Below are 61398 nucleotides of genomic sequence, written 5' to 3'. Positions count from 1 at the left end.
CGTGACGACGGCCACCGATCACCATACATCGGGTATCGGGAGGGCGTTTATCTTCTACGACCCGAATCCCGATGCACAATTTATTCCGTTCATCAGTCAAAAAATTGCGTTTTACTCTTATTTGATGCTCAAAAAGGTAGAACGTTTGCAGAGTTAACCAAAAAATGGCCAGGACCTAAATCTGTACTCCGCTTTGTTGCACTCATCGAATATTAGTTCACCGACATTATAATGGCTAAGGCATAGGTAATTGGTCTATTATAGTTATTGCAACAATAATTATTATTGCCGTGTAATAATCGAAAATATGAAGTATAGGTATTTGAAAAAACCTTAGTATAAAATGTACCACGGTAACCTCACTTACGGATTATATTTTTTTGCAATTCTTTAAAATGTAGTTCATAAAATATATTCTTATGAATGAGTTTGAGTATTGTATTTTCGGTTTCTGCAATAAAAAAAGGCAAGTTCGGTAAAAATAAAAAAAAAAAAAAAATTAAATATTCTATATCCGAGAAGTGTCTATCAAGTTGAAATAATTTTGACTTTTAAATAATAAATGTATTATATAAATATAATAATATATATAATGTATGTAAATAATTATACTAAATTAAAAATGTCTGTTGTCAATGAACTGAAGTCTCCTGCGTTATTATTTTATAAATTACTGGTTTGTTAAAAATGGGTAGGCGGCCGAACAAGTGACACAATTTGTTCTCAATTTGTTTATTGTTCTTATCCTTGCGGAGACTTACGAACTGTAGTAAAAATCGAAAAATGACCTCTATAAAGTACCTACCAGATGACATTTTCGATCTAAAAAGTTTCTACCTAAAACTTTTAAAACATTCTTTTTGCTCTAAACCAGTGGTTATAAAGGTAGGTATATAAAAAATAAAAACTCATTTTTGTATGACCTACTGCAGGTAATCACATTGTTCGAAATGGGTTCACGTTTGTATCGCAATATCGGTGTTATATTGTCAAAAACTATCATTTTACTTTTAGCCGAAAATTTCAATAATGTCATAAATTAAACGCTTAATCCTTCACTAAACGTTTTACAATGATTTTATAATGTAATACTATGTGTAGAATGATCCATCAGCATTCTCACCCTAATTTTTTTTTTGAATGATGAGTTATTAAAATATAATAGCAAACTGAAAATATAAATTCTGATTTTTGGAATTTTTGAATGTACTTAAGAACTTTATTTTCAAATATTTATATCACTTATGTGGTATAAGAAGCTTTGTAGTGGAATAAAATGTATTTTCAAATGAGAATCATCCTTTTTTATTGTACATTGAAAGATACATTTTTAAAAAATGTTTATTTATATAAATTCAAATTGCAGCGAGTAGTTTCTGAGTTATTCTATCATAAGTGTACTAAGGATATTATAATAGTCTATACTTTAGGATAACTGGTTAAGAAGATATTGGGGCTTTGATGGCTTGAAAATTAATGTTATAAGGTAATATTCATGTATTACATTTTATAATTTGTTGAAATTGTCTAAGTACAATATAATATAAAATTGAACAACTCAAAACTACTCTTATGATTTTAAATTTGAATCTGACTAAATTTTCAAAAACATCATCTTCTAAATCAATATTGGTATATTAAAAAAAGTGATTTTTTATTAAAAGAAGTTTGTATTGCTATACCACAGGTATTCCTTAAATGCTAAATAGTTGAAGTAGTTGAAAATAAAATATTTAATTATTCTTAGAAAATCAGAATTTGAACAAAATACAAATGCATTATCAAAGAATACATAATAATAATGATAATAATAACAACAATAAATATATGTATTAATATTGACATTTTCGAAAAACGTAATCGATAGGTTGGGTTATGGGATAGGTAATATATTGTACCTATCAGTAAAAACTTTTTAATATTTGTTTTTTATTCGATAGAATTTTTATTTAAATTAATTCAAAGAGGAAAAAATTAGATTCTTAAATAAATAAATGGACACATTTTTGTATTTATGAATGTATTATTTTATTGGCATATTTTTAGCCAAATAAAAAAAATGTACTTATATATTATTATATGTAATAATCTATTAAACTTATAACAAATAGTTTTTTAAAAATATTTCAAGTGCAACAAACTAATAAGTAAATGTTTGTAAAAAAAATATATTTACCTACTACTATAATTAATATTAATTTTTAATTCAACAATATTTTATTTAATATAATAAGTATAAGGTATAACGCCAAGTTGGCAAATACGATGGCATTAATGTATAAAATATGAATAGACCTCTCTATCTACTATATATTATTATAAAACAAGTATTCCGGTAGTTTGATTCAATTCCGTAGTGTTTTCCGTATTCACTTTGTTTTCGTGGGCTACGTTTTCGGCGGTAGTGACGGTCGTATTTTGTGGTTCCTTATTGATGGTGTCCTCTTTTGTTATGGCGTCTACGTGCTTGACTGTGGGTTTTCTCGATATTAATTTTTTGCTCATTTTCTTCTCGTAATGCCTGACCGTCACAGTTTCATCAAAATCGCCCGCAGTATCACTGATTTCTTTGTCAGACCTGTCTTGAAGAATACCACTGCTGCCTGGCAAGATTGGCTTGAAACCGCCTTCGACTACCACGGTGTTTGGGTTGAAACCGCCTTGTGATTGGTGCTGTTGCAGATCAGTTTCTTGTCTGCTCTGGATTGGCACGTAGCCAGTCATTTGTTGAGATTTCGGGTGTTTGGACGAAGAATACGACACCGAAACGGACTGTGACATAGAAGTGCTGGGTTGTTGGAAAATGGGTTGCTGTTGCTGTTGCTGATAGAACATTGGGTTCTGCTGCTGATGGAACATTGGCTGCTGAAGCTGCTGCTGGACGAAGGGTTGTTGCTGAATAAGCGGCTGTTGGTGCTGTTGGAAATTACCGGGGTAGACTGAAAGCATGGGCTGAGCAACGGGAGGCACAGGACTGTAGTGGCTTACTAAAGGTAATGGCGATTGTGTGTTAAACTTGTAAACGGGTTTCTTGTACACGACAGAGTGATGAGCACCGTTCGGCATGGGTCCATTCGGTGGTATTCTCTTACCCGATACCCGGTAACCATGTTTTACAGCAACTGGCTGTTTAGGCGTGAAAACCATTTGTGCGGGACGATGGTCTGAGAGTATATTGGGTTGCGCTTGGAAATGTGGAATGACCGGCTGTCTTATTGGTCTGTAATTATTATTGTTAATATTGTATGACGGTAACATGTAATTATAAGTAGGAGACGTCACAGGTTGTGGACTGCCGTAGTGAGCTTTCGGCATATAAAACGGCACGTTCCCATATGTATAATTTGAGCTTGGATATGTATAAAGAGTGTTGTGTTGTGACGATGCCGTTGGGAATTTGTAGTTATTATAAACAAATTGATCGCGATTAGTTGAAGACTTATAAAAATCGGTTTTGAGGTTTTCTTCTAATTCTGTGGGAATTGATGGCATATTATGTTCTTTATGATCTGTTTGGAGGTCAACGTAATTTCTTAAAGGTTCATTGTTGTTGTATAACTGTTTATTCTCCATGTCTGGTTTCACTCTAGTTGTGTACTGAATGCTACCCCTAGACTGTAAATCTTCCGAAACAGGCACACTAGACTCAGAGCTAGGTTGTTCTTTATCACATGCATCCAGTACGTTAATTTTCCAACCCAAGTGACGATGTGTGAAGCACTAAACAAATAAATATAATTAAAATGAGTATTTTTTTCAAATAATATGATTTTATTTTTAATTATATTAAAAAAATGAATAAATATATTTAAAAAATATACTTAAATAAATTTATTGAAAACAAATTATTGTAACCTATATTTATAGTAAATAATAATTAATTGATTAATATTATAATTGTTTAAAAATATGTTGTTAATTTACCGAGATTATAGACGAAAGTGTTCTTTTTTTGTAAAAATGTATATTAGTGATTTTATATTTTAAATTAATAAGTCATATAAATTACCTGGTAGTAAACTGTGTCCGGTGTATCTGCATCCGGAGTCCATTGAACTATTCCAGGATCACCGTTATCACATGCCAGGCTTAGAGTTCTTTGATAAGCACCAAAGGAAACAAATTCATCAGCAGAAGGCTGTTGGGGATCTGGAGTCCAATTACACAAACGACCAGTTCCAGTTGGGATTACTTCTCCTGATTTGCTAACGCTGACGCCAGCAAATATTCGGATGTTCTGTCAAGTAAAAGATAAAATTCATTAAAATATTAACCACAAATACTGTTCTTACGTCAAGTGCAAATTTTTAAAAAACATAATTATCATGTCTTCATGATGTGGGAATTTAAAAATAATTACATCTCTTTCTTCGGCTGTTTTGTAACCATATCCACCAACAGGATCATCAGTGATGTAAAATGGGTGGTATTTCGCCGGTATTTCTGTGTCTAATCCTCCTTCGACTACAAATGTGTATGTTTGTCCTCTAACGACGTTTATTTCTGGTATGAGCAGTCCGTTTATGTACCATGAAATTCCCCATCCAACGTGTCCTATAAAAATGAAATAAAACCTTATACACTTATAATTCATAAAATATAGGTACTTGCGTAGTTTCTTTTGTATATATTTTTTATATTAATCTAAATCATAAACAATTATTTACCTGTAATTGCAGAATAACCGTGTTTTCCTCCCGTAGGACCCATTTGAGCGTAGAAAACACCATCGTCTGGTTCGTAACACTGAATGGCTGGAATATCCCATGCAACATTTTTTTCTACCTGGGCGGGTTTGGGAACCGGACGAGGACGAATTTTCTTAGTAGGGGTTACCTGGAAAATATATATTCGTATATGATAAGCTTACCATGAAATAGAATCTATGAAAAAAATGTATTAACCTCTATTAATGAACTTTGGCTAGCCGTAGTCATATCTGTTGAACTTTGTACGGTTGTGACTTCGTTATGAACTGCAACTGGTTTAGCATCCGTATCTGGTATAGGGCAGTTCCATTCTGGTAAGCGGCCAAAATCAATTTTTATCGTTTCTATAATAAATACCATAAAATAAAAATTAGCATACAATCATAGTCCATGTACTTATAAGTTATAATTTAAAAAAATAAATTATAAATAAAAATATGTCAAGGATGATAATATTTTGTTGTTCTTTTAAGCATTATAAATTATAATTGTTAAATATTGCCTATGTGTGTTGATAAATACAATGTATATCTTTGAAACTGCACATAACAAACAGTTCTTAAAATATTAAAATTGTGATAACGAAAAGAAAAAGAAGAATCATATGACATCGTAAAAATAAAAGAGTCTCTCAGACTTAAGCATAAATTCAAAGTTATGGTACTAAGAACGTATGAAATGTAAGCTTTGAAGTTATGATGTTTTTAGGGTGCTTTCGGAGCATAATACCTTGACGTATTATATAATATTATTTTATAAATTCAGTTGTTTCAACCTACAGTACTAGGATTAAAAAAACTTAAGTAACTTCAGTATTAAAACAATATGCAGTAAATCAAATATTAAACATTATTTTTTTTTGCAAGAATTTACATGGTCATGTTATATGGGTATATTTAATTTACTAGAGACTACATGCGTAAAAAATATGGTACAGTGGCGGTTCTAATCTCGGCGTGTATCCTTTGTGTGCATTTAACAATAGGGATACGGTTATTGAATGTGTTTGATGCCAATATATGAATATGATTCTCAATGTATAAATTAATATAAATCTAGATAGGTAGGTACACGGTACACAATAGAAAATACACAATCAAGTTCATTGGGTATGAATGTATCATATTCACCGATACATACTAATAATATGATTATGACTTACCTGTAACTTAAATAATATAAGATAATATTATAATTTTACTAAGAAATAAATACCTTTCGAAAACATGGGATGATATGAAACCTCGTGTTTGTCATTCAAAGGACCGACTGCCCAAATTATTGGCTGGCTGTTATTAGTCAATATGGGTAAGTCAAGATTATCTTTTGACTTTAATGGTCTCTGGTAAGTGACTATCGAATATCCATTGACTATTGCCGCATTCAACAAACGAACACTTTCACCGGCCGGGCCCTGACAAATATATTTTATTTAAATATCTTATCGGAGCACAATAATTGTATACAAATGGTAGTTTTTTAACATTAAAAATGTATTATAAATTATTTATATATCTCCTGCTTAAAAATCACTTAGAATAATGAACTGCCTATTGAAAAAAAATTATTATATAACTATTTTAATGTTAATATTATTTATTAATATAAATTAGCATATATAATAGAACTCTGATCATCAAAATCAGGAAAATATAAATCAAATGATTAAATTAATATAAATGTATTTATTAAATTTAATTGATGGTATACTAGTATTTAATGATTTAAGCGACACCCACACAAACTAAATGTGTTGAATTATAATTCTATAATTATTATTATCGTAATAATGGAATTAAATCAAATAACGTCATCTTTAGATTAGAATGCATTAAAATTTAAATGTTGTTGAATTTGATATTAATCCTTTATGAAATGAAAATGTGTATACCTGGATATTGGAATCGGGACAACTGCCGCTGACTTGTCCAGTATCTTGCTGCACAATACACTGCGATTTATCCAGTAAATAATAATCTTGAGCAAAACCACTGATTGTGGTTTGGTCTACTCCGGCTACAACTACGTCACCTCCAACCATGCGATTTGATGTAGGTGAACCAGATATACCAAAAGACATGTATTGGTTGTCTTCTAAAAATCAAGGGTATATTTTCAACTTTGATATAATGCATTAAATTATAGTATATAATAAAATAAAAACGTTGAATTTCAGATTTATTATTCGAAGATTTATAATATTGGATAACAATTTTATTACATTCGTTGGAAAGGAGACACACTCACAAAAAAAAAATAATAATGTATAGCCGTCTTTTTCTATAAAATATTGTTCATATAACAGTTTTTCGCTTGAGGGCTAAATGTTTGGTATATGTAAATGTACCATCGAGAATTTCAAAGTAAATAAAATACAGATGCACTCTTTTTCATTACCCAATTAATATTACAAATAATTTTTTTATGGCATTTCATTGAAAACTATAGTTGTATTAATGTATGTATAGTTCATAATTTATAAAAATATGTTACCAAATTCATTTTTTTGTGTAGAATTTCATTATATTCTATCGTAATTACTGATTACCAAGTATAATATTATATATATTACTAGGTAACTAATACTTTATTACCAAGTAATTCCATTAAGTAGATTTAATATACTTATTTTTTTCATTAAACACATTAGGTATAGAAACAAGATGGATAAATGTTAATTTATGTTTTAATTAAATTAAATCTATAGACGTGGTGTACTTTTAGGTACTTTACATTTTACAATAATGACTTTTATTAACAAATTTTACTTCATTCAAAATGAGATTTCATAATAAATGTTTTAGAATGTTTTTTAATAACTTAAGGTAGGTACTAAAAATAAATTATAAACATAAACTACTATTCAACTTTTGTTTAATTTACTTACTATAATTAATAATTGCCTAATAAATAAATAAAAAAACCTGGTACGGTATATGACAATAGTAAATCATGTTTGAAATCTGCAACTTTGATTATGTAGTTGTTTGGGAGGAAAAGTGTGAGAAATATTGTTGATTAAAGCAATAATAATAATTCGTGATATGTCAAGATTGTGTAAGGTAATAACTAATAACCGATACATTTAGTATTGAAAAGCGTGACGAGAAATATTTAAGAACAGTTTTAATTTACTATAACTAGTTTTGTGCATAACCTTTAAGCCTTAATAATAAAATGTAAATACTTTTTTTGAAATTGTTGTTAAATACTAGATTAATTGATTCTATTATTAATATTGACGATATTCTGCATATTTTGTGTAAAATTGTATTTCTTTTGTAACTAATAAATGCATTGTATTAAGTTAATTTTAAAAAGGTTAATATAATTCATAATCGTTCAGCTTATTTATTTCATCACTCAAAGTGAACGAATGGGTCTCTTTCTCCTTTCATTTATTTCTAATTTATTTTACTTTTAATATTTTATCACTTGTACTTTGCAGTTATGCTCCACAACATATGTGCGCTGTGGAGATTAGTATTTAATTCTCTTGTAAAAAATATTTTACAAATGTAAAACTTATTATAAAATTGTAGAGCTTATAATACACGTATATCATAAAACCGTGCACATTTTATTTTAATACCGATTAAAAATAATAGAATTTAATTTTAAATTAAGATTAAAATTAAAACAAAAGATGTTCATAATATTTTATATAGCTTACCCAACTTAGCGACTAGTTGAACTACAATGCTGTCACCTGCTATTGCCCACCGTACTTCGTATCCTAAAGGTTCATGGAGTACTTCACAGTTTAATTTTGACTAAAACAAAATAACAAACATTGATAGTATTTATAATCATAGATTGTAGTACAAAATATCGTTTAATTTTAATTGTAGATGTAATGAATTTAACAAGACTAAATACTAATGTACCAATATGAAACACACATTTTTGTAGTTATTAGGTACCAAATATCACGGAATGTACCCCACATGTAACTTCATGCAGATGTTTTTATTTCTACTTTAATATGATATATATTACGATATGATTCCTATGGTCATAGCAATATATTTTTCTTGGATTAATTATATTACCTTTGAATTGTTTGTTTTTATTTTTTCCTCGAGATGTATAGACTGTGTCATGGTTGATGAAAGTGATGGACGGAGCGTGTTTTAAAAGTACACATATTTAACTCATAATTGCGTGCATTATATTTGATGGATAACAATAATTATAGTGCAATGCATTCTTGTGTGATACATGTAGTATTATTTTGGAATTTTTTAACTATATAATGGCAGATATGTTGATAAAGGATAAAGGATAAAGGATAAAGGATAAATATATAATTATTGTTTACTTAGATAACATAGTAATGGGCATATTTCGAGTTTTCAAGACCTACCTAACTTATAATGGTTTTAGTAATTCAAAAATATACATTAAAAACATTCCAAGACTGTAATACGACTATACAATTTATTTGTATTCGGTCGATACACAATAGTTTCCAAGTGATAAATTTAAGATTAAAATTTAAAACTTATAATTTATATATTTTTCGAGCAAAAGACTGCTAAACGACTGTTTTAAAAATCAGGTATTACATTAGTACAAAAAGTACACAAGGCATTTGTGTGGATACTGTACACAAGACATTATTTTTTAGAAACCATTCCCTTACAGATGTAGTTTTTTTTCTCCTTATTATTCATTCAGTGTTTATAATTGAATATAATCGCAAAAAAGAGCATTAAATAAATATAAAAATAACGTTTATTGACCGAGTATAGAAACCAGGAAAAAGGCAACTGCAGAGAAACTTTAGTGGTGCATAAACTAATTTGTGTTTGTTGGTATCTTTTATATTAAATACAGACTTGAATAAAAGTGAACTTTAAATAATCATCTTTCTTTTACTGCGTAAAAGTTATAAATACTACAAAATGACTTCAAATACATTTCATATTTTTACACAACTCTTAAGGTGAAATAAATTAATCAAGTATTTTACAAGCATGCAAATACCAAATTTTAAATCGTCAGACGCTGGTAATGAGTAAACAATTTTTAAGTACACGGTCATAGGCATGTCTACCTATCTGTTCATCTGGAGCGAACGGGTAATTTAATTGAATTATTCATTTGTATTCCAAACATTGTGAGGTGTAGGAATTGAAAGAATTGTTATCTGTATACTCTTTTTGAATTACACCGACCTCCATATAATGTATAATGATTAATATTGTGTGTACGTCGGACGAGAAGTAGCTGCAAGTATATATAGAGATTATAAGGAGCAATAATGATTATTGCCTTTCTTCTACATGCTAGTTAAAACCTCGTAGTTTATCTAGCTTAATAATGGGTGGACGCTTAAAGAGAAACTGTAAAGAAAGTATAAGTATATATGTACATATAACACATTTTGATAGATTGCTCGAAATTGTTAGCCGCCCTTGTAATTGGACACTCGAGCTGTGTGGAAAAAGCACGAAATCGGAGCACAAAAAATAGAGAGAGAGAGAGAGAGAGAGAAATAGAGAGGGAAAGACAATGAGGGATATGTAGAATGAGAGAGAGAGAGAGAGAAATACACTAGAGCTTGCAGTGACAATGGCAGGATTGGATTGGAATGCAAGCTTGAGAGTCATCGACAGGCCTGTCAAAATTTAAAAACGAATTTGTAACCGTCAGCTGGTGTTACCGCCGCCCAGCGAGTGCAATATAATAATATTATATACTGAACATAATAATACATAGGCGTAGATACCATTTATTATAATATATTATATTTGACGCAGAGGTATTTTTATTTCGTTTTATCGAATGCGTTCATTATAATATTATTATATGCATCCCACGTTGGCGCGTGACGGCGGATAGTGAAGGTGTTTGATATTATATGTATACTTAATATATTTTGTTCTCTCGCAAACAGTGTAATGTTCTCTCTGCGGGTCGTCCGCGCAGTGTTGTGCAACACATACCATAAAATAGTTTAGGCATACATACCGACAACAATATAGCGAGTAATAATAATAATAATAGTAATAATAGTAATATTGTAATAATAATATACATTTCTTTCTGAATACATCGCGATTGCAGTTTCGAAAACTTCGTATACCTGCCCACCAATGCATGGGCAATACATGACCTGTTCTGATATCGGTTGCCGGACGAATGAGAATTCGTCTTTATTGCAAACAGGCGAGTCGAGTAGGCATAATATAATTACATAAGGGATCGGTAATCACTACTCAAGGTGGCAAAAAAGCACTTTTGGGGAGGTTTCATGTGAGTTTGCATCACGCATGATAATTTTTTAAGTTACTCCCTTAGTACATATTGTTTCATTTGTGCTCGAAAAATGTGTACCAAGGTTAAGTCAGGTACATCAAAACTCAAAAGTCAAAATTTGCTGAACTTAAATTCTCCCGCGTATTCAAACGGTATACACCCTCTGTCTCTAAAAGTGTTTCGAAAATATTTTTGATTTCATCGTAAGAGTTGGCATTTCAGTTAGGTGGCCTGCGACTGCTGCTGAAAATGGTGGACGTCGTCAAAGACTCTTCAAAAGTTCAAAGAAAATCCTGTACAAAATGCTGGATTGGGTTTTTATCCAAGACAATATAAACGCCACCCCTCTCTGATAATAATAATTATTCGCACTGTTATTTGTCTGTACCGAGCAAATTTATCCTGATGACAAAGATTATAGATATGCAGTGATGGAAAACTGCGGACCACGAATTAAGATAGAACTTTATGCTTACTGTCTTCTAACTTAATTCGTGTTGTAGCCCGACATCATAAATAATATTTATAATCAATAATATTACTGTAGTTACCATCGGAGTGTCTATATACCTATACCTTGAAATAGGATAGAAGACAATTGTTATTGGTCACGTGTAGTTGAGAAAATATGATCTTTAGAGCAATATTATTAAATGATACTATTATTTTCAGTTTTCAGGTAAAAAACGCCTAAACGAACAACTTGGACGTAACTGGAATTTAACAGTTATCTACTGCAGAGGTAAGATCCCTAAAAACTAGATTCATAGTTCAAAATAACCCGTGCAGGGATTAGAAGCCCACTTCTTAAGATTTTATACAATGATTTGGATTTTAACTAGGATGGGCTGTATAAGAAACAAAAAAACTTCCCCCTTCTTTAGTGCAGATGATGAGTCGGCGTAAAAAGAAAGCGCGCTGAAAGGCCACACGTCTTAGAGCGTCGCCGAGACAATAGTTCACACGACGGACGGTAATAATAATAATAGTAATAATAATTGGTCTCGCGCAAAGGTCACACACGACGACGACCGCGCGCCGCGGCGTCGTCGGTCGTATAATAATATTGCGTAACGCCGCGACGGGGTTAGTCGGGCGCGCGTAGGAGTAGAGCGGCGGCGGCGGGCGCGAAGAAGCGCCGGTCGCCGCCGTCGTAACCGGTACGCTCGGCGCGTCGTCTTCGCGGTCGGTTTGGAAAACAATTCGTGCGCGACGGAAATCGAAAGAAGAAGACTCGTTGCGTAATGACAGAAACACATTACAATATTATATTTTATTATTGTTGTTGTCGCCGTCTTCTTCTTCTTCTCTTCGGCCATAATCGCGCGCACCGAAAGATCGTAATAACGGCTCACAATTATAATATGGATAATATAGCCGTACTCCGGTTCGGCCGTGTGGAGGCGTACTGTTCTTGGCGTTATTATTGTATTACAATATAATTTATCGGTGTTGCGTATTATTATCGTTATTATTGTTATGATTATTGTTACGACGACGTTCTACGCGCAGTGTTCCACACGCGGATAGTTGTAAACTTAATTTTAAACATATTATTATCAGAGCTTCTAGCATTTGCATATTTTTTTTTTGAGAGGTGCTAGAGATGACCGCCCATGAGCTATAGGTACATTTGTTTCAGAAATCCGAGAAGCTGAATACAAAATTATAATATAAATTTATTATTATTAATTTTTATTTTATGTTGCATATTCTAGTTTGAATTCTATTTTTAATTTTAATCCATCTTTGAAGACTCGGTTTTTTTATATTTCGTATTGTTTTGCATATTTTAGTACTTTTAGTGCACATTATACTCACCCACTTCTATATAAACGATTTTAAGAGTTGTTGTGCTTCTAACAATCTTTTTTAGAGCTATAAGTTATGAGCCCTGATTATTATTATAATATTGTATTATCTATCTGTGTTTCACTATGGCCTTGGAGTTTGAACTCAAATGTTTGTAGTACATAATATTTTATTAATAATGGCCCGGATCAAACTGCCCTGAATGCAGAACATTTTGGGTCCCAAAAAATGACGTGTACGAAAACATAATGATAGCCGACAATTGTGTCATACGAGACCTGCCCACAACATCACCTCGGTGGCAGCGGTCGAAGAATTAGCGTCCGTAATATAATATTATATTGAGCTCAGAACAAAAATTGAGAGTGACACGTCATATCATACGAACCTATCGTGGTTACAGAATATAGTTGTGTTTTTAAATATTAAATTTCGTAAACGCATTAGTCCGATCGGGATTATCTGCTCGGGGTTTTGTAAGATATTTTATTTTATTTCGTCCACACCTTTTTTGGCCTTTTTAGTAAATAGAGCGAAAAATAGACTTTTATATTGCTTGCCAAAAAAAAAGTTATACGCGAATCGATGTATCGTTATTAGTTTTTATTTTGTTTTAACATGACCTCTATCGTTTATAGTGGGTAATGCACCGCTAATATTATTTTCGCCCACGTCGTAGAGTCAGAGGCGGTGATTACGAGGATGTTAGTATTGTTTCTCTACATTCGTTTATTATTTTCGAAGATCAAATTTGGGATCCTGTAGATTAAATTTGAGTTATTTGGAGTAGACGAATGTGCATGTGCATAACGAATAATGGTTGAATAATGCAGAGTGAACTAAATCGTTTTCTTAAACAATATTACTAGCAATATTCTTTTGCTATTTTGCTATATTAACCTCTTTTTTAATTTTGTAATCGAACCAATATACTGATGATGGTCAATAATAAATATTGGTTGTATGTTAGTTTTGATATGTTATTACTTATTAGTATTTGGGTACGTTTATATATTAGACTTTTGTGTGTTACGTTAAATTATGATATATGATTATTATATCGTAGATTCCTATTTATCGACATCTAAGGGATGGGTTTACCTGTAATAAATATTATTTAAATGGTATTTTTTTTAAATATTTAAATTATCGATAACTTATACAATTTAATATTTATATACAAATCACGCGATGTTAATAGATTAAGTTATACAGTTTACAAAAATCTACAATTTTTCCATATTTACGACTTGAAGTGTTATAAACATAACATTATATACATTGGACTTATACTATTTATCAAGACGTCGAGTACACCATTTTTGAAAGCTTAAATCAATTAAAAGTTTAAAGATATACATGTGTGTGTATAATAATATTTTTATGCTTAAATTTATACTCTCTACATTTGGAGGAAAAACATATGATTAAAAGTATTATACACTGTAGTTATTACTAATTTTCAGCACATATTTATTAAAAATGTTAAAATGTTGAATATGAATTTATAGTGTGTGTCAAGTGCCTAGTGCCTATCACTAGTACCTAGGGTCAAGTTAAAAAAATATTTCTGTTACAATTGTATATTGTATGAGCTACGTTATTTTTTATTATAATTTATAACGTTAAATTATTTGGATTTCGGGAGACATGTAATTCTTATGTATATTATAGCTTCATAATATTATCAATTATCATGTACAAGATTAAAACTGTAATAGTGAACCGTGAACGCGCGGCGTTTAAATACTAGAAGTTATATTACTTTTATGATAATAATAAGTTAGTGGTTTATAGCGAACATAATAATATTATTTTGTATGATAATAATAAACCAGTAGTTTGTAGAAAATATATTATTTGGGTTTGAATTCAGCGATGTACAATAATTATTAATCTTAAATCTCCATCCCGCTAACGACGTTAGTAACATAACCGAACGTATATGGGCAATGGGCATAGCTGGTATAATATGTACATCTACCTAGGTTAATATACTCGCATAATGCGTATAAGCAGATACATGAATTACGAGTGAACCGTTTGCAGTCCGTCTCGTCCTAATAACGAGATTAAAGACGCGTTACCGCTGGCCGGTTGCAATGAATGCAAGAAAACTCGTGAAAATAAATAAACGCATATACAGGCAGAACTAAGCTAAAGAAACTACTAAAGACTAGCTAAAGAAAATATGCAAGCTTGTGCGTAAGTGAAAAATTGTACCACTTTCTTCGGTCGCTAATATCCGTATCTTATAATATCTAACTCAAAATTAGACAACCACCATTATATTATAATACCTAGAATAATTAATATATTTGATTTTTTCTGATTCAATGGACTAGTTGTTCAAGTATAGGTACCTGACGTTTAATAAACCAGTTCAGTAGGTACCTAATATAAAAACAAGTTCAAAGAATAATATTCAATATTCAATTTAACATTAATAATAATAAGTACCTAAAACCTATATTATACTATCGAACTATCAAACATAAATTAAAAAGATGCAATGCAATAATAAATATTATGGCTAAAAGTATGAATGTGTGATGTGATCGATAAAAAATACGCGATCGTAATAATATTGGGAAGAAAAAATTATCATAACTTTGGTTAGGTACTGTGTTTTATGATTTGACAGCTAAATTCACGGCATTCACTAAATAATGGTGTTATAGTGGAAATTAGTGCTCGAATTTTTACGCTAACTTCACGCACCTGCCGACACAAAACAATAAGTTTCACGTTATCGCCATTAACCAATCATACCTAGTTCCACACACGATTTAAAATATTTTATACCATTGTTGCATAATGCCTACTATAAACCGGTATCCATGCATTAAACAATGATAATAATATTGTCACTGTTTATAACAAATAACATAACCACGTAATCGTTGTAATCACGATGCCTAATATTTTTGGAAAACACAATATGATTCATTAAAATGATTCATCAATTTCAATTGTTTTGATGCATTATACATTTTATGTGTAGAACTGCTCGTTAGCGGAAGCTATACGTTCGGGAGCTATGGGTAGGTACGTAAGTAATAAGTGTTCTGCAACTGCAAGGTGTAGGATATTGTTTAAGTTTCGTATATTATACAGATTGATTGAATGACAATTCGTTAATAGATCGTTTTCGCAGTTTCATATTCAATATTATAGGTAGGTATATCATAATAACAATTAATAAGTAATAACGCATAAGTGCATAACGTTATGGGTCGATCTCGGATGGTCAAGGGGCGTGCAGGTCAAGACCGTGAACGACAAAACACGCCGACGTTTATATAATATTATCATATATTATAAGTGTCATGTCCGGTCGGTGTTTGGATTTTTTGTTGCGGCCGGACCGGAAGTTTGGCGATCGGCCTATACGTGGTGGCCGGCGGCTGTAGATTGACATGCGCCGTCTCCGCGGACTTTCGGGTCGTCGTCTGCTGCTGCTGCTGCAGATGGTGCTGCAGACCCGTTACAGCCGGCTTCTGCAACACGGACAACGGAATGCGTTTCGATCAGCGACTGCAATGGCTGCAGCTGCAACGGGTGGTGGGTGGGTAGCGGGTGGTGGTTTGAGTAGTGGGTGGCTCGGCAAGGAGGAAAAAGAGGTGGTGGCGGTGGCGGCAGAGTCGTACAATTCAAGCGTGTAATTTGGCGAATATTCGTATACGGGAGGATTTTTGTATTTTCCTGGCGAGATGACGAACAGAGATTCAGATGTATTCTAAATGTGTTATAATTATTATTATTATACCTTTGATATATACATTTATTTCTGAAAAATATACGATAACTGCTGCAGATTGCAGATGGGTATGGCAGATAATTTGCAACTCGGGATCTCTAATTAAAAATAATACTCAAATTTACACTCCTTGTACCAAACCTAACCTATACGTGTACAAATCATACGAGTATCATCATATTGAGAAATGTGAATTGTGCAGTATCATTTTTCAAAACACCAAAACTAATATATTAGAAATGATATACTGAACCCTACATACAGTAGTTTAAAAATAGATGTTTCGTATTTAAGCTTTTAACATGAATACCTAGCATCTTGTATTTGAAATTTGTACAATTTTTTTTAAAACTTCGCTCATCCCTAATCAAAAATGTATACTCTGAGAGTTATGCACTGTAATACTGTGTACACTGTAGGTATATGGGTATATTATACAATATCAAATACGTTTATTATTTTATTACTATGACATCAGTCCTCACTGTAGTCTGTAAGTATGTTAATATATTATGTATGCTCGCTCAGTTGTTCATATAGTAAGTCACGCCACAGTATGTTTATAGATAGCCTAGATACATCATACATAGTTATAATATATTCCACGGGCTTAACTCACAAATACTAAAATACGATACAGTAAATGTAAGTACCTAAGTGTGTGTGGCATACAAGTAAACAAGTAACAACAATAATATTTTAAAATACGTTTGAAATTGTTTTTATATACCTAATATGTTTTATATTTTTATATTTTATGTCTTTATACTTTATAGTTATAATACTTCTGTTCGCACTGTACATAATGCTACTACGACGTAAAAACATTGAACGTATACTTAAAAATAAACCGACCCGTAAAATTGAATATTATTGTTTCTGTTTTACTATTTTAAAATTAGAAATGCTACTTTCAACACGTAGTTCAAATAGTGTATTATTATATAATATATCGTTAAGATTTTTTTCAGACTCATGGGGTATTATTATGGTTGTAAAATTATACGTTAGAATGTTTGAGTTTAGATTTACATTTTGGATTATTCTTGTTATGTATTATAATTTGAAAAATAATTTTCATATTATTTAAAATAGGTAATATACTTGTATTTTTAATAAATACGTACGATGCTCTGATTCCTTAATTTACGATGCGGTTTAAATAACCGTTATATACAGGGTGATTCACCAAGAATGATCACTCCCATGTTTTCCTTTAATAATTTATTTGTTTCATTTTCAATTTCATTTCATATTATTTATGTTGGTAAATCAGTATTAATCACTAACACTAACATTGTCAAATCTTTCAACTCTATGATCATTTACATATTATCTCTAGTACACAAACTTAAATAACTTTGAAACTACTCGTACGAATTTTGATCCTGATACTTAAAAATGTACAGAAAAATGATTCACTAAATAATTTTCAGTAAAAAAAGGAGGGGGTTCTCATTTAAAAAAAATAGAAGCTTGTATATCTACAGGATACTCCTTATGTAGCAAAAAATCTCAAGAATTTGAAAATATAGTTTTTGTATATTTAAAATTTAAAATATCAGATTTTAATTAACTATATTAATGAAGAAAATAAGGAAGTTATCATGCTTGCCGGTGAATCACCTTATATATGCAAGCAAATAGATATGTATGAAATATTTCTAAATTCGTCGGAAAATTAAACAGTCAGTAGCAGATATTTTAAAAAATACTATCAATAGTCCACTCTAGTATAATATAATATAATATTTGCATGCATATATCATAAACATTACCATCTAATTAATTACTTTATTCTTGTGGAGAACACCACCTCACGAATGTTCGCCGAATACACTACCGTGAATTATACAACTACAAATTATTATAAAATAACTTGTATACTGACCTGTGGTAGTACGCCGAGCATTTTCAGTGATGGAGGTACACTAAGAACTGACGGCACGGTGACATGGCCAAAGTCCACTGTGAATGCCTCGCACCATATACCGAAGTGACCGATGTCGAATATGGTAAGATCACCTGGTAACGTTAGTACGATGGTCTTATGATCATACCGACGCAAAGGCACTTCTTTTCCATTTTCATCCGCCACCCTAATGCCCTGCGGAGTCGGTTTGTCGCCGGCGCCCACCCAGAACTTGGCATCTAAAATTAAATCGTTATGGTCCAAGTTAACTTTTACACACTATACGTGGTATTTATTTATTTTTATTTTTTAGCAACTGATAAACTATAATAATATTGTGTACTACAATAGTGAAAACAACTTTTCATAATAGGATCTCATATACTTGGCAACTGATACACTTTCGAGAAAAAACATTTGAAAATACATTCTTTCTCCTTTTACCGAGTATTGTGCATTTGGATAGTTTCAGTAAAATATACGAAAGTTTAAAATATTGTACAGTTAAAGTCGCACAAAAGAAATTTTTTAAAATTTTTAAACAAAAAGCTTAATGCGTGACCATAGTATGAGCTGTTGTTTTTCCCCTTTTCTTTGCAATAGCAAAATGAAATTATGAAAAAAGATTAAAATACAGTTTTTAAATTTTAATTTACTTTCTATATTAATATAACAGTACACAACCAGATAATATATGGTTCAATATTTAATACTACTACAATATGAATTAAATCAAAAGGTTTAATAAGGTCATATGAATTAATTAAATTACTTTATAATTAAATTGTCTGAATTCTTAAAGAAAATCCATTTATGTCAAGGTAAGAACAAATTTAAAATTAATAATTATTTTATATCACTAATAATTGATTGTTTTTTGTTGTTATAATATGGTTACTTGTTTTTTTACCTGGTGCTTCACCATCATATGAAAATCCCGGTATTAGCAATGTCTGCGCGTCAACTACAACAATGTTTTCTGAAGAAACTCCATGAATTCCGGACAAACTGTCGATTTTTTGTGGTTTCGGGTAATCCAGATTGTGGGGGATTTTCACATCACCAAAATTAACCTTTTAAAATTTAAATATTGAATAAGATTAATAAGACGTATTGTAGCATAATATACGTTTTATGCACAATATAAGTATAGACATATAAAATCAAAAATATAGATGCAAATTGAACAGGTATTTTTGGTTTTACAAACTACACTGGTAAATTGTCTACGGAACAGTAAAGCATCGACAAATCAGAAAAGTCTATGATTTCAACCAATTTGGCGATTAGAAATAATTAGAATCGTGTAATAGGCTGCATATTAATTACACCTACCAATAAAGATTTATAATGATGATAATATTATTATTGTATAATAATTTCAAACAACCGTATTATAATAATCGTTAAGTAATAAGTAATTGTTTATTAGATATATGTAAATCAATCGAAAGTATTTAGAGATTATAAAACACAAGATTCCGAATCTAAATATTTGTTATTAAATGCGCTGCTCTGTCAAGTGCTAGTATTATTATTTCAGAGCTAGCCGTCGGCGGTGGCCGTCAGAAGGTCGAAGGTAAAACGATTTGTTAACACGTGTGCCTTTCTACGGCGATACACACTCGACGTTTAAAATAGTAAAAAAATAATAATGCACTGTATACAGCATTTTAATTTTATTTATTACTTTTCCTTTTTTTTTTTCGTCGTTGGTAACATAATATCACAACCAGCTAGTTGTTTGACGGCTGTTAAGAGTTGGAATGGCGAATTAAACAAGTGACCGAGAAAGCACCGCACAATTACGGCTGAGTGTTTTCGAGTTGTTTTTTTTCGATTTGGTTTCATTAAGACAACTACGGGGGACTTACACGGTATACGCGTGTATAGCAGTGCTGCACACACGGCGTGTATACGTGTATATATAAGTTAACCGGAGAAAGTGGTGAGGCCCGTCTGCTACCGTTAGGTATAATATACGTTTACATATTATTATACACGTATTGTAGGTAGGTACCTACGCTGTTCGAACCGAACGAACGCTACTGATATGTTTTTATCACGATAATCCGTAGGTAGGACGTATCTATATACAACAAAATATTGTGTAAAATAGTACGAGCGGTTTCTCCAATAAATGATATCGATATGAATACCAAACTTACTGCACCATGTGTATAATATACGGTAAAATGTATACGTTATGTGTGTCGTGTGTCGTGTTTGTGTGTGTGTGTGTGTGTGTGTGTGTGTGTGTGTGTGTGTGTGTGTGTGTGCGCGCACGCGTTACTGGCGACATGTGCGAGTATTAATTTGTGTAAATGTGCATGAATAAAGCTCTTCCTGTTAGTCGTGTACGCGAAACTGGGCAGACGACGACAGACGTGCCGGCCGAACTCGTTATTTCGTCTGTAATATGCACTCACCGTGAAGTCTTCGCACCAAACGTAAAACCACTTGATGTCGTGCAGTGTCAAACCCTCCGGCAGAGTGATTGTCAAGTGTTCATTCCTGTACCGTTTCAGCGGGTTGGTTCTGCGGCAAGAAAAAATAAATTCGTATATAAAGAGGGTTTTTTTCGCGCGTGTAGGACGCATATAATAATAATAATAATAATAGTAGTGCTCACGATGCTTTCTCGTCACGAATCCTGTATCCATTGATGCCGGGTTGTTTGCCGTTGGAACCGTAAAAATATGCAGCTGAAAACATGCGTATAATATTATGGTCTTGTATAGACTTTAAAGTTTTGACATTATTGAGATAAATAATAATTGTTATGTTTTATATAATAATAATTTTTTTTAAATTTGATATCAAGCCCAACCTAACTTAATTTATATATTGAAATGATAATTATTGTTTTATCCACCAATGATCCTAGTACATAGGTGATAAACTATCAGTGACAGTCTTTGGAATGTGTTAGCCGATAAATGTATTTTAGTTGAATAAATAATAATGGAAAATTCGAGACAGTATAATAATTCCAACCCAATGGTTGGATAATTGTCAATACAACGCCACTTAAAAATGCAGAGGTTGAAAATTGCATTGGCTTGTGTATTTCAATCAATACGTATCCGTCAACATCACTTAATTTTAAATTAAATAATTCATATATTATTATAAAATATAAAATATTATCCTATTTCTCCTCAAAAAATCGAAACATAAATAATATTTTGTAAGTATAAAAATAGGTAACAAGCTAAAATTATTTTTACTATCTTAAAGTTTTTGTAAGTTAAAATTTTTGTCATGATTATAATTTAAGTACAATACAGCAGTACAGCACTAATTTAAACTTGATTTTATTATCAATATATTGGTACGTATTTTATAAAAGTAGTTTATTATATGGGATTAATTTAGTTTATAACGCTTTCCGTTATAGTTATATCCGAACTCGTTATGAAATGATGTCAACTAAACACTAAACAGTATAAAGTAATGATTACCTGGTCCCTCGCCGTCGTAAACGAAATTCCTGATGTGCAATGTTCTAGCATCCACAGCATATACGTCTCCGCCTAAACCATGATGGTAAGACTTCAAAGGGCCCAAGTATTTTCCGTAATATTCTGCAGCGCTAGTTACAACTGAAATAAAAAAAAATACAATTATACCCAACGAATGTTTAAGTGTTCAATGTCTAAATTAAATGAGACTAACACAATATAATATGCTACATTATCTTTATCCGAGATTTAAAAATTTTTAAATTTATAAGACTTGTGAGAAACTTCATATTGTTCAAAACTTCAAAAGCAACTCGAGTAGGTACCCATTGTAAGTGTTCACATTTATATTTGTAAGCTATGATTGCTATGACTTGTGATTGCTCAAAACAATTTAAATATCCTTAACAGTTAACAGGGTACTTACATTTTTAGTTTTTACTAATTTAAAAGTAAAAATACCAGGGTATTTACTTATTTCAATATAAAACTAGTTCTTGTATTGTTGGCAACTTTCTGTGAATGTTATAGTTATTTGTATTATTATGTGTATTCATAATGACCGTACAAGCGTATAGTGCACGTGGCATTATAATATCTGTCAATGATTATAGTTCAAGGTTTGAATTGCATAATGTTCACAATTAAAGTGAAAGTGTAAAAATGTAGAAAGGAGAGTTTCAATAATGCTCAACTTTGAAATATAAAAAAAATGTACTTTAAAATATTGTGGTATTTATATTTGTTACTCAGATACCTAACAAGTTCTAACTGCACTCTGCAGTCGGCGTTTCTTTGCGTTAGACTAATACCTGAATACAAGCGCATATAACTGCGAAAGCTAATTGGGATTGAAAAGCCAATACGCAAGTCAAACAAGTATGTAGGTACACGCCAATAAATCATTGTTATTTTTTCGGGACTACAAAATGAAAGATTTTCTTGATGAATTAATTTTCAGATGAAACATTGATTTTTTAAAAAACAAAACATACAGTTTGTCAGTTTCAATAGGGAACTAATCAGATTAGGGATTTAATAAATTTTGGAAATATAGTGTACACGGGTAATAACTTAATAACTATAAGTATCCATATTTTAAATAACTTTAAAAACTTGATATTCTTTTGTGGGATGAGGCAAGTTTATTTATTCAACTATTTTTTTTTTTTTTGAGAATAGTTGATTTATATTTCATAATATTATCTAAATGAATCGTGTTTGTTCGGACCTTGATGGTTATCGAAAAACCCCTTGTCGAAATCAATACGTCACATCGTAGTATAATACATATTTAATTGTATCGGCACTTTATTCTTTTTATTGCTGAGTAGTTAACATATTGCAAGCGTCCATTGCAAGAAACAGGTCGTGAGTTAATATTATTGTTTCGGGTCAGGTCACATAAAAAAAAAAAATGATAATTATTACAAGACCATAATCCGCATAAACCGTAGATGGCCCAATAACCTGCACGCGTATCATCGTACATTATTCATGCACAGGACGTACACGACGGATACGCATTATATACATACATACATACATACACACATACATACACACACACATACATACATACATACATACATACATACATACATACATACATACATACATACATACATACATACATACATACATACATACATACATACATACATACATACATACATACATACATACATACATACATACATACATACATACATACATACATACATACAACATAAATACATACGAACACGATGTAACGTGGATGAACGTGTTTCGCTTTGTTCAGTCGGTAGTCACGATAAACAATTATCACCCACATTTTCAATTAGAGCGGAAGAAAATTTTAATTACCAGTCTGGTGTACGTAGTATTTTAATATAACGGGTTTCATAGAGACCGCGACGACGAACTGCGGTAGAACGTAATAAGTAAAAAAATATAGTGAAAAAAATAGAGGGATGCGTTTATTATAGTTACTTTGCTGTTGGGTGCATAGATTACAATATAATATGGGCTCGTGTATATGTGCGGTATAAAAGAGCCGAAGTGCTCTAAAAGGGGCTGCCAGGTATTGTGGGACGAGCGCCAGGAGGGTATAGGTATAGGCAGCCTTCTCCACGATGCATTTGCGTCGTGGGACTTTTACGTGTCACCTCGTACGGAAACGCTTTTGTAGTCGTCGGCAATTTTAATCATGTCAACCTAGCACATAGAATAGAGAGGAAAATCTGTTGACCTGTAAAGTACCCGATTGACTTTTCTATTACACACACGCACACTGCAGCTCCTTATTTCTAAAGAAACTTCACACTTTTTTAAGGATCGTATATATACCTTCTTTTGGTTGATCGTATTCAATCCGATTATTTATATATCGAATGGGTTGTCGTCGTGAGGGTTACCAAAGAAGTGCCTAACCGTCAAGTTTTTTTTCTCTATCCGGCGACCAAGTTACCATTTTTTTATGTATGATTAGAACGAATTTTAATCGGCTTAATTGAAAATCGATCTGAGTCCAAGATATGTTTGCACGAATAACATCGAAAGATGAATAGTTGTACGTACTTTACTTTTATCTTTACTGCTCATTGTTCTATTTATTATTATTATTATTATTATTATTATTATTGTTATTTTTATTTCGTTATTATTATATACCATCGACGAAGATGATAATAATAGCAGCAAACGGCAGTGAATTGCACAAATTATCATAACAATAGGAGTTTGATTTTATGTAATCTCCATTACATTTCGACGATGCTCGAAATTTTAGTAGAAAGTTGACTCGGGCGCCCGAATAAGGATAGGTACTTTTTGTAAATGACAAAGTCGTGTACACCCCATATGCACACGATGTATTTCGAACAAAAGCTGTATCGATAAAGCTGAAATAGAACGATCCCAAACTTGGGCATCGTCATATTGTACACCAATATGATTTTGAATTTCAAATCGAAATCGAATTTAAATTATTTTTTTATTGTGATGGTTATTGTATTTAATATTTACCCGGTCATAACGTACACAATGAAATTAGTAAGTCATGGTGTTCTACTGTTAGATATACATAGTTATTAATATAATATACAAATGTTGTTATTACTATTTATTTAAATAATGTATCTATTAAATTTTATTTTTTTTCTCATTGTAATGATATTAGATGTCACACAACTAACACTTGTTAATCTATGATTGCCTCACCATAATTTTTTTTATTTTTTTTTCTATTTTGTTTTAACTTTATTCTGCAATCTCTCATGTCTATTTTATTACTACCTACTACATATTACTAGTATTTGAATTAAGGGCTTAATTCAGAACCTCTCACCTTCACCACAAGCTTTGCTTATAGGAGGTGAGCAAACAAACATATTAATGTATTATTTATTGTAACTTTTTTTTTATCAAATACCATCTGTTTGCAAATATACGTACATATTATATTATTATTATTAAAAAATGTCAAATAACAAAACATAAACGTTATTGTTGAAAAAATTAGTTTGTATTTATACACGTATTGCATTATCCAATTTGTAATTAAGTACCTATTTATGTATTTATGGTAATGATAATAACTAGATACTCTGTACAGTTTACATTTTGAAATGGAAAAATAATAATAATAATTTGTTATGATTAATCAATTTTATATGCAAAAGCAAATTGTAGGTACATGGTATAATTACTCTTAGTACACAAACTATATAATTATGTAGTTTTGTTATTCAATTTAGGACCGCCCAAATTAAGATTATTTAGAGCAACTATAATCCATATTTTTTAACAAGAAGTGGTCTACAAAAGAACTTAATATAAAAATATGATATTTGCAGAAAGCACTAACATTTAACGAGTATTAGCTGTATTGACTACTGATGAATCATACCTTTCGTGGAAAATATTCTGATGATTTATATTTATGATTGGTTAACATCATCTGTAATTTATTATTGTGGTCTTAGGTGTGGATTTTTAGTTTTAGTGTTATAAATGGTAATATAAATAAATAATAATAATATAGATTCAACTGAATTCAATAGTGCAAACACGACATTAAAATATAATATTCACCAATGAACAGTCTAAATTGTTACAAATATAGTGTTTACTTGGTATCAGGTTAAGACCACGACCACTTATATGTCTGCCTACACATATTATAATACCTACCATTAGTGTTAAAGAAATATGTTTTAAACGACTTCTCCTTTCGCCAAAGGTCGTTTGAAACTTTGAACACATTTTAGATGATCGATTCACAAGTGTAATATAATACAGATTGTATCAGCGAATTCAATCGTTTGGCCTTTGCAATGTGCTATAGCTTCGCAATATTTGGAACGACGAAAGTTTTTCCACTTCAAATAGGAATACACATGTAGGATATAATGAATATTTTTTGTCGTCGTTTGATATATTAATATGACTGCCAAGGACGGCGGTGGTGAACGGGATATTTTACGACGTTTTTTTTTTTGTTATTAAATACAGAATATCGTAATAATAATATGGTCCGGTGACAGCAGTCGCTCGGATAAGTTTCGAAAGTGCGAGGGCGATTACATATGAAAAAAAAACCGTTTCTTTCCGATAATGATTTCATTATCGCATGAGTATGTGTGTGTACTATAATTATATTATATGTATACGTACTGCAGACAAACCCGTATTATGAAAGGCGTACTCGCTGTGACATCGACAAATGTGTCTGCAGTCCACGTCATATTATTATTATATTGCATGAAGGTTCTTAGATCAACCCTCCTGACTCCTATAACAATAATTTGGTTAAGTAATTTGATGTGTCAGAAAACTAATGCGCAATCTTCAGCGGCCGAACAAGATGAGGTCACGTGCCAAGTTTCATAAGGAATTGGTCGTTAATCTCATGAGATACTCAGAAAATGCGAGGAAAACTTTTTTGGTAACATATATATACTTGAGCGCTAAGTAGTTAATTTTAACACAGACCCTCTCTTATATCTCGGCTCTATAATAATAATTTGCGACAATACAATTACTGTGTTCGACAATCAGTGTAATAAACAATAGGTAAATTTGGTACACGGTAAATAATGAAAGTTTCACAAGAATAATTTGTGGAAGAAGCTGTTCACTAACAGCATCTCAAAACTTAACATTTTTAAACTTTTTTGTTCGGATTTTTTAAAAATATATATTGTATTATTTGTTGCTCATTTTTGACTAAAATTTAAAGGAAATCTCTGGGTCAGTTGCGTTTGAGACGAAGTTGAACAATTACAGGGCCCCCCTGTAATGGTGAACAAATGGTGAACATGTTATTGATGAGGGGGGATCGAAACTTATGAATATTAACTGGTTAAAAATGTGTGATTTCATTCTATTTTCATAGAAAAAAAAACTTAATCATATAACGATAATAACAATATTGTTATTTTCTATCCATTTGTCTAAGAACGTTCATAAAAACAATTAATTATCATCAAATATTAACCAACTATATGAGCACCTACTAAATATCCTTTCTGAGTTTCTTATTAATTAAAAAAAACAACATAAGAATTGAATACTACACCTTTATAAGGTGCAATTATTATTTCAGCATCACGATACGAGTCATCACTGGCTGACGTCTGCGCACGGTATCACTATAAATAAAAAAAGTGTTGACTGTTGTTGATGTTAGTTCTTTCCAAAATGTATAGAATTTCATTTATGATTGAAAGACAATTTTTTCTCGTGACTTTACGTGTGTTTGGTTGATCTTATAAAATTGTTGAAACGTAAATCATGTCAAAAAGGACGTATTCCTTCATTTCGACAACCTACGTGCAATTGATCATTTCTTTGAAAGTTCGAATCCATTTCATTTTTTGAACGCATTTGTTACATAATAATATGTCATCTACAGTTTATTTTGAATTATTAGTTATTTTTTTTATTAATGCCATAACATGTTTTAGTTCTATCGTTGATTATACGTACACAATGTACATGAAGAAAAATAGGTTTTATACTTTTAGCTATGTATATGTATATATGTTTATATATAAGTAGTTATGAGTATAAATTAATTTTTTTTTTTATAAAACCATACTCATACCATGACAATAATTATTATTTAGATATTACAAAGTTAAATAAAATATTAAATCATAATACAGTTTACAAAGTACATATTTTATAAAAAATATAACCTTATAGGTAGGTATGTAGTAAAATTAATGTTAATTATATTTATGATTTTATAATCCTGCAGATTTAAAATATTAAAATTGTTTGATAAAGTCCAATGATGCTGTTTAAATTATTTAATAACATACATTTAATAATGAAGTACTGTAAACTCTTCTTTTATTAGTATTTATTATATTATGTGTTATACTGTTATGTGCAATAATTAAAATATGATATAATATGCAATTAATATTTCGTGGTATATAATATGTATAATGTATAAATTATATGTAAACGATTTTTAAAACTTACAAAAGTTCCTTTAATAACGTATTCGATTAAATCAACTTGCGACTTGTCAACTATTTGCGTTCACAGAAAATAGAAATAACTCTTATGTAACTTAAAGTAAGTATATTGGATTTTATTCAACAAAACATTATTTTAATTTATCATGACCATTATAACTCGTCCAGTACTCTTCTAGGATTCTAGGAAGTTCATCTAGATTCTAGGCCCTCAGCTAGCGTCACAGGGACACCAAAATATAATAAAACAGTGTAGCCACTTACAACAATATAATATGAAACAATTTTTAGTGATTAATACTTAATAATTAGTAAACAATAAATATCATGATGAAATAACCAATACATATAGGTAATGTTAATTCGTTATTAAAATTATCTTTAAAGTTGAACATTTAAATCATATTTCATATTAACATTAAACATTTGAGTTGGTATTGCATTACAAATTAGTAATTACGATAGATTTTCAATATAATAATATGGTGTTTGGATCCCTGATTTTGTGAAATCGCAACGGTCTAATCGTAACCGATGGCCAAGATGAACTGAACGAGTTTTACGATTGTGAACAATAAATAATAAGAAGTAAAATAATTTTTAAGTTACCTAAAAATGAAAATTTTAAATAATTCAGTCACATACAATTATCACTTACTTAGTTCATTATTAATAACTGCTATTTTTTTTTATCATATTAGTGATTTTAAGAAAAGCTCCTGACTCGCGATAGGTACCTACCTACTACCTACCTAGTAAGTACTTGAGATAATATAGTTTTACATTTTTTCATCAGGATGTTATTCTTATTTGTACTGGATCGTTTAATAAAATATTATTATTATGTATAATATTTGAATAGAACAATTCATACATCTTATATTTTTATGATCTACTTTGATGATGTATTTTGGAAATAGTCTATCGCTACGAACCGAACTGATTACCAAGTCACTTTTAAACATGTTTAATTCTTTAACTTATTTACATTTTCTACTGAAAAGCCTTTTAAAATAATTATTTTCTTTTTGTAAGCTGTTTAAGTAATTTCTTTAATAAACCAAGGTAAACTAATAGACTATAGTAAATCGCATTGATTTATGCTAAGTAATTTGACTGTGATTGGTAAACTTTATGTAATGTTCATTATTATACAATATTAAATCTTATATTTAATTTGTAGACCGTTTTAATAATTATAAGCTTTTAGATAATTAATATTTTGTATTCGATTTTTTTTTATTTTTTTAGATGTATGAAATTAAATATAAGCAATTTCATATACTATGTGTAGTTATTTTTAAATGCATAATTAAAAATTGATGCCAAAAATTTTGAATAATTATTGTACAAAAATACATTCACACCATTATTAAATATCATCAATATATTTTGTAGTTGAGCAGAAACTATACTATTACTTATTAGTATTCAGTACGTACCTTTATTACCTAATGATATGTAAAGATAATACTGTGGCAATGAAATATCTTCAATTTTATAGTCACTATTTTTACTTAACAACTATAGTTACTTGACTTAAATCATCAAAGTTCTCTCTGTGGAGGTTTTTTTTAATCGTAATTATAAATTATAACGTTCTAGACTTTTGGGATTACGCTAAACGACCCTATCTTTATTTTTAACCATAATGGATCTGTTCATAATACTGTGTATACATTGGATTATTTCGACTATCCAAACGTAAAATAATACCAGTATTTTATCTTCAACGCTTAAAAACTAAACACCAGCAAAACTTGTCAAGATAGTTAAAAGTTCATTCATATTATACTGTACATGGATATAAACATGTCTTAATAGAGTAAATAAAGTCAATCATCATAACGTTCTAATAGTATAAACATTTATCTAATACAAATTAAAACATTAACGCAATAGTTGTAAACAAACTTATATCTTTTCATTATTAAATTATTGTAAATCATTTTGTGTTGACTGTTGTATATTATATCATTATGTATCGCATTGTATGCTGTGAATAAGTGCTTTCCAATTTTTTTTTAAAGTAATACCTATGTGTTATCTGTAATCATCGCGAAATACTAAATAAATACATTTATCAACCGGATTCGAACTACGTTAGAAAATTATTATTTTCGATAGATGGAAAGTGTTCGCATGCAGTATTTGGTTTCCGTTTGAAACAAATTTTAGGTCTTCACGTGTTTAAAAAACCACACCATCGGGCTATATTATTATAGTACTAGTGTCTTATATATTATTATTATTATTATTAAATATTTACAGAACCATATGCGCGTTGATATTAATACACAACCGACATTGGGAAGTTCGTAAAATAGCTTATGAGTGTCCGCTATTGAGGGATGTTGGCAAATAAAGATTTCACTTCATTGAGTCAATCAAATTATTTGAGTGAGGTACCTATTCTGTATACATTGTATGATACGATATAAGAGTCGGAAACATTCGTTACAGTTAGTAATATTTTGTCCTGATAAAAATATTATTTCTGCCCAATTAACAATAACTGTAACAGGAGTTAATGTAATTTCTAATGATCAAATCCGTTCCAAAAATGTATTCGCCTAAACCATCGACAGAGGGTGATTACGATCTGGGACAATAGCACATAACCGAAGCACTAACATTTAATACGATCTTAAATCCATTTAGGCCATTAAGTGCTACCGTCGAGCTCGTACTAATGTCGTCGTTACAATGTTCTACTCTCTCTCTTTCCCTCTTCCTCTCTCTTTCATTAAACAAAATATTTATGTTTTCCTTATTATTATTATTATTTATTATTATCATCACCGTTATACGTACGCAGCACACGTCATAATAATCCGATAATAATATACACGTCCCTGATCACGATGTATCGCGGCTGTTATAAATTTCGCGTAGAACTCTCTCGCCCGCGTTATCCGCGATGACCACGCCATTGGCGCACTCGGTGTCTGGACTGCTCTCGGTTTGACTAATTTATTTTGGTTTCGGCAAGACGGGTCCTGTTGCGGTCAAAAGCGGTTCGGTCGGTGCCGTAGTGTCCGATGGTAATTAATAACTGGACCGACTGATAAATCATCGGCCGAGCCGCAATTTGCGCTCGAATGCTTCTGGAAAACCGTGCCGCAGAGTTCGGTGGCGGTGTAAAAAACAATTAAAAAAGACTAAAAAATAACTCATAAATACAGTGTTTGCGAGTGTGTGTGTGCTATGTGCATATTAATTTACAATATACATACATGCCATATGTGTATATGTACGCGGTCATCATCGTTGCCAATTATTTCTGTTCGTCCGGATGTATATTTTCCGCTAGTCTGTCCGGCGGCGACAGTAGCAGTTTTATTTATAAAATAATATATTATTATGCATAATATTTACTTTATCCTCCCTCGTTTTTGCAGTAGTCCCCTTTCCCCCTTCGTTATATGTTTATTTATATCTTTCTACGTTCGAGATAACTATTAGATACATTCTATACTATTATATTATTATTATACCTACTTACTATACTCTTGTGCACACTTATCCACGTATCACGTATTTATATTTTATTTTATTATTATATATATATAGTTACCACGAAAATTGGCCGATATTTTACTCAAAAAGTCGGAACGCACATAATAATATCATTATATTGATTTTGTTATAAGCTCCTTGTACGTAGGTACCGGAATATCCTTTAATCTTATTACTCGATAATTACATTATATAAGTACTGTGATGCTTAAGTGTGGTTATTATATTATTTTAGAAATGTTCGTACCATAGTTTGTACCAGCAGACTATGGTAATAGAATTGCATAGTACAACAAGCCACATCATTTGTTAAAGTACAATTTCCTTTATAGTGTAGTAAGCTTTAAAGTTTTATCAACATTTTCAATTAGGTCACCCCCTTATCCTATTTTCAAATCTTCTAAAAAATACAAAAACAAATTTACCATGATTTACACTAATTTGAGTATTAATATTAATTCTAATTTCATATTTTTTTTAAAAATTACATTAATTTATAAGTGTGTTTATAATCGTTTAGTTTTTGTATTTGATTAGCGAATACCAAAAATAATAAATAATGATATTTAATATATTATTAGGTATATAGGTAAATTAATAAAAAAAATTATAGTAAATTCTATTTTCAAAAACACGATTAAAAACACTTTAAATTATTTTTAGTTGAAGATAATGGATAGGCCAAGATATTACAATTATTTACTAAGCACTTGTAATCATATTAATAGGTTTGATAAAAAATAAAAATAAAAGTATTATATTTTCATTTTGAACATAATAAATAATAATATATTGTATAATACTACCTTACTTTTGTGAAACGTGAAAAACTAAAAAGTCTTTTGTAATAATTTTTTTGCTAAAATTATTTTGGATATATTTCATGTTTTATTACATTACTATGGCTTAAAAATTACTGTCTAATTTACATATGTATCATTGGTTTATTTTATTATCATGTAAATTGCAAGATGTAATTATAAAAAGAAGTAGAGTTTAAATTAAATATAATTTCAAAAACCTACCTATGTGTATAACTTCGTAGAGTAAACAAACAAGTGTCTCAGAGAAATCACCTAAGTATATCCTTATTTGCTCACGGTAAAGATTCTTAAGAAGTTTGCTCAGTTTAATTTTACCATCAATATTAATTTTATTCATCTCGTTAAATAGTATAGTATTCTAGTTTAATTAATTATGTATGGTTGTTAAATTAAAACTAAAAATTAAGATTCATATTTATTTTTATACGTTGTTGAGTAATAATAGGTTTGAAAATAATGAATTATTGAAATTAAAATTATTTACATTAAAAGTAGAACTCTATTTTTGAAGTAAAAAGAAAATAGTTAAAGAGTTTTTCTATAAAAATCTTATTATAATTTTACTATAAAAATAAATAAGTACTGAACAGCACTATTAATAAAATAGTGATAACTTAAGTTAATGAAAGAATAATTTCCGTGTACACTAATCAATATTATTACGTAATTTTTTTTGTTATTATTCCTCGTGGTAAATATTGCTTATTCCTTGGATCTATTGTAAAAATACAACTAATAATAAATATGGTCCATGGATGATAATACAAAACAAAAATAATTGGTCTTCAATATTATATGTTTTTTACTAACTTTTTTATTACTTATTAAAAATATGTTGTTTTAGTCGATAGCTGTTTTTTTTTAGAAAACTTTCAGGCAATTTCTGTGAATTGTACATTGTATATTCAAAACTTTTTTGTATCAGCTGAGGTAAGATATCTTCCCAGTTAAAATGAGCATACAAAAGTTTTGTCATTGTAAACTCTAGGTATTGCGTTCAAAATGTACCTAATTATTGAAGTATTATAATTTTCAATTTCTATATAATATTTGACTTGAATTGCACAAATTAATTTCTAAAGCTATTTTTTATTGCTAACATAGTCACATACGACGAATACGTACATGACACATAGAATAGGTAATTTAAAAATCTATAATTTCGTTACAATGTAATGGAATACGTTGCTTTATATTTTTTCATAGATACAATTACTTAACATCAATGAACATATTTTAAATTTTTTCAGACCAAAGACTTAGCGAGACATAATTTTTATTCTAGATAACTTGTTTAGTTTTTGAAATTAATTTCTGTGTGCAAAATAAAACTATTGACACGTGTGGAAAATATATGTTGTTTATCCATTTCATGTTTTTGTGTAAATATCACTTTAAAATAGTTGGCATGTCGATTTTGAATGTATAGAAATGAAGTACCAAATATTGAGGTTTATGTATTTATTAATATTTAAATGTATAATGTAAAATATTTTTTGGTATTCTGGTTTTTTTTCGAATAGATCAATGACCTAAATATATAATTTACGTGAAATTAAACATTTTATTTTTAAGTTATTATAATAATTGTTGTTGAATTAAAATAATATCACTCACCTATTATTATTTAGAATATTTTAGGATAATTAGGTGAGGTATGCTATACTTTAGTCTTATCCATACACTTTGTTATTATTTATTAAGAAAAAATCGAAGCACAATAAGTATCAGCAGTTAATGATGCAATATTTAGACTACTATTATTTGGCTTCAATGATAATAATTATACTTTTAACTTATAAGACTTTAAAATCATGCAATTTTGTAATTTAATAAAATAATATTCAAGACCTATAATCATATACAAATCAAAATATTTAAAAAACGTGAAATATAAGAAACGCATTCCATTAAATAAAACTCAGTTGATGATATCTGTAAGTAGTTGCTATATGCAGTCATTAAAATTATAAGGTCTACATATTATAAGTTTAAATAATTAACTCTTAACATAACGGTATCCTTTCTGTAGTACACTTCGAATGTTATTTTCGAAATTATACCTAAACGTTTTTATAAATGAAATAAATAATTGACGTAATGATTTACTCATGTGTTTCCCACAGTTCAACGTGTGTATATAATATATAATATACGTACATACTGTACCGGACGACGACAAACTTATAGTTTTCCAAGTGAATTCGAAACTATGGTCAAGTCTTTTTGGCCACATCAAAGGTCCCACAGGGATCCAACTTTACTGTGAGAATCACTCGTATATACATAACGCGTACCTATACATTATGCACGTCGTTGGAGGATGCGGTGGCAATGAATAGATGGAACGCGATATACGTACGCGTGGTTCGGTACCTACGTAAAGTTTTCGAACACCGTACGAAACCTCTGACGGTGCAAACGCACGGTGGTGTATGCGTATTAATTTATATAGTTTTCACCAGCGTTGCAGCGATCTTCTATTTAATTATACCTCGCGCGCACTGCAGTGGCGACGAACGCACCGGAGCAATTAGTTACGGCGCGGCGGGATAACTTGCTGTCTCTCGAAATCTCAATTCCTCCCCAATCATCTTAGGCGTTGCCCGAGTTCGTATCGTCTTAATTTGTCAATACGGCAGTATATTATTGCAGTATCCAACACGTATAGGAACATGTAGGTACTCCTCATTACTCGTAAATTGTTCGGCTTCTGACATTAATATCATTACAATTTGTGATTTATGTGTATAGTTATTAATTTATTATTGCACTATAGCTACAGAATAATATAATATAATACAGCATATTATATTTCGTAATTTACTTACAGCGGAATTTCTCGTCTATAGAAATCGAATTATATTCGTGCGTATGTTTATTATAGTATGTTGTGCATACCGGGAGATTCATTCTACATGCTCATTATTTTAGAAACCATTAATGTTTTTGAAAATATCTTTTTTTACACAAATTTAAGTCGTCAAAAAACAACATTTTTGTAAAAAAAAAAATGTTTTATTTTTATTTTTTGTTTTTAATGTCAACATTTTAAATTCCATATCCCTAAGTAGAATATTTTTTGGAGTATTTTGATGTATAAGAACCGACATATTAACCAAAATTTGGATGAGTAGTTTATAAGTTATATTTATTTAAAGTTTTAATGAACAGAGTTTAGTAATTAGTGGTACCAGTGGTATTTCGAAAAATGTAGGCCCACTATTTCGTTCATTTGAACTTTAAATACTTATAACTAATAAACTACTGGTCCGTAATTTAATTTTTATAGATTGAAACACTCCAAATAATATTTTGCTTGGAAATATGAAAATATCAATGCATGTTATCGTTCAAAAGAATAAAATAACTTTAAAAAAAATGGTTGGTTTTGTAGTGACTTCAAATTATGTAAGTAAATGAAATATTTTCAAAAACGTTAGTGTTTCCTAAACGAACTAGTGGCTTACGTTAAATGGTTCAATCTGTATGTATAATATAGGTAGTAAATGGATTCGTATGTTTTGCAGAATTATTCTTTCTGGCGGGTTTATGTAACTGGGCCCGCCGTGGTTTCACTGCTATCTGATAAAAAATTATCCTAAAAGCGCGTTTATGATAATTTATTTGTTGGCCACCCAAGGGAGACTCCGTTAGTATCACCTCTCAGTACACAAATGAGCGTACTAACGACTGGTCCGAGTCTCCTGTTGTTATATTATTTTCTTCATTCGTATGTGCTTTTATCCCATGATAGCCATTTTAATTGTTGGTCATACAGTGTTGCCTAACGGCTGACTAAGTATTCACCAAACTAAATTGTACTCATATACACATGTAGGAGTTTTAAATGTGTATTTTGTAATACTGCTGTGATTTTTACAATTCATTTGACTTCGTGTTCGCGTCGTACCTATATATTTAATACAAAGTAGATCGACAGGTTTCTGAGTGTATAATACTCGTATAATATATACCTATTGGTTATTATCTATATATGTATACCATTTGATAATAAACACATATCACACATGCATACATAATTTGATCTGTTAAATTGAGTTAAACGTGTCTGTATTGCGAGGGAGTGTCACTCGCCCCATCGTTGTATATGCCGGTGATTATTACACTTTGATTGGAATTAGAGTATGGTAGCGCTGATGATGGTAGTTGTAGTGAAAGGCAGCAAATGTGGAAAAGTAAAATCATATTTTATCGTCAACTAACTTGAGCAATAATAGTCACGATGACCTCCGTGGTGTTAACAAAAATAAAAACAAATATGCGATTTCAGCTTCAGGAACAATGGGATCGTTAATAATCATCAAATACGACATGTCCCTATAGGCATAAAGGGTCAACAACGATCAGTTATTTCAAAATGTAGTTTTGTCAGAGTTGTGTATAACTCGTCAGAACGATGGAATTAGTTAGTTTAATGGGAGTGGTTAACTGGCTAAGTATGTATGGATATTATTAACTTTTTATGAATATTTTAATAATAATTTTTACAAATCTATCGTTGTATACCTATTATTATTATATTTTTGAATTTTATTTTTCCATACAATCATAGAATTATGTAGAATTAATTTACTGAGTGAGACTATAAAATCTGTATTAACTTGAATTGGCTTAATAGATATTGCTAAGTGTGTTAATCGGTATAGAAATGTAGGTAATTGTTCCAACCCTCTGAATTCGTTTTGTCTTGTTTTAGAGAATATTATTATTGTAAAATGTATAAAACCTTGTTTAGTTATAAACGCTATATACACGGTTGTGGTTTTCTCGTATCAACGATGATAATAATTAGGCCGAACGAATGGGGAAACCATGGGGTTTTGTCTCTATCCGGATGCTGAATTTCAATGAAGAGGTGAAAACCATCCAAGAAAACAAAAACTAAACAAATAAAAAGAAAAAAAAATCATTTGCTTGAGCTGAACACGCGCGTGACTTTATACCGGTAAATCCGTGTCGTCGTCATTGTTATATATTTCTTTACCATAGGTATTTCGTATAAATTATAATAGACAGGAGTAGATTGGTGGACAATGTGTTAGTATAACACAATAAGTGAATAATATGTTAAAAGACACCTATCCAACGTAATTTCCATATGATAGGCAGCATACGATTTTCTAAAATTTCCTAATTTATGTATTTACTTACAAAATATGAGATATTCAAATAAAATTAAAAAGAATAATTTTATATTATAAATTAAACTTTGTTTCTGAGAATGCGCTCGAGTCATGCGATGTATATTATAATGGTATTATATTGTCAAATCAAATATTAAAAAAAACAATTTATAAAAATGTAATATTAATATCTGATGCAGGTTGATAAATGGTTTTTAACAGTTGATACGTCTATAAAGACTAAGTGTACAGAATATTTATCAAAAATATATGATTGAAAGTATAAAAATATATTAAACTTCTTGTGCCATGATTAAAAATAGTCATACTTATATTATAATAGAAGGGGAAAAAATAAAACACTTTTCGATAAAAGTGTCACAACTTAAGCTCTTCTTTTTTTGCAATTTTCTTTAACATGTTTATTAATTTTATAAATTTAAGTAATTTTCTTTTCAAAAGAAACCTTTTTAATACTCTGCAACTATTGTGTTCGAGATAAAATGCGTTGTATGCTTATCTAAAAAAGCTCCCGGATGTCAAGTTGTTAAGGAAATTATTATTTACGCATGTACACCTTTAAAATCCATAGTGTTATGTATGTTATTTCATTTTATAATCATAATATTCGGTTCGAAGGATTTCTTGTCAAATAATAATAATAATAATAATAATAATAATAATAATAATAATAATAATAATAATTTAAAGTGATAAATCTCGAGAGGACTTATCGAACGGGATACCGAGTCTGTAGTGGCGATGATATTTAAAAAAAGTATTACATCTGTAGAAATATATATCAAAGTGTATAATGTTGTAGTCATCACGGAGTCATGTTGTTACCGGGTCACGTAAAATGTTATCATCTTGACTAAACTTACAGAATATTTTAAGGTACCAGCTATGTGTATAATAGGTAACGGCAATAGGAGACTTACCTGACGCCAGGCAGAACAGTACGACAAACAGCTGCAGCCCTAGGTGATGGTGACGATGAAGGCGGTGACGGCCCGCGGTAGACACTACGTCGGAGCAACGCATCGTGCTGCTTTGCGCTCGCGTTTCAACAGGTGAACGTGTGCGACACGAGTGAGCTCAGGAACGCGAAGTCGCGCGGTTGTCTCTGGAGTCGGCTGGCCGCGGTGGTTGTGGAAAAGACGCAGCGTCGACGGCCCATTGGACGCGACCGGCGGGCCCGGTTATCGTGTCGTCTTCGAGTTTCCCCACCAACGACGGCGGCGGCGGCGGCAGCGAAGAAACAGCGCCGGCGGCATCGATGTCTGCAGCAGCAGCAGCAGCAGCAGTCCAGGTGCGTCGGTATATTATATTTTAAATGCCGCGACCCGTGGATTGTTGAGTCGGAATAATAGGTACCCACCACCCATGTGGCGTCAAGTCGTCACGAACATTGACAAAAATGTATCCATAAAATATATTGGGGAAAATGTAGCTACCCGCCCGCCTACCCACCCACATATAAAATTAAAACCCGCCAATGTATAAATTTCTCTTTTTATTATATAAAATAAATATTGATATTATTTTACAATATCGATTAACATTATAGTGTACCATGTTATTATATATTATAATAATGATTTATAATGGTTGTGTATAGCTGGAGTTCATATTTTTGCATACATGTAAGATTAATACCAAAGGAATATTATCTAGCATAGCTCTCTGCCAAGGTAATATATTTAATTATGACTTAACCTATAACTTCCAATAATAAACACCCTACATATGTTATGTAATAATATTATCTTCCAAGTTCCCCTATTACGTATAACAGTTATATCACTTAATACCTTTTGTGACGTCCTTTTATGTTATAGTCCATACTAAAATGATTTACTAAGTAATATAATTGTTGCATAAAAATAAAAACATAATTTATACTATAAAGTGTATTTATTACAGCGGTAAATTTTTTTAACAAAATTCATACATTTAGATGTATTTAGAAACTAGTACTCTAAAGGAGCCTTTACTGTCTATCGCATAATCGTAAAATATGTCCAACTTTTAGGTTTCGTCTTATCAACACATTTAATACACACAAAAAAAGTATGACAAGATATAGTTTGAAAGGATCTCAAAGTCTCGTATGTGTTGTGGTCTCCGACTGTCTGTATATTCCATCAGTAAGTAGTTAGGTTGGTAGGTAAAGATAAAGATGTCAGCTGTGTAAACATATTAAAGTATCAACTACGGGCTAGCTTGATAGCGATAGTTACAGACCGTTCGAATACCTAAATGTAATAAAATCATGGTTCATGTCGTAAACAATCTTGACAATTTGAAACCATTTCTCCAGTGATAAGAGCAAACAAAAAAACTATTAATAAATAAACATACATCAATTTCAGTAATTTTTTTAAATTAAATCTTAACACAATAATAAAGTTATTATTATTAAGTAGAAAAACACCTTTTTAAATGGGGGGGGGGGTACTATAACTACAGATGTGTGTGTGTGTGTGTGTGTGTGTGTGTGTGTGCGACCATTTGTGAAATAGAAACATTGCTTAAATAATAATTGTATGCACTATGTATCCAGACGATAGTCTAGACTCTTTTTACTAGGATTAGATTTTTGATCTGACTGTAATACTCTCGCTTGTTTTTGGTTCCTTCAATCGTTTTTCCGATTTTTACTTACCATTATGTAATACCACGTTTCGTATGAGTCTATTATAGAATAATTATTGTTAAGAGGAGATTATGAGACCATAACATTACGACGTGCCATCGATAGATTCTCTAAGACATTACATTTCTTAAAACCATACTGCGGATAATAATATTCAATGTACGTAATCGCAATTACTCGCTTTATCTGACACGAAATTATTTCATCCGTTGCCGCATTATAATTGTCAATTACCATTTTTCAAACTGACAACCTTTCGAAAACACATATACCTACCTACATATTATTTGTTCACATAATCGCGTTGCATCCGAATACTTGGTTTTCGAACACGTGACCTGCGAGTTATTCATTTGTTACCGATCGATTTAAATGTTCCGTAATGTTGTATTCAGCTGCATTATAAACGTGAATAATTTGAAATAGATGGATAATATAATACGTGTACGGCTGTATATGACGTATCACGTTGAAATCACACGGCTCTTCCAGACGATCACGAACAAAGATAATTCATAGATGTATTTACTAATCTTAATGCGTAAAGATGTCTGTGAGATAATCTCAGTTCGCCTTCGCTTGCGGATACAGAGCCAAACCGTATCATTCATTGATTACGAAAAGTCAACCGGTGAATATATTTTTTCCTACAAACGATCAATCGTGGAAGAACTATTGCAATAGATACATTTTCTCCTGAGAAATTTTCGTGTTGAAATCGGCGTTATTATAAAACGTACATCCACCTATAAGATATATTTTTTTAAACCATTATTTCTTTATAACAGTTTGTTATAACACAGTATATTATTATAACCATGCGGGTATACCATTTAGAATTATTTAGATAATTATAGTTATTTGAAGTTTCTAATTTATTAATGTGATACCTTATAGTAACGCTTCAAAATTGAAAAATTGAAAAATGCATTTAATACCTATGAAAAATCGCTCCTGAGAAATTGGTTAAAATAGTTTATGATACCTATAATAAAATATATACATTGTAGTTTATGATATTGTTAATGAATTAAAGACATTATTATTTAAAAATATATAAATTACGATAAAGGTGATAACAATGATAAAATCAAAAACACAATTTAGTATTTGTGAACTAAATTATCACAAAGTAATGTTTAAATAATTCGTATTCTGTATATCGTATGTTCCAAGTCCTGACAAATATCATAAATTTAGCCAATTTAGCTTACTGTAGAAGAATGAGTATTAATTTTTCAAAGTACCTCAAACTGATGAAAAAATGTTCAGATAATATTGTTAAATCTGATGTGTTATCGATTAGTACAAATTTAAAATGTAATATAATTTTAATATTTGATAATTTTTTACCTCGCAACAATATAATATTACCGCAAATAAATTACGTTTTATAGTTGAATGATTCGAATGAATATAGAATGATTTAACAAGCATTTTAGTGCTTGCCTTTACGTATAAATTATTTATGTTATTTTATCGTGTATAATGATTAATTATGATTGAAGGTATATTATTTTGCTTATCTGTTTTAGTTGGGAAACAACGTTGAACGTTGAAGTTAGTTTAAACAGTTTATAAAGAATTAAGTCAGAACTAACTTATACCGAAAATATTGAATATATTTCATGAGTAAGCAATTCTTATCATTGTGATATATTTACCAACAGAAAGCATTAAAATATTAGATAATAATATACACTAGAAAGTACTTAGGTACCTATACCAAATACAAAATATATAAATAATTAGAGGTAATTTAATATTATGATAGTTTAAGTTAAGTAATATAAAGTAATCTGCTGGAACAGCCAACAGGCGTTCTAAATGATTATTGAATATTAGAGTTAAATATGAAAATTAACTTTAAAAATATTTTCAAAAATCACTACGAGTTGTAGCAATAATATAAGAAAAAAATTACTATAATCCATTGAATAAATATTTTATTTAGCGTCTATACTAACAATGTTTTATTATTTTTTGTACAAAGACCGTTCATTCTTTAGTATCTTATCAAATTATCAGTTATTAAGAATTATGAATGTTTTTTTTTTTTTTGAAAGTATTAATTTTATTGAAATGCCATTAGCAGTTTTTGGGGGCTGGCCGCCTGGTCCATTATTGAATAGTATAGAAATTAAGCTATATAGATATTTCTGTTCCGTACTACAGATTTTACCGGATAATTGGTTATGGGTAATGAATTATTATTAATGATTAGGGTAGTAAATCTATTGATTTTTATTTATTGTTATATCGTGGGTAAATGATAAATGATAAAAGATATTCAGAATAATATGGTCAACGTATTAGATGCCTAACATTAATATATATGTTAAATAGGTTTATTTTAACATAATACATACATAATTTAAATATACAAGGCTAAAATGATTTATTTGCTTCCGATTAGATATCCTTTCAAAATTAATATTTTTGGACTTAAATAACTATTAATTATATTAATTTATAGTAATGTACGATGAACTAATATTATATGAGAAAGAAAATTTTTTATTTTTTGATATTGTGAATTACTTATATCCATGAACTGTGTTCAATTTATCTACCATTATCCAATATCTCTTTAGACTATGGGTTATTGAACTACCTATAAAGTATATAAAAAAATATATTATATATTTGACATAGGTACTAAATTGATCAAAACAAAATGTAGTTTTATGAAACTAGTTAGCACTATAACAAAAAACATGATCAAACCCAATCAACAAATTTAAGCATTATTATAAATATTACGTTTGAACATAGATTCTATACATATAGCTTTGCAACTGCATACTATTAGTATATTTGTTGTGTTGTAATATGTTTTGATTATTAAAAAAAATTTAAGTAATTTAAAAAAAAAATGTATTTTATAAATTACATGCTTTTTTTGATATTTTTGGTTCGTTGTACATTCAATGTTAGGAGCTGCCTACAAACAATTTAAATTAAAAAAAAATGCATAAAAAAGTTTTTACAATGATATTAATTATTCATTCTTAGTGAATAGTGATGGATAAGAAAGAACAATCATTATAGTTTAGATTTTAGTTTTTGTGATGACAATAATGACATAATAAGTAGGTACGTATTGTTTTGGAAATGACTGATTATGTTCTGACTTTGTCACTTTGTTCACATTATTAGACTGTGATTTGAATAATTTGCAATGATAATAATAATATAAAAAAGTTGTGAACTTATTTCTTGTATCATTTTTTTTTTTTTACTATGAAGATTAATAAGGGCTTACACATATTAACTGACCAGTTTTTACATGGGCTTAATTACATCTTATCACGTAAAATGTTATTTCATAAATAATCTATACAACATACATGTTTTTATTTTGAATTAAGTATTTTTATTGTGTATCTTATGTGCCATTTGTGTGTAGATGGTGGCGACTATAGTAGAAGTTACATGAAGTTAACATTTTGATGGATTGGTGTGCGTTGGTTGGTTATCAAATATTATATAATAGATAAAGAAGGATCTAACTATTATTTTTGGGATTAAGTACAATTAAAATGTTGTTATAAAAAGAAGTACAACTAAATTATGTGATGAAATAATTTAGTTTTTAGTTTATTAGCCTTAATATTATGGGGAAAATTTGACAAATAACTCAATATTAATTAGTATCAATTGTTTTAGGTATTCGAATGTGCAGATAAATAAAAAAGTTATTCTTAAATACATGCAATTTTGGGTAAGGCTTACGACTTATAAATATATTTTCCATGAAAATAACATAAAGATGAGCATTTGGTGTATTTATATATATGCAGATATAGGTAGTAGGTACCTTCCTTTTTTTTATATCATATAAACTGTTTTTATTTTATTCTTTTTAGTTTTTTCTAAGTTTTATTAGAAACTGTTTCTTTTATACTGTTCAAACTATCATCAAACTAATGTTTTATCTGTACATCCGATATATACTCAACCACTTTTTATTTTTTTATCGATCATTCTGACAATGTAGATGTTCCAATTTTATTAATTACCTACTATACTACTTTTTTTATTATGAGTCAATATTGTATAGTCCTATTCGATTAAACACAGGGTACATTTACGAAATTATGCTTAGGCATATTATTTTAACGATTGGTGGATACCACAAATAACGGATATCGCATTCTCATAATATTCATTGGTATAGGTAATCATTTGAAAGTCATAATTCACAGAATTGTATTGCTAGGCAATACATTGTTCATACGTAGTAGGCCACTCACTTTACCTGCACTTAAACTTAATTAATGATACAATCATTATGATGTATACTTTTGTGGATAGTGTACCAACATTGTATATGTTACGATTGTAACAAGTGCAGCGAGAAATAATACCCGAATTATCAAGATATTATACTATTTTTGTGTATTGCATAATATTCGTTCAATCGTTCCTCGTGTATGTATAGGACCTATGCTGTTAAACAAAGAAATATCCTTAGTTCTCTTGTGGTCATCAATTTGGATTGCATTATTAAATATTCTTAATTCTATACGCCGGACGAATAATTAATTTGTACATAATATTATACGACGTGGACCACATAATTTGTACCTAATACATAATATTATACAAGTTATAAAATGTTTTATAGCATTGTGTTTACGCTGTCTAAAGAAAATAAAATCACCAAGGATAGTTTTTTTTTTTTTAAGTTCACCCGAACTATGTAATTTACGATTTAACCACAGCAGTATGATGTAGGTAAGAGGCAGTACTAAAAACAGTAAAAACCCATTTCAAACTGATGGTACGAGTAGTATACATTAGTCCCTATACGACTGATGACTAAAAATAGGTCGGTGGTGGAATTTATTTACTCGGCGCCCTGCACGGTTCAACGGCTGCTAACGGTTATGATGATATATTAAGTAATAACCACTTAATGCGAGTACAATGAGTACATATTTATTCGAGTAAAGGTGGAGGTGGAGCCACCAATTTAACGGCTTCGGGAGTTTTGTTTTTAATTCGGTTGACCGACACATCGCGGTCCTGCATGAACGGTTTGCCTCGTTTTGATAGGTCATAATATTATTGTCATAAAATACTTTATAATATACATATATTTACTCTTCCTGGCCTCGTGGCTTGTGCCACGAAGTAGTGGTGGCATCACTACTATACAACATACAATAATAGTATAATATACACATGTACTTGTGCAGTTGTACCTGGTACAGCACCATACGGCTGCCGATACTACTATAGTTCTGTCTGACGTATTATTGTCATAAGTACTTTTGAAATGTACTTAAATACCTGAGTATGTATAAGCCTATATGTAAAAATATTTCCAATCAATATTTAAATACAATTATAAATGCGTTTAAAAATATAATTTAAGTACTTATTTGTCTATGGAACACCATTAGAACCATATTTGTCTATTTACATTTTTTTTTTGGTATGCACCTATACATTTGTTTCTATAATATTGTGACTTGTGAGTATTGAATGTTTTTTGAATCGAGTGGTGAAAAGCTTAACATATGCATACAAATCACACAGAATTTGGCATTATAATGTGTATGTGATACCTATTAGGTTTTTACAAAAAAAGTTGTATTGAATTTTGTATAAAATCATAAAATAAGACTTATTTGAAGTAGGTACAAAATCAACTATATAAATACTAAACCTATAGCCATACCTATTACATTAATACACGACTGAAAATAACGTATGCCGGGACGAGCCGTGGTAGTACAGCACTTACTATTATACTACAGTAGTGGCGCAAATTAAATAAAACTTTATTTAATCCGCGGTAGTAGTAGTTTTAATAGTAGTGTATAAAGCATACTATATAGATATATGTTATACTTAGATAGTGGTAACTGGTAGTTGTGCGAGCGAAGAGCAGATCATTCTAACGCACCGGGCTAGGGAGCGTTGAATAATTCAACGCGATCTCGCATGCCAGCGCAATGGCTGAGCAGTGTATAATATATATATATATTCCATATAATATATACGCATATACGCGTATACGCATACGCACATATATACACGACAATATCGCCGGGGGAGGGTTTTTAGGGGGCGAGGGCGGGCGATGGCGCGAGCGCCCGCGGCTATGAATTTTCCATTTATAACGCCACTTCTTTTCGACTCGGGAACGGCGCGTATAATGTATACAGTTCCGAAATGCCCTCATCAATTAAACGCCACTGTGTGTTTAGTGCGCATTTGTGTGTAAGTGTGTGTGTATGTATTATTATTCGAAAAGGTTTCTGCAGCCGAATCCCTCGTCATAGTCGTCGGATAAGTGTAGTACCTATATGGCTATATCTGGCTATATATATACAAATTAAAAAAAACGAGAGTTGCGTTAGAAATGTTATTCTTATCTCCGCAAACGTAAATACCTGTGAGAGAGTCTCATTCGTTATTTCGAAAACGTTTAGATCCTCCACCCCCTTGTATAAGCGTGTTTAAGGGTGTACCTACCCGCCGGGCCTGCACAGCGTCTACAATACCCATCGCTAGGTATTGTAGGAGTAGTTATAAAACCTGCTGACCATCGTCAAACTAGTTCCAGCAAAGGGGTATTATGAATGTACTTAATATACATTGTAATATTTGTATAGAACATTAGGACATGATATGCTATAAATATGATATTGTTATTGTTATCATGTCTTAATAACTGAGCATAACGTACGAATACTCATTATATTTTTTTATCCGACTTATAATATGATACATTATTGTCCTATTTTGACATTTTCCTAGTTATCATTTTAATTCAGTTTCAAATATCATTTGTCAACTCAAAAACAGTGATGAGGTAAGCAAAGTCCCATAATGCTTTGATATCACCTGATAAAATATCCCAACTCATGCAACGGTTATAATGGGAAAGCAAAGGTTATCTGGGGCCTGGGAATGCACTGGACGTTGAATACCAGTATATAATAATTATACTATTCAACAAATATTTATATTTTTTAAGCATGTCCCCATGTGTATTTAATGAACTATCTGCAGATCATTAAAAATGAAAAATAACATTTACATGATATTTAGGTTCATTGCTGATTATACATTTATATAACTGATGCATAGCATTTTATCATTTTATGATGTACGAGCTGTGTAATATTATGGTGTGCGGTATATTTTTCGGAGAATAAAAACTGAACAAATAAATAACTAAATTTATTGTTACTCGTTAGTTATAATACATTCAAAAATTAATGGCAAATTTCAATTGTATAAAGAGAATAATATTATTTGACTATGTTAATTACGCTTATAATTTATGTTTTCGATAGATTGTGAATTAATAATACATTTTATGTCAATTCATATTATAGAATATGCATTTTTAAGGTTGTAAATCACAAATAGATTTTTGTTTCAAATGTTATAATTTTTTTAAAACGCTTTACATTAAAGTACAATAAAAATATTGTACATTGACTAAATTAAATTATTTATATTAAATTATATAAACATAAATCATTGTATCATACATTATTTTCATTAGCCATTAGTAGATCATACATTAAATTATGGTAAAATAATATAATTATGATTGTTGACTTTTGATTGTAAAAATGAAAACCATTTTGAATATAAATAGGTATCTATGTTGTCAATTGGTTTTGTTTGAACAAGTACAGTTAGAGGTCTTATAAAATACGTTTTTCGGCGGAAATTGAGCCACTCTTCGTAAAATAATACGCAAGTCTTATTTATTCTTGAAGTATTATAATTAATGTTTATTAATTATTCTTTATAGCCATTGGGGAGCATACATCTTTATTAAAAAGAGTCACGTAGTACGTACCTATATTTTAGAAACGATATAGGTAAAAGTATATTATGTTATTATTTGTGTTATATAAGTCAAAATGAAAATTTCTATCGAATTTTTCGTTTTTAAAGTTATATATTTATATCCATTTTAAATTCTAAGTGATACCTATGAAGTTCTTGATTTTATTATGACAGTTTTTTGAAAACGTAGACTGAATTAAAAAAGTTACGGCTACAAAAGTTGAAATTTCAATTAATGGTATAATATGTGTACTCGAATTTCATAAACTTTATTATAAATAAACAAGTGAAATAAATAAATATTAAGTAGGTACTTATAAAGTTATTTAAATAAATAAATGTGCTACTGCTACATAATGTAAATAAGTTAGTTAGTTTGCAATTTGAATATATGAATTGTTTATTGTAACTATATTATTACCATTGATTTTAAAATATTGTGTGTGTACTTTACAAAGAGTGATGTTACTTTAAAAATTAACTACTGTCCTTATTTTAGCTAGATACACTGTTGTATGCAAATAGTAAATACAATATGGTGTAGGTATACAAAATAATATTGTGTTTTACTAACTATATTACAAATATGAAATTAATGATTGGTTATTTTAATATACAAAGCAAATATTATTATAAATACACTATAATTTAAAAATTTAAGTCATTTTAAACTTTTCATACTATAATTTAATTGTTTTCGTTGCTATTAAATTGACATTTTTTAAAATATGGAATAACCTAAATAATCTAATGCACAAAGTTACCGGGATTTTTATACTACTATCCATATAAATAGGTACATTAATTATTTGTACATTATTTTTATTAGTAAATTGCATTAAAATAAATACATTTTGAAGACTATTAAAAATACAATATGGTTACAATAAGTTTCGTCAGAGCTAAGTGATTAAGACAATGATTCAGCTTGATGTCGAAGACCGTCATCCATGGTACTCCGATGACTTGAAATAAATTAGTCCTGAAATCTCTACATCACTTACGATCGGTTTAAACATTAAATAATAATAATAGATAATAAGTACAAGTTTTACTGTATTAAAGTATTATACTTGAATATTTAGCTAATTATGAATATGTAAATTATATTGTATACAAATTATCTTAACTCTGTTTAAAATTATAATATTGTAAGACAACTAACACAAGTACAAACACAGATAATGTTCTTGTCTAAAAGATTGGCGGAGTTGCGGAGATGACACATTCGGAATCCTTTTATTAAACATAATATTTTAGATGAGGGATAGATAATCTAACTATATGTATTAATTAAGAAGTATTATGCGTTGATTAATTAATAAAAGAAAAAAAATGATATGTATCAGAAATGATATAAAAATCTGTATAAAAATGATTTACAAAAATGTAGATGTTAAAAGTTATGATTTTGTATAATTTTGCAGATAAAATTGTTGGTAGAAAGTAAACCACTTTTTGAAAAAAAGAAACAACTATCATTTAAATGAATATAAATCTAAAAATATCTTGTTAAACCACTATTGTGTTTTGAATATACACAATTAATCATAGACTCAAAATACACAATCTTGTAGCTTAGTGTTAATGGATAATTGGTATGACTTTAAAACTAATTCAATACAGTTAAAAAACGATAGTGAGCAATTAACAATTTGGAAAAAAAATATAATGTTTTTTAGAGATACATGTCGTATATGATTCAAAACAATTCAAGAACTGTGGTTCCAGAGCAACCATGCGTGTATTTAAGATTCAATTAAGGAGTGTTACAATACAATACTGTCGGACAACTGATTGACCTTCACATAGCAGCAAAATAATATATGCTCACGACGATACTGAGACGCGTGTTATTTTAGTGGGAGACCGATGATGTAAGTTGTGTAACGTTTGTTATAAAATCGGTTGCAGAAATAAGTCGCAGTGTTTCATACCTAGTCATAGTTGTGTTTTTTAGTTCATTATCTATTCGTTTTGTGTTTTTGGTGCGATTTTCAAACGACGTTACATCAAAAACAAAAAAATTATCAAAATCAGGTATGTAATGGTTAAACTTTTATCATATTATTCGTACCTACAGTTCTATATACCTAGGTGTATAACGCCATTGCTGTCGAATACACTTCGACGAGTACTAAAATATTATCTTCAGGATTAGATGAATGTGGGAATATAATTATGATCTCTGTCGTGCTATTATTTCTGTGGTGCGTGTTTGAATTTAAGTGTGTCGTTACCGTTAAAAGTATTACGAAGAACAATAACAATTTGCTCAAGCAATAGTCACGCATTATCGTTTATCCACCTAAGTCCTCAGCTATGTTTATTATAATTTGTAATATTAAATATATAATATATCTATATATAATATGTATTATGTGATGATAATATAATATCCGAACGCGATTCACGAAATTATAAGGATGATAGTACTATATTATAATACTATTATTATGGTATAGGTACCTATGTGTACAAGGTATATAATATATATATAGCAAATCACGATTAAATTTGTAATATTGTTCAGTGTAATTATTTCGCAGCCACGAAATAGAAACATTACAAAAATTAAAAACACATTTCCCCCTTATATTTGTTCGTAGTTCGTACCAATGTGAATAAGGGTCTGCAGTATTTAAAATCAAATTAGTAAATGGTTTGTGCGTTTTTCTTTTTAAATTTAATTATGAAAATCGGAAGTAAAATAATATTTTAATGATATATTTTTTTAAATTTATGATAAACCTCTGACATCTGGCTGACAATTGCCTAATGCAATTATTTGTGATATCATATTGTGTCAAATAATTATATCAAAAGGACATGTTTTAAAATAGTTTCATCCGTTCATAATTATTTATACATTGAAATATAAGTATCATAGTTCGTTTATCCTACTTCTAAGTAGCAAAGTAGCAAAACATTAAATTTATTATTTTTTTGAAAAATAACTTCCCATGTATTTAAAAATAGGAAATCAATAACCTTACTTATAAATTGTGTTTTGGATATCTTTTATTTTCTTATTTTCTTAACTATAAATACCGATATACTGATAACAAGTAACGAGTAATAAGTAATAACTCATGGGAAAAATTAAAAAATAAATATTTAAATAACTAACTATACCTAAATACAATATACGTTGGCTGGTACGTTGCATACGTTGAAATAAAACCAAAAATATTACCAATTCGAATCACTGGGTTATTATAGATATTACAAATTATATAAAAAAAACATATTTTTCATCAATCAATCCCATTGAAAATTATATGAATTATTAATTGAATTTATTATCATCTGACATCTATTATTATTACGTTTATTTGTCAATTATATCTGTACGAGTTTTCTATAGAAGATTGTCAGAATATCTTATCAATAATTATTTATACCATAGTTTAATATTTTTATTTAATACCCGGGTATTACAATAGCTAAATATTATTTTCAGGTTTGTTTAAAAATAACCCCTTAATTAACTACCTTGAATTTCTTGTTTTTTTTTCAGAGAATTCCGAAAAATGTTAAATGAATGGATATTTGTTCTTTTATAAAATCGTATTATTTTGAATTTGTTTTGTTATAATATATTATAATGTTGTTATTATATAATATAAACGTGTAGTATAATTTAGACTTTATTTCTGGTTAAAATTTTAGTAATTTGTAATAGAGGTAGGGTATTTTTTTTCAACAAATGTAAGCATAAATTATAATTTTTTCGTTTGGAATAGAAAATTAATTTCTTGAATACTTGCAGGTTTTAAATTTATTTTCTGTCCTTGTAACTCTGTCAATAACTTGCTTACCTAGTGATTGGTGTATAGGTACATTTATTTAGCCAGAAACAAATATTTATAATATTCATACTGTCAATTGTTTTGATTTTTTACTTTATTGTGAAATATAAACTTGGTTATCAACATTTGGATAAATTGTTTTTATTCGTTGATTATTAAAAGTAAATACCTACTGAAAAAAATCGAATACAAACAATAAATTAATGTCCAACACAGGATGCTCTTTAACGTTGTTCGTATTATTTATTCTTTAGTGACGTACAGATGGTCCCGTGAGAATTTACTAATTTAGAATAGTGGGATAATGGAGTTTCCATTGTCCTACCACTTTAAATTAGTAAATTCTCATGGGGAACACACTACATCCTATTTCATTGATAATATCAGTGTTTACAAATTTGAATGTAACTCATATTAATTTTATGTGAACATTGAGCTGTGATCTTATGAGGTTTTGGAAAAATGTAGGAACGTTCTCGACTATAGAATTATTCACTAATTAAAAAATAAAATAACTTTAACAATTATAAGTTATAAAATATTTGCTAAATTTTAAAATAGTATTTAAAAATCGTGAAATTTTCTGAAAAAAGTATAAAATATGATAATATTTCTAACAATCGAAAAATCGTTTCAAGTAATAACCATCATGTTTGATATATGTATTTCATTATTTTCAAAATAACTTTAGTACCTACTCTATTCGTCATATTATGTTTAAATAAGTAGCTTAATTATTGAAAGATTTGACTATAAAGATATTGCTCAAGTGATTTACATAACAATGCCGTGTTGCTGAATTATGATATTATGTATTATAGATTATAATGCATACAAATATTTTTAAGTTTCTGTTACTGTGCCAAATATTTACAGATTGAATAAAGTTATTAAATTAAAAAAAAAAATAAATATGTACTTATACTAGGATAGTAACTTAAATTTTGGGTATTTAGTTATTTAAATTTTTATTTGTACAAAATTGATTCTAATGATTGGACTGGTACCTTCGCACTACAAAAGTACAGAGCATAAGTTCATTGACAAATTACATGTAATGGAAGTCAACCATACTATCATTAATGCTCTTAAGGGCTTAATGCTTAAGGGTGTATTTTTTTTTATACTACATAAAATAACGATTTCTGAAAGAAATATTTTGTGTTGTTAATAAATTACATTGCATCGTGTATAATAATATCTAATACAAGACAAAGATTAGTAAGTACTAACGTAAAATAAAATACCAATATGTGTTGATATATTAAAAGAATAATACTGTTGAATTACAGCTTAGTGTTAAAAATAAGAAATCTGTTATTTAAAAACTAATCTTAAAAATAAACTGAATATGAAAATCATAAATATCATGATATATAATATTTTAGTTAAAATTAACATAAAATATAAATAATTATACATTATCATACGATACCTACATAATTACTTTCGTACAACCAAATAAAATAATGGAATATTTTAGTGTTATTCATGCTATTGAATCAGGTATATTTTACTTTTAATTTTGATCTAGTCCACGATGCATGATTTTATTTTAATTATATTATATTTAATTGTATATTTTCGTACGGCCACTTAGTCAATGGTACTTACCTAGTATTATTATAGTCAATAACAATGATATATTTAATTCAGCTTACTAATAACCGTCAGGAATCGAAGTGGGTGGCCAATGCGGAGAAAACTGTCAGCGGTCACTTTTTCTTTGAGACCGACCAACGGGAAATATCGCGGTTACCCGTTCGCAAGTAACGTAAATACGGAGATCGCGGATCACTTTTTATACGCACTCGCGTCCGGGTAACCGCGGTAATTGTCGTCTTTGGTTTGTCAGAGTTTTCCGCATTTATCATGCCATTCGATTTTCGACCTAACCATTTACGCATCGTCGTCTATTAATGAGTTGGATGGACAGTGTTATTCATACACTTCCATGAGTGTTTTTGACGTTATTTAGAATTTATTGCGTTTGGATAATAAATTTAAAATGTGTGTATACAAAGTGTTCAAAAAAAAATTTAAAACGCTTTAATTATTGTTTACATAATTTTATACTCACATATCATAGCAATAACAGATAACACAGCTGCATATTTATTAGGTAAAATATTTAATCACCTCATTAATTTTACCATAATATTATTACCGTTTAACAGTAATAATTATTATCTAACGAAACAAACTTTTTGAACACCCAATATAGGTAAACTTTGTATGATCCAAGCCAAACCTTGAATAGTCATGTCGCCCGTCGATTTTGGTGTGTTTATTATATAAAATTAAATTCAACAAATGGCGTACTGTTCAAACATAAGAAGCAAATTATGAGTGTGTTGAAAAACAACCGGTTTGTGTAAATTAAAAATCATTAAAATGGAAACTAGATGGACTGTGTTTAGAAAAGGAAGGACACACTTGCGTAGTAACTGCAGTAGGTAACATCTATCGTTACTCTTCACCATACCAAATTCACACAATATTTATTACCTGCAATGTCCAATACACTATTACAGCAGAATTACTGTTATATTACTGTGTTTAGGTATTAGGTTCTATGCGATTTGTCAATTTTATCAGTAAAATCTTCAGTGTTTTATTGTTATTTACACTTATAGCTGTATATCTGATTATATAAATGCATAATACTTACATTCCATAATACTACACCATATATTACATTACGCTTGGAATATTTAAGTTATTTAACACATATCTAATGTCTGTAACACGTTACCTATGAGTTGAACTCGAACTATTCAACAGTCCGCACGACACGGTGTGTAGAGTAGAAATACGGGATTTGACTTGAGAGTAAGTGCTACATCAAACGTTGCCATCTTATACTACATTGGCTTACCATATTTCTCCATATTATACATAATCCGACGATAATCTGTTTAGTTATTAGTATTTACTACTTTTCAGCTTGTCACCGTTGTTTATACTATATTTCAACTAAAAAAACATATATAAAATTGCTAAGTATGGTATTGTCTTCCCGGAAGTATAAATGCGGAAGTTCACAATAATTATGATACGTGTGTGTGCTAGGGCCCTGTTAAGATGCCTCAGATTTACACATACAGCTTGACTGATCAGCATATTGTACACAGTACCATTATAGAACTCATACGTCTTAGTATAGGGTCTAAATAATATCCGCGGCCAATTTGCAGGACCTGCAAGGACTAGGACTAGGCTCGAGGCGTTCCCGGTCAGTCAAGCTTCCCATACATTATTGTATGGCGGAAATCATTATAGGTATCCGAATTCTAAGAGTCCACTTGGGCAGCCGTCAGGGATAGAGTTAAGACTTTAAAAATATTTCGTTGAACAAATTATTTTCAACAAAATAACGTTTAAAATGTTTATCTTTTACAGTGGGATCAATGCGTACGTGTGCAGGTTTCAAAAGAGACACGGCTTTAGAATATTTTGTTTTTTTTTCGAGCCTGAGCCGGTTAAAACAACAATATCACTAATTTATTTAGGCATATGCATATAGTATTGTTTTCAGTTAACTTTCAATAATTATTAAGTACCTTAATCAGTTTATTTTTCTTGTTGGGTTGACAAAACCTATGCTATGGCAAGGTTAAAAAATAAATAAATAAATTTATTGATACCTTCAGGAGCATTGTAATGTATAATATGCAAGGAACGTCGCATTAGTCGTGAATCGTGATGCGGCCCCACGGAGTTTTTAGTAAGTACCGACAGTATTTCGAACGATGTGTCAAAGAGCTGCCACGAAAGGTATTTCTATACCTATCATGGGCGATTATAAATTCCACCGATTGAACTTTTTTTGCATGTAAATTGTACCGTTACGACTTTTTACTGGTGAAAAACATGTAAATTGCTCTGGTACTAACTTTTGACATGTAAAATAAACGTAAACTCGACCGATTTTATACTTGGCCAATCTTTGTTTTAAATTCCATGGTAAAACTAAACTGTACTATAATGGTGCATATTTTCTTTCACAATTTAAGGCTAGAATTAATCAAATTACTTTTTCAACGGCGTAGAGACATAAACTATCACTTTTATTGCTTTAATGTTTGATTTTTTGATTATGATAGCACCTAATATACATTAATATGGTTAAGTTGACATTCTACTTTCTAATAAAGCGTAATACGAAATTTACGACTCACCTAATTGAAGCATTGGAAAAATAATATATTTTGAATGACCCCCTCCCTCCCTTCCCATTAAAATATGAGCTTATGCCCGTGAGGACATAGACTAGTATAAAACTTAGTTTAATAGATAAAAATCGTGGAATGGAATTCATTTTAGGAACCATGGTAGTCACGATAACCCGGATGAGCATTACATGGAAATTAAAGTAGTTGCGTTAACCCGGAAGTATTAAAATATATGGTATTGAAATATTCACCAATCCATTTATCCATCTATATTTTTTTACTAAATTTAATCTATGAGCAGTTGTGTAAGTAAATAATTATAGAGTGTAAATTGACGTTGAATAATATTTAGGGGGTTAATTTTTCACTGGGGGCTAAGCCACACCTCATTTGCAAGTGGTATTAAATTAAAATAATAAAATATTTGAACACCCCGAAATTGCGATTGCGGCACTGCAGTTTATAATATATTATTACTCATGAGTGGCTTATCATCTTAAAATAATATACTATTTAGATGTATGGACTATATATATTATACTGTCTATGTTGTATGGCATAAAATCACACAGTCAATGAAAATTTCAAATGTACCACATCTAATCAAACGGAATGATGTGTTAACTCATTTAACATGGTTTTAGTGATCTTAAAAAGAATTAATTACCGTTAAAATATTATAATTTTGGCTTCAAATCAAAATCTGTGTTTCCTAATTAGATGGAGTAGTTCATAAATAGATATCTCAGTTTAAAATATTTCCGTTTTTAAAACAGAATTCGTTGAATGTTTGGCAAATATCCATTTCAATTGTTCAAAATATCAAAAGTGCTTAAAACTGATTTATGTTACAACTTGAAACCTTAGATTCGCCGTAAATATAAAATATAATGATAAATAAAAATTTGGGGTAAGTATAAAGTACATGTATAATATGTTAAAATATAATTTAAAGTTGATATTGTTCTCTGTAGAATAATGTTTGTTTAAAATTATTTATTTTTTGTTTCACATTTCAGTTTTATGAACAATTCATATTTTTTTCACTCAAATAAAATATAGAGGAATACATTTTATTTCATTACCGATAATAAAAATCATTGTCTGTGTGATTGTACGTACTTCATCTAGCTATTTGAAAACTAAATTAACATAATAGTAAAAAAATATTCAGAATGTTTTATTTATTGTTGCCTTGTATAATCGATGGCAGAAAATAATTTACGTGCAGCCATACACACATTTCGTGCAGCCATATAGCCATTTAGCGAGCCATTTACAAACGTATTTCATATAATATTATGTTAAGAACCTATGTAATATCGAATTTGCAATTAAACTTGTTACTAATGTATCTAGGTATATTAGCGTATATAAAATTATTTTAATAATTACGTTACAGCCGAGTTATTATGAAATATGTACTTACGTCCAAACAGTACGTACCTAATTTTATATAAGTGCATAGGTACCTTAAATAGATTTGTAATTTGTAATTTGAAGACTTGGTAGTTGGTCGAGTTGGTATTCATGTTATGATTCAAAATAGTGTCTGTGCTGGTGAATTTCCCAGGATTTACAACATTTATTTAGGGCGGCCTCTCAATAATAGTTATTGGAGGGCTCCTCGTAACAACGTCCAGACAACTTTATACTTCGACATTTTTCAGGGCAGCCATTTCAAAATTCGTTATCCCATTTATTCCCATGGAAAATAATTTACGAAATATATGATACTCGGAAGAAAATAATTGGATTTACAGATGACGTATTTTTTCCATGAAACCGTTTTCATGGAAAAGTCATTTTCGGAAATGTTGCGACTTGTCTGGTTGTTACGGGTTTCCCGGCTTCTTTTGTTTTGGGTACACATTACCTCTTTACCAGGTAAATCAGTAGGCATTTTAGTGTTCAGTCCGTCATGATTAGTCCGTATTTGAACGCGTCGCGTAAGTCTTCTGCGAGTGCTGTGTAGTTATTCGCCGTGTAGCATCGAGAATATGGGTTTTGGTCTTCAATCACGCAGTCCGTCACACCAGGTATAGATTATAATAATATTATATATTTGTATAATGTATATGTATACAATTATAAGCCGGCATCACATTTTTTCCGTTATTCTGTGTGTTCGCGTGTTGGGGCAGTGATCGAAAATTGAAAAACGAGAAAACGCGGTGCCCGTTATTCGTTAATATTCAAATTTCAAACTATACAGTTGGCACAATCGTGTAATAGAAAATAATTATTTTCAAAAACACACTTAACCAACTGCAGAGATGTGTCGAATAAAATCATTTAATTAACTCACTAGTAGTTAAAGAATAATCAATGCTTTATTAGGCTGTACCTATAATATAGCAGTCGAATAATGTCGATCGCGTTCTACCGGTAAATATTTAATCCAATAAAGGTCGATCGCAATAAAATATTATGAATGTAGTGTATGAGTTAATTGAGTTTATAATCTAGAAACTAGATTCTAGGTACAAATGAAAAAAAAAACAAATTGATAAAAATTGATACAATTTGATCAACGGTTATTTTTTACATATCACCTACAATGTCCCTTCGACTATATTTTCAGTGAAGTAGTACATTTGTTTAAATATAAAATTATTATTTTTTGTCAAATGTCTAATTTCGTCAAAATAAATTTCCAACAATTCCCATAAATATAAAACGTTTTAGATGTATATTTTTGATTATTGACTTTTTGAAACAATACAAAATACTGTTTATGCGTACCTCAGTACCACCGGGATATTTTCAATTATCATTCGATTGTCGTCGTTTATTATATTATTTATTAGGTTTATTAGGTACAAAAAATGCACTGTTATAAATATAAAACAATAGTACATTAAGTTCGAACAATAGAAATTTCAAACTTTAAGTGTACCTCACTAGTTGAAAAAGTTTGAGGACCCTTGCTTTATAGGAATATCTAGACTAGAAGATATAGCTGTACACTTATAAACTGCCGTGTGACGCATCATCTCGCCATTCTGCTATAATAACATTTTGACGGGACTATATTAATATTATGAATTTTAGGATGGTAAATAAAACAAGAACTAATGTTTGCTTGTAAAATAAATTTTGCGAAATCATCCGATCTTTGGTCCATGGTTTTGCGTTTGTTTTTGTAGAATATCGCTCTAAACTACACATGTAGGTAATAGGATATATTTTAAATTCAACAATGAACTCCACTACTGTGGCATTATATTATAATATTATAATGCTTATTAAGTTTACCTACGGTTATATGTATAGCTGTATAGGCGTATAGATACTGCAGATATACGTTTAGATAGCAAAATAATTTAAGCTAAACATTAGGGGTTGCAAAACAATAGTCAGATTACTATTATTATTTTAATCGTTGCAATATAATTTTGAATTTAACTTTTAGCGAACTTTAGTTACATTTTTTACACTATATAGCTAATAATGTTGACTTTATTGATGCATTTTTCCTGAAAAATGTTTATATACTTGGTATAATAATATTGCATCATCCATATTTTATTATGACTTATGTATAGGGAAGTGTTAATGATAATTAATAACATGGGCTAACATTAAATACAAAATATAAAATAAATTCTTGTAAAAAAATAGATATTTGACAGTTTAAGTATTTTTAGATTATCAGAAGAGAAATATATTTGTCCTTAAATAATGTGTTTTTTCGAACCATTTTGATTTATATTTTGTAATTTTTTAAAGTTTAAACAGTTAGATGTGAGTAGGTAATTGAGTTTTATATTTTTGCATAATTTACCTATAACTCCACTCAACTAGGAGTATAGGACCACTAAAAATGGTTGGATTAAATTCTATGTATATATTATATGGCAAATACATTTGTTATTACTTGTGACTTACTTTTTTTGAAATTTAATTAATAATTATTTGCTGAAATAGTGCTTTTTGTCAATAGTCCAATAAAATTGTATAGATGTAAAGTAGGAATAACTAAAATAGCTTGTATTTATCAGACACCCCTAAGGCCATAGACGCACTTTTTATTATATATATTTCTTAAACATTTAAGTGTGTTTTGACGAGTATAGGAATATATTATATATAATAGAATACAAATACAAAAATAACAATACACCAACGAATAAATAGAGTTGATTTTTTTGTCCAAACCCTATTTTTCTATATGCACATACAATTGAAGTTTAAATTAAATTCGTTTCAATAATATAAACAAAATAACTTTCTGTTGTTATATACAAACTGTCTAGCAATGCAATATTTTCTTGTAAGTCTGAAGGGTGTAAGTTCCATATGATGATAGCTTACATTGCCTATAAAGTAATGTTATAAAATTCGAGTAAAAACAAAGTTTAAAAAAATTTGTCTCCTAATAGTAGTTTTTTTTTACTGTGTAAACTCTTTTTATGTTCTTCTATTCAAATATTTTATAAACATTTATCAGTCAATTTTTTTTAGGACAAACATTACAAATATTCTGTGCGTATAGTCTAATAATGTTTTATATATAATTTAGAATAAACTATTTTTTTTCAGAATATTTTATTTAAACTAGAATGCTGGATACTAGGTAGGTTTTTAGGAACATTTTTAAATCATCTATTACTATAGATTAGTTGATTAAATTATTTCAAAAATAGTTTTCTGGATTTTTATTGTATGGTGACAAAATAACGTTAATATTTATTTTTCATATATTTTTTGAATAATTATGTAAATAAAGGATAAGTACTTTTTACTTTTAAAGTAAATAAGTTTATGAAAACTTAATTTTATTATAATATTTTGGTTTAAAGAGTATTAATTAATTTTCTCTGATATGAATATTATTAAATTTGTTCTTCATATTTCCTATTATTTTATCCAGAAAACTGAATAGTACCGAAGGAGCACCGAAGTACTGTCCTTATTTAATTTATATGAAATTAAATTAAACCGCGCTAACTCGTTGAAATAAATGGCAATCATTTTATCAATAGTTTTATAAAATTAAATTAAATTAAAACAACTGTACACAATATTATAATTTAATAAT

At 29.6% G+C, this 61398-nt stretch overlaps 1 protein-coding gene across 1 annotated transcript; it reads right to left on the bottom strand.

Annotated features, from left to right (window-relative positions):
- Positions 1-2304: 2304 nt before the first annotated feature.
- Positions 2305-39048, bottom strand: LOC111027847 (protein Skeletor, isoforms B/C). The gene is made up of 14 exons (XM_022306308.1): positions 38826-39048; positions 21922-22062; positions 21090-21162; positions 20887-20995; positions 19368-19530; positions 18437-18696; positions 8383-8482; positions 6601-6803; positions 5925-6123; positions 4905-5053; positions 4668-4836; positions 4361-4554; positions 4010-4237; positions 2305-3720 (listed from the first exon to the last, which is right to left on the bottom strand). Exons 1-14 carry the CDS (start codon positions 38926-38928, stop codon positions 2317-2319), a joined length of 3495 nt encoding a protein of 1164 aa, XP_022162000.1. The 5' UTR covers positions 38929-39048; the 3' UTR covers positions 2305-2316.
- Positions 39049-61398: the final 22350 nt, after the last annotated feature.

This window comes from Myzus persicae, unplaced genomic scaffold (genome assembly GCF_001856785.1).
Source record: "Myzus persicae strain clone G006 unplaced genomic scaffold, MPER_G0061.0, whole genome shotgun sequence".
Classification (NCBI taxonomy): domain Eukaryota; kingdom Metazoa; phylum Arthropoda; class Insecta; order Hemiptera; family Aphididae; genus Myzus; species Myzus persicae.
Note: the sequence above shows the minus strand (reverse complement) of the source record. Positions and strands in the feature narration are given on the sequence as shown.

Excerpts from the sequence above, each read along its gene's own strand:
- LOC111027847 (XM_022306308.1), bottom strand. The coding sequence starts at position 38,928 with ATGCGTTGCTCCGACGTAGTGTCTACCGCGGGCCGTCACCGCCTTCAT. Across the intron at positions 4,238-4,360 it reads AAACAGCCGAAGAAAGAGAT|AACATCCGAATATTTGCTGG; the intron begins GTAATTATTTTT and ends TTTACTTGACAG. Across the intron at positions 3,721-4,009 it reads CGGACACAGTTTACTACCAG|TGCTTCACACATCGTCACTT; the intron begins GTAATTTATATG and ends TTATTTGTTTAG.